The 72,089-nt window shown below is 28.3% G+C and overlaps 1 protein-coding gene across 1 annotated transcript; it reads left to right on the top strand.

The window, feature by feature from the left end:
• Nucleotides 1-16,809: 16,809 nt before the first annotated feature.
• On the top strand, nt 16,810-48,013 carry LOC129984968 (catalase-like). The gene is made up of 11 exons (XM_056094907.1): nt 16,810-16,884; nt 22,591-22,724; nt 28,221-28,372; nt 29,097-29,278; nt 31,611-31,790; nt 36,697-36,888; nt 38,243-38,395; nt 38,484-38,619; nt 42,146-42,297; nt 43,225-43,380; nt 47,842-48,013. The coding sequence occupies exons 1-11, from the start codon at nt 16,810-16,812 to the stop codon at nt 47,860-47,862; spliced, it is 1,533 nt and encodes a 510-aa protein (XP_055950882.1). The 3' UTR covers nt 47,863-48,013.
• The last annotated feature ends 24,076 nt before the right edge of the window (nt 48,014-72,089 follow it).

The raw sequence follows: 72,089 nt of genomic DNA, 5'->3' as shown, positions 1-72,089 counted from the left end.
TATGCTTGCAATAGAAAAGAATTCATTTGAGAAATCTTTTACTTAACATCAGAATTAAATATGATTTATCTAATCAGAATTAATATCTAATTTTGATTACATAAATCAGAATTAGATATTTATTTTCTCATATTGTATTTGACTCAATATTATAGCAAGACTGTTTGTGTGTTTATCACTTAAAAAAATAACTTGCAGATGCATGTTGAATTCATCGTTGATTGAATTTAATTAGAGAAAAATCATTATCGAGATCTTTTACAGTCACAATTATGTGACTCAGCTTGGCCAAAAGAAAGAAAATCAGCACTAAGGGAGGAAAAAAAATGGATAAATCTTATCTGTTTTCTTTAAAAAATAAATAGGAGACAAAGTAAATAAATAAAATAGTAAACAACAATAACGCTCTTTGCAGAAATGATAAATAAAGTAAATTATCAGCAAAATGAAGGACAATAAAGTAATTTATCAGTAAAATGAAAACAAACAGCCGAAACCGTCTTCAAAATTCCCGACAATTTATTTCACGCGAAATACAAATAAAATTTAACCAGCGCGGACACGTTACGCGTGCATGGGAAAAAATGAGATTTTATCAACATGTTGCCATGACGTTGATAAATGCTCAAATTAAAAGATTAAGTTAACTTTTTCAGCAAACTAAACCAAAATAGGTGTAATTTTCAGCACGTGTCTGTAAGAAATGAAATAAACATGTCACACATGATATTTTCTAGAAAGATAAGTGTAAGAAAAAGGTTTCTGTGAATTTAAAGATATCTTTATTATTAATCACTAATTCTGTAATATTTAAGATAAACATTGTTTATATATATACTAGGGGACTTCGTCCTTTGACCCTTTTCGTTCGTCAACCCCTATGTTGTCCTCGAAATATGCATGGCCCATTACTATTAAAAAACAATGCAGGGTTAATATGTGTATTGTGTAGGTATTCAGACGACCGCTAACCGAGAGACGAAAAGTTTCCATTAATCGAAAAAGGAAACTAACTTGAAAGCTACTCATTAGTGTTGCTAGAAACGGTGTGTATAAAACAGAATTAACAAATAATAATATTTTAAACTCATTTGCTGTTAATTAAAGCTTTTTCTTTCGTTTCATTTCATCGTTAAGTGCAATATAAATACTTACTACGACGTAATAATAGTTTTCATTAAATACATATTTCAAACAATACTGGTAAAACAAACCACAAATGGGTGAGGTGACTCACTATCTACCCATTACAAAGCGAATAAAAGGCAAATATTTGCATAATTTCTTTATGTAATAGAGATATACAGGATTTCCACTTTAATGGGGCCCAATACCTGCTTTCTATGTGATTAGAATTAGGTTTAAGCATTCAATAAGAAAAAAAAACAAAGGTCTAAATGTTGTAAAGATACTGTTTTATGCAGTTTTAGTTAATAAATATTCTGATGAATAAGAAAGATTTTATTTTCAAAACAGATCTTCGATCCTGTGAGTTACAGTTAGTAAAATATTCTTACCTTTTCGAGTGTGAACAGAGTGAGTTAAAAATTTCCGAAATTAAATATTTAATTAAAAGTACGAGAAACTATTGCCATTAAAACTGGGTGAATTATGAAATTTTTTGAATATTACTATCTAATAAGAAAGCGCAATTTTAAATCACTCCATGGACCGTCTCAGAAAAAGTGAAAAGTTAGCGCCTGGACCCTCCCCCCCCCAAAGTTGATTAGCCTAAAATTACGAAATTGTTAATTGTTCCTAAAATAGTGGTATTCATAATTCGGCCAGATTTTTTATCTAAAAAATAAAAATGATTCAAAAGTTGCAGCGTCAAGAATTTTTCACTGAATATAATTTTTTAGGATTAAAAATCTGCATAAAATTAACTATTGGACACTAAAAAATAAAATATTATTATTTACATCATTTAAATCCTTTCGGAATTAACATTAAAAACTGAATTTTATGATGAATCGGAGAATTTTTTGTTAATAATTCTTTGTGCTATTGAGCATAAACTATTAAGAAAATATTTTGTAGTGCAAGATTTTAGAGCTGAACGATTCTGTTTTTTGTACTCTTATTTTCTAAAAAAATACGTTTGTTTTCAGAAATCAATACCTTTCCTTCAATTTAAAGCTCAAATTTTATAAGAGAGGACAGAAAATTAGATAGATACATAGTACAATGTACAGTACAGTCAGGCTTCTGTATTAGTATGAGTTATATGACTATCGAGATATGAAGATTTAAAGGTAAAATTCGGTTTTAACGTACCAAGTACGGTAGACCTAAAAGTACCAGGAAAAAATTTCGCCAAATTATAAAATTATGCTCAAAAGTCATAGTGGGTGGATATATCAAATCACGTGCGAATCACATGCTATATAGTTGACGATTTAAATCGCAAAATTGGCGAAATTTTCTGTTACAGCCTACAAGTACTGATTAAAATATTTTGTCCCAAAAAGCTGTAGTGTTGCTTTAAAAACGAGATGTTAATATAACTAAACTAAACTAAAAATATTTTGCTGAGAAAGTTATTAAGAGACCAAGTTACATAAAATATTTAAATGAAAAATTTAGGGAGCGTTAATTCTAGCCAACCAGCTGGTCTCCAAATGTGTCTTATTAGGAACTAAGAATTTTGTTAATTATAACCACTTTTGCGTATTTTTTAATATATTGCCACCGTTTAATGTGATCTCGTCTAATATTAACATTCCCTTTATATCATCAAAATTTTCTGGTTCCGAACCGACATATTAAAATGTATGCAAAAATATTCCTTTAATGTGATCACTACAACATTTAATGTTATCAGAACTGAAGTAAAGAATTGACCAATATTTTATTTTCGACTAGCTTAAAAGATTAATGCTCGAGGAGTTTCTTTTGTTCCATTTGTAAGAAAATATTTGGTAATCACTTTTCCAGTTAGAAGGGATTCATATTCTTCTGCTCTGGACTAGAGCCGTCTAGATTGGTTTAAACGGAAAAATGAGCAGTTGTTGAAATGAACGGATAAAATATCTGTTGAATAGCCATAAATAATTGTTGTCTATCGATGAATTACGAGAACAAAATGGATAAAAAATAATTTGTTAGTTTTAAAGACAAAACTGAATTTCTTAAGAAGCATAAATGTTTAGCGAAAGTGAGTCCTCATAGCACTGCGGTTGAAAATTTCACAGCCTCTTGGTAAAATTTTGAAAAGTCATCAGTTTTTAGTGAGTAAAATCAAATAATAAACAGTGATGATCCTGATGGGTAAAATTTATTGAAAATTTCCAATGAAAGCTGAACTTCATATTAAAGGCAAAACAAATAAAAAAATAAATTCTATATTTATTGTTATATATATTGAATTCAACAATACCTACAAATAACGTTAATTTAAGCCCGTAAACAACATTTTATTCTTAGACACTATACCTGCAAATAATAACTATATAAAAAAACTAATATCAAACAAAAATGAAAAATTCTCAGTAAAACATTCTATAAGTGTTATATAATTAATATCATCCCCCAAAGCGAAATAATAGATCTTTCTCACACACGTGCCATTTCCAACAGACCGAAACTAAGTTTTTTCCAACTTACCTTGTGAGCATTTAAAAAAAAATCTTTCTACAGGGAAATGAAGCGCAAATTCTCTTATTGCAAGGTAATTAAGTCTGGTTAATGAGGGAAAAGGTTGTTTGAGATGAAGGATGGTTATGAAAGCTTTCTATTAATGGAAACTAAAGAAATACGCAATAACTGATCTCACCGAATTTGTTAATCTACAACGGGGCGCTCTAAATATTCTTTCTGGAAATGGATTCGTTTTTTCAAGGTAAAATATTAATTAAAAAAAAGTTGAAATCTACATTCGCAAATTTAAATTTATCATGTGAGAATTTTTTTTATTGAAGTCACGTGATATCAATTTGACAGAAAAACATCATGTTTTCACATCACTTATAATTTGCCATCGCCAACAATTAGAGAAGCGGTGGTTTTTGACCGTTTCAAAATCAATTGAGTTCTAAAATTTTTTTTTTGAAAAGCCAGTGTAAATCGGTTTGAAACAATCACATGACTATCAAATTTCGCACGCATCGATATTCAGAACACGATGTTTTTTTCCCCCCTATCCCAAAATCGTTCGATCTCCAAACTTTTTTTTGCTAGCTAAAAAAGATTGAAAATTTAAAAAAAATTATATATAACTTTCGATGCTTCCCCTCCCTTTTTCACTTTCATTCCCCTTTTCTTTTCTGGGCTTCTTTGGACGTTAATTTCTTACGACCCTGCCCTTTATTGGCAAAACAGGAGAATCGGGTACATGGCGGACATTCGCGCCAAGTTCCAGCTTTTTGTATTCCATATGTCGTCAAATGTGAAAACCTTCCTTATCGTTTTCTAATAACCTAAGTTGATGCCTCAAAAGCGATAAATTGTCAATTTTCGGCACGCGCATTTTGAGCTTCAAACACCTCAAACCAAAACAACATCATGTTCTCACATGATAATAAATAAAAGTCGTTATAATTATGTTTGTATGTTTCCAAACTCACTTAAGCAACTGGACCGAAATTCATCCAAATTTTGCACACTTATTATTTAAGAGAAGAAAATACAAAAATTGTCGAAATACAGAAGTTAATTAAACATTCAATTAATTTGAAATTAAATATAATTTATTCACTTATTCGTAATAAATTCCGAAAAAGTGAACTCACAATACATATTTTCGTACCAAGTTAAAATTTAAAATCTTACCCTTTCCATAGTACCCATTTCATTTTTTTAAAATTTTTTTCTTTAATTTTACAAAAATTAATAAATGATTGAATAAATGCAGACCATTTTGAAATAGGGAAATTTTAAAGATTTATAATGATAATGAATTTGTAATGATGAGATACTTTATAATAATGATACTTTAATAGTAATGACACCTTTAATAGTATGTGACATTAATAAAAATGAATATAGCTTAGAAAAGTTATATTTATTAAAATAAAATGTTCAGTTAATCAAAAATTAATAAGATTTCAGTAATACCTACCGAAAATGTAACATAAAAAAAACTACTTTTGCACCATATTAAAGTCCAAACTATAAGCCTTTCAATGACATAAATTTTATTTCCATACAGTTTGTTTCCCTCGTTTTAATTTATTTTTAAAAATAAAGTTTATACATAAATTGTAAAAAAAAATTTTTTTTAAGGAACAAGAATACATATGAAGAACATTGTTGAGAAGAACAATTGTCGAAATACATTAGCAGAATTCTGGAAGAAAGTTATAATAATAAATTTAAAAGCAGACGATTACCAATTTATATCATGAATAGCTTCTGATTTGATTTATTTTCATTGGTCAAAAATAAACTATTTAATTAATTGTATAAAAACGTGACAATGTACTTCATTATTAAAACCTTTCATATATTTTGAAATATTTATGTAACAAATATTCAGAACTTTTTTAAAAAAATGTCAAATGGTGGTTTTAAAAAAATCGTCTGGACCAATTGATATTCTTGTTTTATCGAGAAAAAAAAAACACATTTCAGACGATAAAGAGATTATTGCATTATAATATTTTATAGGAAAGTAGTTTTTACATTTGAAATATTAGATATGAAAGGGTTATAATTCCGAACAATTGAGCATGTTTATCAGGAAATATTCTTTCCGTGTTATATAATTAATATCATTACCTCAAAGCGAAATAATAAATCGTTTTCATACATGTGCCGATCGTTTGCAACAGACCGGAACCGAGATTTTACAATTTAATTTGTAAACATTTTCTTTTAAAATTTTTTACAAGGAAATAAAGCGCAAATACAGTTGATCCAGGTTAATGAAGGAAAACCGAGGGATAAAGGATGATTATGAAATCTTACTATTAGTGGAAACAGAAATACCGAGACACGTAGCAACTACACCCTATTCAGCTTCTAAAGGCAGCTCAAACTATTAATTTTGGAACGGATTCATTTATTTAAAGGGAAATAATGAGTCAAGAGCTTTAAGATTTGGATTCCCAGTTAGCTTAAGATGGGACCATTTCAACAGTTTCTTAGAATTAATTATAACACGAACATATATACAACAGAAAGTAATAATGTTCGAAGAAATTGCTTACTTAACTTTTGTTGCTCATTCGTCGCCTTCGGTGACCAGCTGATAAATCGAGAATATTGATTATATTTATTTTCATTTAAATTTTATAATATAACTTCATGTCTGTGATTCTGTTAAATTGTCAAATATTAAAATCGTACTATTTTAATTATCCTGCATATGCTCTTTACGTTGAGTGCATGAACTTTTCTAATGAAGACTAGTCTATGACATCATAATACTATTAAAAACGTAAATATCCAGTTTACCAATATTCTAAAGAGCGTTAATTGTAATTTCTCTTTTTTTATTCGTCTTATAAACAACACAGATTTTAAACAGAATACCTTTTTATTAGTTTTCAACAATGGAAGAAAATCAAGTGATTTAATACTAATTAAACAATGGCGGTTTGAATTTCGGAGCAAGAATGTATTCTATTGTTAGATTTTTTTAAAAGCAACAATAGAGCTATTTTGGGACGGATCTTGTGATTTTAAACCGCCGTCAGATGACGAGGGTGACACCTGAGCTGGCACTCCCCTCTCCAAACTGCTACATCACACCAGCGTGAGGACGTTTGACCCTGACGGATTTGACGGGCACCAGATCCGCTTACACGATGATTCTACGGTGGAATCGGGTCACGAACCTGAACCCTTCCATTCCGTAGCCGATACTTACCACCAGGCCAAAGCGGCCAATTTATTGTTGGAAATTAGATAATTTTTTTTAAATTGCCCAATTTTAGAAAATTTTTGATTAATTATTAAATTAGCATTACTAAGAAGATAAGTTTTGGAACATTCAGATGATGTAAAAATCGTTTTTATACTTAAATATTTTCGGGAAAAAATTTCTTAAGAATTTTGCTTGATTTTTAATTAAAATGTTAACTAAAATTTCGTAACAATCGCTGTATGGCAAACACTTCTAAATAAAATTCTTCCTCAAAAACATCATTCGACGTCATTAGAATCATTCATTCAATTGACCATTTTCTAATTAAAATATCAAAACAATCTGCGCTGAGGTGTTCATTTTCACCGATGGATATGCAAGTCAAATTTGGTAGCATGCCAACTCATATCCCCGCACTCACGCACACGCACACGCACACGCACACACATTCGCATTTTCATTCATAATATTAATAGAGATTAAGCAATATAATCATATTTTAGGTGTAGTAAGGGAAGATGAACTTTTTTAGAGAAGTTAATGTTTTTAAAGGTAAAACCTCACCGAACTTTTTTTTAAAAATTTCACAACGAACAATTTATTTATTTACTACCAGCATCCGCATGTTGTTAACCGCGACATAATGGATGGCAGCAAAATCAAAACCTTAATAACTTAAAATAAAGCCATAAAAATAAATTAAAAATAATATCGATTTTGTACATCTCTTTATTTTTTGTTTATTTACTTGCTATTGTTCCACTGATATTATCTGATGAATTACAGACAATGACATTCGATTCATGTAATTGAAAAAAAGAGATGCAATGAAATTAGAAAATTTTCTATGAACGATTTCATTAGACTTTAAATTATATGAGAAAAATTCTCATGACTCTTAAATTTTTAAATTGGCTCTAAACTAAATGTTTGCTTTTAAATTAAAACTTTTGCAGCAGATGATCAAATAAAATTATTTAACTCATTAGGAAAATAACTAACAAAAATAAATAAATAAAAATGAGATATTTTAATCGTTATTGTTTTAAATTAGAGAGAAATGTTCCAATAAGTACCTCAAAAATCTAAAAAAGATAGCTGCAGTAGAAAGTTATGCATAGAAAAAAATATATTAACTTTTAAAAATAGTCAAATTTAGAGATAGAGAACGAATTTCTTTTGAATGACAGTTATTTGTTCGTTTTAATGGTTCAGTGGGATTTTTTTTTCTATGATCATAAAAACTGATACTATCTTAAGGAAAATGTGAGCGAAAAATCAGTCAATACATCATTAAATATATATTAAAAAAATATCTATATTGGATTTTAAAATTCTTGCGTCGAAATGCATTGAGTCATTATGACTATTTGCGTGCAAGTGATGAATTTCTCTAGATATTTTGGATCTATATACATACACAGAAACACTTTTTATTTTCTAGTTATTGGAGTATAGAGAAAATACAGTTATCGTCAAAAAATTCGAACTTGAGATTTTGACCCATATCTACGTTTTAGATTTCCCTGAGTTCGCAAAACACATTTAAACATAACTCAACAATATAACTCACAAATGCTTTGAACTAGACAGTTGAAATTTGGTATGCAGTCTTTATACCAAAGTTGAAGGTTTCTTTCAAATTTTAAGTAAAATCTGTTCAGAGAAAGTCCAGCTGTTCGAATATAAGTTAACAAGATAATTAGAAAACAAAAAAAGCTAAATAGATAACATTCAATAGACAGATTCAATATTTCTAATGTAGACAACTCAACTGTCAAATTTTGAGCCAAATTCAATTACGGGTTGACTGTCTGTACTTTCAGAAACATGTAAACTGAATAATTCAAAAAAGTTATGAGTAAAATATATTAAATTTGGTATGGAGTTCTTTGATTAAAAGTGTCATTTTGTGTCTGTTGCAATCGGTTGAGAAAAATGTATCTAAAACACAAATTGGATTTCCGGATACTATTAACCACATACTAGGGATTAATCGTGAAATAACTCGCCAGAGATCGAATGATAGATTCAGTAAAAATTTTAAGTTCACGCCAAAGATTGATATTTCATAATTCTTATACGATAACGCCATGCCAGGTGTTCTTTGGTACGGCAAGTTTATTAGAGAGAATAAGAGAAAGTTTTTGGGAAACCAATCCTGTTAGTTTAAGTATAGCTACTTAATCTTGGCATATTTAGTTTAATCATAGGTGTATTTCTTATAAGTAACAAAGTAACTAAAGCTGGCCTTTGCAATGTAAAATCTCTACAAAATAAAACTACTATGGTCTCAGTATGCATTGATGTCTTCAGATTTTTTTATAGCTTTAATTTGGAAATGAAGAAAAATTTCAAGAGAGAAAATTAATTAACTATCGTATTTCGCAACTTGCCATGCTGTTCATATAATACTATAAATACAGATCATTATATTCACTCAACTGAACATTTTTCTTCTTAAATAGTTTGTTATGACATGCAACTTGAACTTAAACTGAAATATAAGAATATATACATTAAGAAAAGAAACAATTCCGGCTAAATCTAAACATATATTTTAGTACGATAATTGAAAGACATATCAGATTCTTCTGCGTCTTAGAAATGAAATTAGCAATTATCTCTTGGTAATTGCCCAAAAAATGGTCTTGAATTTAAAGCATCCGTAGTTCTTGTTTGATAATGTTTCCTAGAATAGTTGATACAATCTTCAACACAATTAATACATTTGGGAGGTCAAAATTATCTTAGAAACTGAAACGCAAAAGGAAACTTCAAGTTGTTCCATGTCAAATTTTTAAGAAATTTTTTTTATAGAATTTCCAATAATGGGTTGAATGACAGACATTATTTTATATTTACATCTGTTAAAAATGTCTTTGAAATCTTCACTTTTTCAAAGATTATGTACAGATAATTCATTCTTCTTGTTTTTTAATTCAAAAGGGTCAAGATTGTCAATGTATTTCTTTTATTCATTCATTTCTTGTGAAAGAAAAATAATTCAAAACCTTTTTTTCTTCTGGATAGATAGTAACACTTCATTTCAGACTAACCACCTTTGGCGATCATCTGATACACCGGGATACATGCTTGTTAAAATTTTCAATTGTAGCAGTTGCATTACTCTTATCTTCTCTTTTGGATACTAGATGGCGATGCCTGTTTAGGCCATCCCATATGTCATCCCATAGTGCATTGCGATTGCAATGAGAATGAGATGTGAGGCTCAACTGTGAAGCCGCTCGCGTGAAGGTCTTGTCTTTGTGTTTGTGCTTGTTTATTGCGTGAATGTGATTACTAAAAGAAATGTTCCTAAAAACATTCATCCTGTTGCTTCCTGCATGGATCATAACAATCTACATACCACCACACAAATAAATATGTTATGTAACTAGATCTCTTAATAGATTTTTCAACAAAATATTTTTAAGCTTCATATTTTGACAGCCTTATATCTCATACCGTTATAAAAGCTTTACACCGTTTAGTTTATTGTACTATTATGTACCTAACAAATTTTCTGGCAGCTCAAGTAAAATTTGAACATTAAATTAAAGCGGAAGTGATTCAACTTAACTTCGCACAAAGATGTTTTCTGTACTTCCGAAAAAATTATGAATTCTAAATTTTATGCAGTCTTTTGGTGGTAAAGACTCGTATTCAATAAAATATTCTTGACACCCCAACATTTAAATAAAAATAAAATGTTTCTATTTTTTGCGAGTATATCTAGTTTTGAATATCACTATTTTAAGATAATTTCATGATTTTAGATTCTGGAAACAGAGAATGTCCATCTGCTGATTTGAATATCTTCCTTTAAACGGTCAATAGGTCGCCCTCAAGTCATGTGCTTTTATAAAACTGTAATATTTAAATTTTCATATTGCTTCCAATTTTAGTTACAATAGAGTAAATATCAATACTAACCTACTGCAACCATGTTCTAAGAAAGAACCAACCCAAGTTTTATTACAAAAAGGTGAAGACACTGTTCGTCCACTTTCCAGTGAAAACAGCGCTATAGTCTACACAGATGGTTCCTCTGATATTGACTGTAACAGAGGTGGTGCTGGTACCTCCATCATTTACCCCTCAGGATATAACGTCAAACTCAAAATACCCACAGGCCAAATTGCTTCAAACTTCACAAGCGAATTAATCGTTATTAAAGAGGCTCTGACCCATTTTCGCTCTCATTCTCTAAACGACTCAATAAAAGAAATTGTGATTTTCTCAGACACAAAATCAGCACTCGAAGCCATACATAACTGTAAAACAACAATAACGCAAGAAATTAATACCCTTCTCCATTTACCAAATATACCTTGCACTCTCCAGCGGATCCCAGCTCATGTTGGAATTGAGGGGAACGAATGTGCAGATGCCCTTGTAAAGGAAGTACGCGACGAAGACCAACCTCGAGTAGACACCTGTGCAGATGCGAATGCTGCCGCATTTTAGCAAGGCAACAATCCTTGATCAACTGCCCAAGAAACCTTTCCTCTACAATAGCTAGGTTACGTACTGGACATTTCAAAGGCATGAAGATCTCACGAACCAATATAAAATCCTATCCCATCTGCAAGTACTGCCCCCATTCGAAACTAACTCCATGTTTTTAATTGCCAAGCCATTATCGGTTCCCTCTTTCAACTTGGAGCACCTCCAATCGAAATCCTCGATAGCCATCGGGCTCCAGAACTTGCAGATCTTGTCACCAAGGCTTTTGGAGGGCTCTAATCTTTTGCACTAGCACTGTATGCATAGACACGACAACAACAACAATAGAGTAAATTTTTCTTCAATTAAAATGTTAGTGTCTTAAGCATATTTTAATTATTATCATTCATTGGACCAAATGTCTATATAAAAATACAAAACTCGTTATTTTTCACAATATTTACTGACATAAAATGCATCAAACAGTATTTTTTAGTTCAGTTAGACCGTTTTTTCTATTAAATATGTATGTTTGATACTAAATGCTTAGAAATTAAGTATTGGAATTTGTTTAGAGAGATATCCTGTATGTATGCATTATATATATATCACATTTGCTTTATAGATACTACAGAATAATTGAATTAATAATACAGATATTTTATAAGTACATAACAATCATTTTCTTCCATTTACTTTTCTAGAGAATACAATATTTCATGTTCATTTCATTTCTCGCAGATATGTGCTGAAAATTACAATTTATACATTTAGTTTGCAAGAAGTGTTAACATAATCTTTTAATTTGTACTTTTGCCTATGTAATGACAACACGTTGATAAAAACAAATTTTTCCCGCACATGCATGTTGTGCTCGTAGTTATTACTTATTTTTATTTTATGTGAAATAAATTGTTTGGAAACATGCTTAAAATATTTTTTAAAAATAATTAAAAACAAAAATTCAATACATATGTGAAAAAAATTCGTATCATTGTGTAGATAATTTTTTGAATTACAAATGATGATGTAAAAATAAGAATTAAGATGATGTAAAAATAATTTTTTGTACTGTAATATTTTTGGCAGTATTTGTGGAAAAAAGAATGAAATAATAAATAGTGAGTGAGGAAATTGATGAGTGGCATTATTACGTACAATAAATGTTTTACCTAATGGTTTTTTTATCTGAATTTTATAGATGCTTCTAAATGATGTGACAAATTTACAAAGGATATTCCACAAGGTACCCCTATTAATAATAAAGCCCAAACCGGCAATCATAAACCGTATATTTGGTTTAAGAAAGAGGAAAGCTGAAAATTAATCAAAAAAATGTCAAGCAATTCTTGAAAAATGCAAATAATTTACAATTTCGAAGAAGCCAAAAACGAATCTACAATTTAGAATAACAACGGTGCAAAAGCATGTAAAATATTGGGACAAAAAAGGACGAAACAATTCTTTGCCTTAGAATCCTGAATAAAATTATCAAAACAACTGTGGAGAAGTTTGATGGTGGTAATTAGAGTAAACCCCGTTTGGTAATTGGCCATAGTGGATGCATCTCGTTACTAATCGCATTTGAACCTGCAGATATTTTCAATGTTCAATTTATAATGGCGTAAATGAGGCAAATTAGGAAAAAATATTGTTTTAAAATTATTCCTAAGAAACACCTATTTAAGTTATTGAACTTAGTAGCAAAATTTTATGAATTAACTTTTACTTCTAAGAAAGTTTTTAGTTAATAACTTTTATTCATAATAAAACTTTTACTAGAACTAAATATATTAGGCTCATAGTGATTAAGAAAAACAAGATAATTGATATAGTAACTAAAATAATGTAATTTATGAAAAAAAACTATTATAAATGAAATTATTGTTTATCTATGTATGCGATAAATGTTGCATTTAATATTATTCAATGAAATGTAGATTTATAAATTAAGAATTAAAAATCATCGCATTTTTATATTTTGAGAGATTTATTATTTTCTCTCTGATTTTTACCACTGCTTCATGCAAAACATATATCTTATAAATAAAGAAACCCTTATTTTTTCCGATATATTTTCCGCAACATAGTTTTTTATAACTATAATATTTTCATTTATACCTCCTTTTATTCAAAACAATTACATATAATTCTACATAAGTAATACGAACAACAAATTTTCATTTAATTCTAAGTAACAACTAAATTGTTATAAGAAAGTAAATGCTATTTATAGAGAGTAATATATACAGTTATTCATTGTATATTCTAAGCATTTCCTGAAGATAAACATCTTTTAACTGAAAATCTTTAAATTAGCTTTGTTAAAATGTTTTGCTCAATTTCGCCTAAATTTGAATCCATACACACAGAAATAAGTGTTTCGTCACGCTTGAGAAACTTAAAATGGATCCTAGTTCAAGGTTAGACACATAATTTGGAGTTTAAAAAAATAAGAAAACGTTAAAAATAGTATCTTTATCTTCTAATTGCAATCTCAGAGAAACAGTTTTTGAAAGATTACATTTTTTTTTCTCGAAAATCTCAATTATTCTCTCAATGTCTTGATTACAATATAGATGTTATCTTAGAAAGCAAAATCTATAATCATTTTATTAATCAACAGATACGAATACTAAGTTGAAGTTTAAGAACTGAATATTAAATTTTTTCATTAAAACTGATAATTTGTACAGATAATAGAAATTTTTATCTATTTTTTTATTAACAGTCTCGAAATCAAATATTTCTGTATTTTAAGATTAAAAAAAACTGTTATTTTATTATTTTAATCACGTGCTTAAGTTATTGTGGAATGAATGAATTTGACATGATTAAAATTGTAAGTATACAATAAAATATTAATAAATGTTACACTAATTAATCTGTTGCCATCAATTAATAATAAATACTATATTAATTGAATATGTATTTCCTCTCAATATAATTATAATTTTTACCAAACGACTTTTTAAAATTCGTAGAAAACTTTCTTTTCAGATAATTTATTAATAATTTGTGAAGACTAATATCAAATTTAAATAAATATTTCGAATGGAAATTTAAATATTTTTCAATGTGAAATCTGAGAGCAGTTATTTTCAGTAGTGAATTTGAATTCAATCAGATTTAAAAGCTGTGTAACAGTAAAAAACCAAGTCACGTTCAGAAACAATTTTTAAATAGAAAATTTCAAAGTTTTCATGGGATATTTTTTCACAATCTATAAAATAAAATAAACCAATTAAATATATCTTTTTTTATTATTTAATAATGCGCATGCAGAATGGAAAGATATTTTTATGTTATTAAAAATTAACTATTGTGGTGGTATGTAGATTATTATGATCTGTGCAGGAAGCAACAGGACGAATGTTGTTGGAAACATTTCTTTTAATAATCACATTCACACACTAAACAAACACAAACACAAAACATTCAAGCACGCGACTTCACAGTTCAGCGTCACATCTCATTCTAATTACAATCGCAATGCACTATGGGATGGCCTAATCAGGCATCGCCATCTAGTATCCAAAAGGGAAGGTAAGAGTAATGCAACTGTTACACTATTTAATTAAATTTCGCTGAATCTTCAGTGAAATTTTTATTTGTATTTAAATTTTATTTATACATAATTCTAGTTTTAATTATTTATAAGCTATTTTCTAACATTGCAATTTATACAAATGATGTAATAAAGTTTCTGTAATTGAAAAGAGAAATGTAAAAAATATTCTTTTGATTTGTAGAAAATAATATACAGTTTTAAAATGCAATATTCACTATGTAATCTTTGAATGAAACATTTATATTCGCAGCTTAATCAATAATACGCTCAATTTAAAATTAATAGACATTTCAAAAATTTATATGCCACTGAGAGAAATTGAAGATTACATAAGAATGAGATTTTACTAAAAGAATTTTTTTAATTGTTTTTCCTACATGGATTAATTACTTATTAAAAATTTAATTCATCAACATATTCCAATGTGTATGATTAAAAATCATTAATAATTCTGCAAATTTCCAGAGTTTAAAAATGGAAAATGCTTGGCATAAAAAAAAATATCTTGTGTAAAGATGTTATGAACTGAGTTAAATAAGATTATTTCAATACCAATTGGTGAAATAAGATTTTTGTAATGTTGTTTTCAGCTTTCCTGTTAATTATAAATTGATTCAAGACTTGGACATTTGCTTTTAATCGTGTATGGAGATCGAAATTCTCTCTTGAAAATTGCTATCTTCAAATTGAGATCGTAAATACATATTTAATCTCATAATACTTAGCTAAATTTTATATATTTTGAAAACTGATAATAATTTATGGAATGGCATGCTCTCTGTAATATTTTTAAAAATCGTTTGGGACAATTTATAATTTTCCGAAAAAATTCTTTAGAGCAATAGACTGACTTATTTTAATTAAAAACAAAATTGCAAACGATTATATACATTGACTGCTAACATCAAATGTATTTTTACTTTATAACATGAAGCACTGACAACAATATACTTTTTATCGTTTGATTAGAAATGTTACCACTTTAATCTAATAAATTTATAAATAAATAAATTTAACACTTTGGATATTTCACATTTTCTAACAATAACTGAAGTATAAAGGAGTGTTTTAACGATGTTTTTGTGAAATTTTTTTAAGTAATTAAATTTTTATCAGTAAAAAATATGAAAATAATTTCATTCTAGTAATTCGAACATATCAGTTCAAAAATAAAAGGATTTTTTTTACAAATTTTAGTTTTAGCTCCAAATTAGTTAAGATATTCGACTTACAGTCGATATGTTAATATTATATTAAATAGAAATTCTAGAGACAAAAAAAAAAAAAAAAAAAAATTAGGCAAATACTAACGAATTCAAATTAAAAACTTCCAAATGAATTAATTTTGAACATGATCTGAAAATTCTAAAAGAAAAAACTGATAAAGATAAAAAATGAAAAGTTAATTTTATCAGATACTTAACACTGTGGTGTTAATTTGGTTTAAACAAAGTGATAAGTGGCTGGTTATTTTGTTCAAATCAAAAAAGGTGTTAAAAACCATAAAATAAATAGATAACAAAAGAAAATGAATTTAAGACGACGATAAATGCGATAAAAACTTAACACCTTTACAACAAACAAATCATAACACGAGCTCTAAAATATCCCAATACATATTTTAGTCCTTCACAACAAGTCACTAACAAACCATAAAGTAAATGTTAACTCAATGGACCAAAAACACGATTCGAATCTTTAGAATTCTTTAATTAAGTTCGAATTGATTGAAGGACGTGAGCTTTAAAAATAGAGATTTCAAAGAGATATGAGTTAGATATTCAAAGAACAAGGTATTAACGGAGGCGATTTTTTTTGTAAACATAATATTTGTACTTGCATAATTGCGACAAGTCAAACGGAGCGTAAGGTTAACGGTGTGCGACTGCTTGGTCAATCACGCAAAAAATTCCACTTAGTGAGTTTATATATGCAGCGAGAAGTGATATTTTGGTGCCACTGATTTGGAATCATCACCACCATGGGAGACGGGCGTCCACGAAACGGAAGAGATGAAGCTGATGAACAACTCAACCAGTTCAAAGCTCGTCAACGGGTTAGTTTTGTATTAATAATTATTTATAATTATTTTAATGTTATAGATCATGAAATAGATTTTTATGCTATTGTTTATTTTTTAATATATATCGGAATTATAATTGGTCTTATTGGCGTTCAAATAAAACTTAAATACAATTTTTGTTTAAAAAGAAATGTAAATGGAATTTGTAAAATTTAGAACATATGTTTAAATAGTTTTCAATTTCTGTAAGATATTCAATGTCACGTTTCTGTAAATAGACATTTTTTAAATTACATATCAATAAATATAAAAAAAAATATGTAAATCAGAAAACACAATTTCGATGAATTAAAATTATGAAAATTAATGAAAACTAAAATTTAGCATATTAAAATTGAATTTATTAAATTTAAAATGAAATAAATTTAAATTATTCTGGTGCAATTTATATTCAGAAATTATGTGCCTTGCTTTACTACTGCTTACATAAAATTAAATTTCTTTTTTTTAAAGAAATGTATTTAAAATTTGCAAAATTTTGAATATGCAATTATGTTTTGAATTCCAACAAGGCATTCTGTATCACATTTATGAAAGCAAACATTTTTTTAAAGTTTGATTTCTGCAAACGTAAAGAAATAGAAAGCAGAAAATCAAAATTTAAACAAAGGAATTTAAATCTGAAATTAAATGAACTAAACTTATTTTAATTAATTTTTGTTTAGACATTATGTGTTTAGCCTTACTAATCTTCACAAATATTTGAAAATATAATTTTTTCAATGCAAACATTTTTTTGTGAAATTTTAATTCTTTTCATTCTTTCAAACTCTTTGTAGTTTCGAAATAGGGACTATTTATCAAACTTTAAAAAATATATATTAATAAATTTTCATCTTGCTATTAGAAATCCAAATACTTAATAAACTCTTGTTTCAAATTTTATTCACAAATACAATAAAGCATGAAAAAGATTTTAATGAAGGTTTTTAACAATAAATTAAATTAATTAATGATTTATTATTAATTAAATTTACTCCAGCAAGAAACATGATGATGCTAAAGATTTGTTTAGCAAATGAAATTTAAAGACTTTAAGACCACCCAAAAAGGAAAAGACATATATTTAAAATATGATTTATATAAATAAAATTAAAACGACAACTTTCTTCCTATTTTATAAAGTAAACATTTTTTAACTTGATTTCAGTTAATATAAAAAAATTCAAAGCAGAAAGCGGAAATTTAATGGATTAAAATTATAAAAACTCATAAATTGAAATTATATAGATCAAGATTAATATTAAGTCAATCAAAGTTAAAATTAAATAAAGTAAAATTATTTTGATTTAATTTATATACAGAAATCCTATGCTTTGTCTTAAAAGTGCTCACATAAAAATAAAAATATTATTTCTTTTTAAAAGGAAACGGGAACAAAATTTATGTAAATATATATTTAAAATTTTACAGTGTTCAATTCCAATAATGTATTCTGTCTAATTTTTCCGAAAAATAAGAGTAAAAAAAAAAAGAAGTTTTTAAATTTGATCTCAGTAAATATAAAATAATACAAAGAGAAAGCTTAAATTTTATAACTTAAAATTTTAAACAAGGAAATTAAATTCGATTTAGAAAATTCTATCATTTTTAAAACCTCAATTGAAATGAGGAAATTTGTTGAAAGTTCTCGGATATAATTGATTAAAATGAACTTCAGTTTGATAAATTATTCTGTATTTAAAATTTAATCTTTTAAGAGGCTAATTATATTAATTAAATAACTTTAAGTTCTCAAAATTAAGTGTTTAAAAAGATAAATCATACTTTTGATATATAATAGAAACTTACATTTTGAATTTTAAAGAATATGTATATGTGGTGTTTTAAGAAAGACTTGTAACGGAAACCAGGAATAAGGAAGAGTTTACATTGAATAAAAGACAAAAATTGGCTTTATCACTTTTCCACTTTTAATAAACGCACTAAATATAGAGTTCAGCAAATCCTTTTAAGAATAGAATTTGTTGCTGGAACTATACTTGCAAACTGCTACAAACTTACCTATTAGGATAGAACGTGGAACTTCACATATCTTATAATTATTGTGAAAGAGTTCTTCTACAATGGCTAAAAGGAGTGAACTACTCCTTGATAAGCTGATCTTTAGAAGAACATCTTTTATTTTCGGATTTTTTTTTCAATTATGATTTTGAAAGCAAGGAATATGAAGAATTCCGTCAGAACATATTCGATATGGAGGGACAGTATTAAGGAGAATTGAGCCCATTAATGTTAGGATTACTGATGGAATGCGAGATATCTGTAAATTCATAAAATAAATCACCCTGAATGGTTACGAATAAAAGTGTTATCTCCTAACCACCGCAAAAAATTGTCGATCTTGTGTAAGGGAGAAAACGCCTTGCATGGCAGTTGGCGTGCAATAGTTGCGAAAAATTAACCTTAGGCAGGAATTCTGAATCTAACGTGCGTTCCTTGGCAAATTTTATTTGGAATTTCATATAGACAGACTTCTTTTGAATAGATTTTGCTTATAATTTGACTGAAATCTGCTAATTTGGATACAGACCATATACCAAGTATCATTCTTCTATTTCAAGGCGATTTTCAATTACTTTTGTCGCAGACAGATATATAGATACATGGCCACACATGTGTTTTTAGGACCCAGAGAAGTCTTAAACAAGAAAAGTCATCAAAATCTCGAGTTCGATTTTTTTTTTTTTTTTTTTTTTTTTTTTTGTCGATTGCAGTACTTTTTCTGTACTTGATATACGAGAAAGTAAAAAAGGTAACCCAAACACGTATTACATGTAACTTATTCCCAAATTACATAAAGCTATCGCGATTTTAACATTATATTATGTTTTCCATAATAAAAGGAATACCTTGATAATTCCTCTACGACAAATAGCCTATAATAGCTCATACGCATGTCAACAATATTATTTTAATATTAAGCTGCCTTTGGAAAAAAGTTGGTTATCGGACTTATGTTAAACATTTTTCTTTTTCTTTGATACTTCGTTTTAACGGCATTCTCGATTAAATATTTTTAAATCTCACATTTTGAAAGACATACAATTCATATTTAATTCTGAAGATTCATCTTAATTGTAAGTATCCCAAAATTCAAATATTTTATTAAAAGCATACTTTTATATTGAAATAGGGTCAAAACGAAAATACAAGCTGGAATTTCACATCTTAAATAAAAATGAATAAAAGTGAGAGGAAATATTAGTTGCAACAATGACAATCAGTTTTAAGATGAAGTAATAAAATTTCTTGTACTATAATATTTTCGGAAGTCAATGTCGTAAAATACTAAAATGAAACTTTAATTAATTAAGATTCTAATTAAGGAATGGTTTCAAGGCACACATTTCCAATATATATTGTGTGCCAAGCTCCAAGTCTAAAGGTCTGGCATGTAGACCGCTAACACACACATTCATTTTTACTTTCTTCTAAATTGAAGTATAGAAAAAAATATTTTAATCGTTAAAAAAATTGAATTCGAAATTTTGTCAAATCTCCACATTTTAGAATTACAAAGTTCGAAAATTACATCTTTGATATTATGCTAAATTTGCGTTAGAGATATAAAAAAGAGAACTATTGAACGTCAATGGCATCCAACATTAGCAAGGTCCGCAATTTTATATGGAGGAAGAGGGGGGGGGGGGCAACATCCTTTTTAAAGAGTGTGTAATAAAATTTTAGCTTGGATCACTATATTTATTAGTAAAGATAATTAATATAGTGATAAATTTGAGATAATCGAAATTTTTCACGTCGAAATCATTAACAATTGGCATATTTCCTTTCTTAAGCAAACAAACTATTCAGATTTATTGACCAATGTAATTAATACAATTTAGTCATTTATCATAAAAATATCTTAAAGAAACCTTATTTATAATTCACTATTTATTAAAGTCTCTTTGCTCCATACAATTGCATAAGATTTTGTGAATAGAACTATCGATTAAGTCATATTGGATTGGGCCATTTTAAATTTAACTAGCATTTTCTATGGTTGAAGTCAAACGCCATTAATCAACCATTATCAAGATTTCATTAGAAGTGGCTGAAAGGCACAAGTTTTGCAATGGTGATTCTAATGAGGCGGAAACGCTCGACTGGATTCTTAATCCTCGAACTATTTGGGAAGGTTTAGGGAGGCTGTGTCCTTTACAAGGCCCGCACGTGCGGTACTGACCTTAATTGGATTTATATTTTGGATTTTAGGAAAGCAAATTTTTAATTTTCGAAAACATTGCGCCTAAAAACATGTAGATTCAGGGATTATTCTGAGGTCTAATATTTTAAAATAGAATTAATGTGTGAAAAAATTGAAATAAATTTAAATTGATTACTAAATGATTATTAATACGATTAAATTTAGTACCATTTAGTTTAATGATAAAACATTTTATTTCCTAGGTAATTGCACAATGGTCCTTCATAATTTTTTGAATCCCAGAACAAAACAAGAGATATTTATGTTCGTTTCTTTGTATTCTATTATGCACAGCAGCTATAAATTGATTCTTTATATTCCACATTAAGTTACAGAACAAGTTTATCTTCAGAAGAGCAATTGGAATGAAAAAAATACTTTAAATCCAATCCAATGTGTCTTTTTATCGAAATATTTTTTTAAATATAATTTCTTATCTGCTTAAGATAGAAGGAAAAAAATTAAGGTTTCCACACTTTTTTTAAAAAATCTTCGGTGCCGATTTTGACTATTCTATCGGTGGGTTTACACTTAGCCAGTTATGATTGCAATAAGATCACGCATGCTCAGAAAAAAGATTGCGCATGCGCTGAAAGAGCGGGCAATAGCAAGTTCCTATCTTGACCGGACTTGCTACTGTATAGTTTCTGCGCATGTGTGGTTTTATTGAATAGCTGAATGTAAACCTTACTTATCCCTGGTATAATTGAAGTATCATGAAAAACGAATGTTTTTCAAGGAATGTATTTCAATAGTGGGAAACGGCAAGTAATAAACTAACACTTTCGTAAAGAGATATTTATATTTCATATATATATATATATATAAAACGACTCATTTTAACCCTTTCTAATTCCATGGGAAGTATTTGTATGAAATTATGTAGGTTGGCATAAGTTCTGACAAATTTTTTTAGTGACAGAAACTTAGATACTTCAGTTCTTTATCTCAGACAAAATGATGTGTCTTGATTTGTTACTTAATAATTAATTAACCAAATTAAATTTATCTAATAAGCTAAAGGAATCTCTTTTCTTATTCTAATTTCAAGCATAAAATATTTTAATATAATATGACTAGGAAAAAATGGCCCTTTAAAGGGTTAAAAGAATTACGAATATAAAACAAAAAAAAATGTTTATTACAAAAAGATTTTTGAAGTGTTAGCTTAACTAAACCAAGATATAATTTTGAAACCACATATATAGATATATATTTTGAGACGGTTGACTAACTATAAAATAAAATACAATTGCTAATATGATGAATCGAGCAATCTTATTTTATACTATTAATTTCGTCATTTGATTATTTTATTATGGTAAATGCTTGATAAGTTAGCACGTATACTACATAACTTTAGTCGGCAACTTAATTTGAATAGCTATAACAAAATCCTCGAAGTATTCACTCAATATTTTGTCTATTGACATTATATTAGATTTATAAAGAGTCCTTTCAAATTCTAGGGTCGTGTGGAGACGTTGACCACAGGAGGAGGAACACCGATTGCAGATAAGCTCAATTCCTTAACGATTGGTCCAAGAGGTCCAATCCTTTTACAGGATACCGTCTATATCGATGAAATATCGCATTTTGACAGGTAAGAATTGCAAAAATCAATTGATTTCAGACACGCTTTCTCGAAAATAAGCTTGTACAAACGCATTTATTCTTTTAGAGTTACATGAAGGGACATTAAAGTCTTGGGAAAAGAACACTAGAATTGTAATATTCTAAGCGATACTGTTTGTCAGTCTCAAATATATTCGGAGATAATAAGGCTCTGTATTCTCCAATTTCCACATAATTCCAGTTTGCTCTTCATCAGAAGAATTTGGAGCGATCTAGGTGTAATTGTGTCTCAATACTCGAAACTCCAAGCTCTATTGCCAGACCTTTATAGTTGAGGCAATATTTTATGTAGTTATATAGCATGAGCTGTGACAATAAATAAATAAGCTTTTATCAATTATTATAATCTTTCATTTGTATATTCTGATCAAAACTGGATATACTAGTGCAGTGCCGAAATACTTTATTGCCTTAAAATAATAATTAAGTAAATGACATTTAATCAGTCATTACAGAGCATTTCCAGAGATTGAAAAGATTGAAATACAATTCCAAAGATTGAAATACATAATTTATGTTTTCAAATTTTTAATTTTTTTTATTATCCTGGTAATTCTGTCCACCGAACTGGTCTTTTTAGTGTTAAATTAATGTACCATTCTTCTAATCACATGATCAAGTCCTCATTCTCGGAATATTTATGTTACATATACTGATATCATAAAGCTTCAATCGCGGCAGGCCAGAGGTCTATAAACATACTTCTTCAAAGGAATCATATTTCAAAGCCGCGATCCTCCAGTCCTATAGCCAAGACTTAATTAAAAGGCTTAATTTATTGGTACTAGATTTTTTTTATAGCCAGAGATTGAAAAGATTGAAATACAATTCCAAAGACTGAAATACATAATTTATGTTTTCAAGTTTTTAATTTTTTTTATTATCCTGGTAATTCTGTCCACCGAACTGGTCTTTTTAGTGTTAAATTAATGTACCATTCTTCTAATCACATGATCAAGTCCTCATTCTCGGAATATTTATGTTACATATACTGATATCATAAAGCTTCAATCGCGGCAGGCCAGAGGTCTATAAACATACTTCTTCAAAGGAATCATATTTCAAAGCCGCGATCCTCCAGTCCTATAGCCAAGACTTAATTAAAAGGCTTAATTTATTGGTACTAGATTTTTTTTATAGCCAGAGATTGAAAAGATTGAAATACAATTCCAAAGACTGAAATACATAATTTATGTTTTCAAATTTTTAATTTTTTTTATTATCCTGGTAATTCTGTCCACCGAACTGGTCTTTTTAGTGTTAAATTAATGTACCATTCTTCTAATCACATGATCAAGTCCTCATTCTCGGAATATTTATGTTACATATACTGATATCATAAAGCTTCAATCGCGGCAGGCCAGAGGTCTATAAACATACTTCTTCAAAGGAATCATATTTCAAAGCCGCGATCCTCCAGTCCTATAGCCAAGACTTAATTAAAAGGCTTAATTTATTGGTACTAGATTTTTTTTATAGCCAGAGATTGAAAAGATTGAAATACAATTCCAAAGACTGAAATACATAATTTATGTTTTCAAATTTTTAATTTTTTTTATTATCCTGGTAATTCTGTCCACCGAACTGGTCTTTTTAGTGTTAAATTAATGTACCATTCTTCTAATCACATGATCAAGTCCTCATTCTCGGAATATTTATGTTACATATACTGATATCATAAAGCTTCAATCGCGGCAGGCCAGAGGTCTATAAACATACTTCTTCAAAGGAATCATATTTCAAAGCCGCGATCCTCCAGTCCTATAGCCAAGACTTAATTAAAAGGCTTAATTTATTGGTACTAGATTTTTTTTATAGCCAGAGATTGAAAAGATTGAAATACAATTCCAAAGACTGAAATACATAATTTATGTTTTCAAATTTTTAATTTTTTTTATTATCCTGGTAATTCTGTCCACCGAACTGGTCTTTTTAGTGTTAAATTAATGTACCATTCTTCTAATCACATGATCAAGTCCTCATTCTCGGAATATTTATGTTACATATACTGATATCATAAAGCTTCAATCGCGGCAGGCCAGAGGTCTATAAACATACTTCTTCAAAGGAATCATATTTCAAAGCCGCGATCCTCCAGTCCTATAGCCAAGACTTAATTAAAAGGCTTAATTTATTGGTACTAGATTTTTTTTATAGCCAGAGATTGAAAAGATTGAAATACAATTCCAAAGACTGAAATACATAATTTATGTTTTCAAATTTTTAATTTTTTTTATTATCCTGGTAATTCTGTCCACCGAACTGGTCTTTTTAGTGTTAAATTAATGTACCATTCTTCTAATTACATGATCAAGTCCTCATTCTCGGAATATTTATGTTACATATACTGATATCATAAAGCTTCAATCGCGGCAGGCCAGAGGTCTATAAACATAGTTCTTCAAATGAATCATATTTCAAAGCCGCGATCCTCGAGTCCTATAGCCAAGACTTAATTAAAAGGCTTAATTTATTGGTACTAGATTTTTTTTATAGCCAGAGATTGAAAAGATTGAAATACAATTCCAAAGACTGAAATACATAATTTATGTTTTCAAATTTTTAATTTTTTTATTATCCTGGTAATTCTGTCCACCGAACTTTTCTTTTTAGTGTTAAATTAATGTACCATTCTTCTAATCACATGATCAAGTCCTCATTCTCGGAATATTTATGTTACATATACTGATATCATAAAGCTTCAATCGCGGCAGGCCAGAGGTCTATAAACATACTTCTTCAAAGGAATCATATTTCAAAGCCGCGATCCTCCAGTCCTATAGCCAAGACTTAATTAAAAGGCTTAATTTATTGGTACTAGATTTTTTTTATAGCCAGAGATTGAAAAGATTGAAATACAATTCCAAAGACTGAAATACATAATTTATGTTTTCAAATTTTTAATTTTTTTTATTATCCTGGTAATTCTGTCCACCGAACTGGTCTTTTTAGTGTTAAATTAATGTACCATTCTTCTAATCACATGATCAAGTCCTCATTCTCGGAATATTTATGTTACATATACTGATATCATAAAGCTTCAATCGCGGCAGGCCAGAGGTCTATAAACATACTTCTTCAAAGGAATCATATTTCAAAGCCGCGATCCTCCAGTCCTATAGCCAAGACTTAATTAAAAGGCTTAATTTATTGGTACTAGATTTTTTTTATAGCCAGAGATTGAAAAGATTGAAATACAATTCCAAAGACTGAAATACATAATTTATGTTTTCAAATTTTTAATTTTTTTTATTATCCTGGTAATTCTGTCCACCGAACTTTTCTTTTTAGTGTTAAATTAATGTACCATTCTTCTAATCACATGATCAAGTCCTCATTCTCGGAATATTTATGTTACATATACTGATATCATAAAGCTTCAATCGCGGCAGGCCAGAGGTCTATAAACATACTTCTTCAAAGGAATCATATTTCAAAGCCGCGATCCTCCAGTCCTATAGCCAAGACTTAATTAAAAGGCTTAATTTATTGGTACTAGATTTTTTTTATAGCCAGAGATTGAAAAGATTGAAATACAATTCCAAAGACTGAAATACATAATTTATGTTTTCAAATTTTTAATTTTTTTTATTATCCTGGTAATTCTGTCCACCGAACTGGTCTTTTTAGTGTTAAATTAATGTACCATTCTTCTAATCACATGATCAAGTCCTCATTCTCGGAATATTTATGTTACATATACTGATATCATAAAGCTTCAATCGCGGCAGGCCAGAGGTCTATAAACATACTTCTTCAAAGGAATCATATTTCAAAGCCGCGATCCTCCAGTCCTATAGCCAAGACTTAATTAAAAGGCTTAATTTATTGGTACTAGATTTTTTTTATAGCCAGAGATTGAAAAGATTGAAATACAATTCCAAAGACTGAAATACATAATTTATGTTTTCAAATTTTTAATTTTTTTTATTATCCTGGTAATTCTGTCCACCGAACTGGTCTTTTTAGTGTTAAATTAATGTACCATTCTTCTAATCACATGATCAAGTCCTCATTCTCGAAATATTTATGTTACATATACTGATATCATAAAGCTTCAATCGCGGCAGGCCAGAGGTCTATAAACATAGTTCTTCAAATGAATCATATTTCAAAGCCGCGATCCTCCAGTCCTATAGCCAAGACTTAATTAAAAGGCTTAATTTATTGGTACTAGATTTTTTTATAGCCAGAGATTGAAATACAATTCCAAAGACTGAAATACATAATTTATGTTTTCAAGTTTTTAATTTTTTTTATTATCCTGGTAATTCTGTCCACCGAACTGGTCTTTTTAGTGTTAAATTAATGTACCATTCTTCTAATCATATGATCAAGTCCTCATTCTCGAAATATTTATGTTACATATACTGATATCATAAAGCTTCAATCGCGGCAGGCCAGAGGTCTATAAACATAGTTCTTCAAATGAATCATATTTCAAAGCCGCGATCCTCCAGTCCTATAGCCAAGACTTAATTAAAAGGCTTAATTTATTGGTACTAGATTTTTTTTATAGCCGGATTTGACAGAAAAATTTATATTTAACTGAATTACTGCTTTAAGGACTCGTGCTGAAGTTATACGAAGGCCGTGAACTTCATAATTTTTAATTGTGATCAGATGAAAGACAGCTGAGCTGTTATTACTTCTGAAATCATATCATAAAATAGCTTGAAGTTTATATAACGAGTTTTTTTTTTGTTGGAATCCGAAATAGAGCACATAATAATACTACGATCGCACTTTATTAAGCTCGTTATTGCAATGTGGCCCATTCTTTTCTAACCGAAGATTCGATGTGAAATTGACGCGTCTTCGAATTGGACATACGCATTATATTCACAAACACTTGCTTTCTAGAGATTCAGTACTAATGGGTACAACATGCAACGAAAATCAAAATATAGACCACATTTTAACCAAATGCCCTGATTTTAACTCTTCCGGCTTATACTATTTTAAAACAACCATTCTAGACTTGAAAGACTTAGTGGGTGAAAGATGCCACCCAACTGTGTTCCTTTTCCTCAGAAATATCGGTATCTTATCCCTAATTTAGGTTTTAACTCATGTTTTTACTAATTTTGGAATTCTGACTACATTCTGCGATTTGTAACCCTATATGTTTTTACCGTTTGATTTTTTTTAATAAAGCTGCAATCTTATTTAAAAGTTTTGACTAATAGTAATTAATATTACTCATTTAAGTATTTTTACGTTGTTTCATACTTTAATCTTGTATTTGGTGGAGCATAGCCAACACCGGCTTTTGTGCCATAAAATGCCAAATTCCAATCCAATCCGCACTCTAAAAACAAGGCCATTACCAACCCAACTGAAACAGCATTTATGAAATGAATATTGAGAATTTCAATTTTCTGATTTTGCTGTAGAGCTCTTAATATATTATTTCAGAAATGTAGTAAAGATAGTTAGAGAAAATGATCACTTTTTTTCACAGGGAGAGGATACCAGAAAGGGTGGTACATGCAAAAGGAGCGGGGGCATTTGGGTTCTTCGAGGTAACCAACGACATCTCGCAGTACACCAGGGCAAAGGTCTTCAACGAAATCGGCAAAAGAACACCGATTGCTGTCAGATTCTCATTCGTCAGTGAGTGGAACTTATTTGCTTATTTTCATGTGTTTTTATTTATTTAACTTTATTTTTTCCCGATTGGAATGTTGAGATTTTTGACAGTGAAATATTAGAAAATTATATAAAAGAGAAACTAAAATAAAAAAGTGAATTCTAATTTTGTAATGCCTGATAATTATGATTCTAATTTCGAAATGCCTAAAATGATAAGCCTAAAGATTAAATGTCTCAAAAAAATTTTTAAAAAAAATATATAAATACTGATTAATATACTGTTTAAAATATTGACTTAATAAAAGTTAGTTTATACATCTTTTTTATTCTAGCTAAAATTATTTATTATTTCATTTAGAAGAAAATATAGAGCTACTTTCACTTTAAAAAATTAATTATCCTAATATCCTTTTCGGATAATTTTTAAAATCAACGTGTTACAAGTTATCTTTCCATCAAACATAAGTTTCAAAGCTCTTTTTCTGTTCTATTTTGGCTTTGGGATTCAAAAGAAAAGAATAAATAAAGAAAATGAAAATATAGATCATTAACAGAAAGTAAAAATTGACAAATCTAATACAATCTAAGAAGAACATTCTAATCTAATTTAAAATTAATTACAATTTAATAGCTTTTGAATCCGTCTGAACAACATAAATTAGAAGTCAGTACCTCTTTATTACTTTATTTTTTTAAATACTTTGTTCTAAGAAATATAATTCTGAGGCTTCTAATTCTGTTTAAGGTGGCGAATCTGGCTCAGCGGATAGCACGAGAGATCCAAGAGGATTTGCCATAAAATTCTACACGGAAGAAGGGAATTGGGATTTGGTTGGCAACAATACGCCCGTTTTCTTTATCAGAGATCCGATTCTTTTTCCTGTTTTCATTCATTCGCAGAAAAGAAATCCTGTGACACATCTAAAGGTTGGTATGGCAACAGAAATTAAGATTGAGGCTTTCGATACAATAAGATTTTAAAAATAAACCTACGCTGTACCACATTAAAGAGAAAACGAAAAAAAAAATATCTATGTCTATAAAGTTGAAAGTGTAGAGTTGAATTCATGCAATACACAGCAGTTTAAAATTGTTATTATTTCAAAAATAGTTTGCATTTCATACAATATATGAATAATTTAATTTTCAAGCTCACTTTATTTTTATATGTTTGAATATGAACAGATTATACTAACATATGCCATTGTTAAGGCGGTTTACACTGGGGCAGTTATAAGACGGCCAGTTGGTAGCGCTTGCATAGAAAGGCTGAAAAATGCTGTTCGGTCCACGGCAAGTAATTGTCCCGACGGGGCAATAACAAGTCGCTATGTTATATTTCTTTTTTCTACTGCGCATGCGTTTGTAGAATTCGGAGTTTTTATTGGCCTGAAAAAATTGATCACTTATCATAGATCAATTCCGAATTTTCAGTCCTTTGTTCTTTCTGATGCGAGGTTGTGTTTGTTTCCATTTTATTTCCCTTTTTTTTTCTATAGTTTTCCAAATTTAAATATGTTAACTTTTCTTTTATTTTATCATGTTTTTTTTTTGTTTTTTTGTAAATTTCCATCATTTTAATACAATACGCAGTGAAACAGAAAAATTCAGGGACGCCAAAACGTCAGTTTATAGCCAATTTGTAGCCTGAATCTATTTTATGAAATTGTGGCAAACATAAATCAGTCTATTTCTGCGCTATCCACTGTCAGAGCGTAAACCCAACTTTATTTAATTAAAAAAATTTTATTCGTTTTATTTCAATTACTTCCCTATTGCTCAGGGCTAAGATAAATACAACAAGCTTGCAAAAATGCAATCAGTTATTAACAAGAAACTTGCACGTGATGTACGATACAAGCTCATTTTACATGCACGGATTGTAAAACAATTGCTTGATTCAATCGGATGTTGTGATATTATATTGAATATTATCAAGAATTTTTTTTCTGTGATTTACACATAAAAAGTTCTTACGTTCATGTAACTGTTATTCGAAATCTCTAAAGCAACCAGATGTCTTTCATTTTGGCCTGATTTCATTGCGGACAAAAACAATAGCAGTTAGTATTTGTTTATTTTTTTTAAACTGGAAACGATTTTCTTTTATTCCGGAAATGAAACTTTTTCAATATTACTGCAAGAATAACTTCAAGTGTTATTCTTGCAGTAATACTAAATTCATATTTTTGATGATTTTGAAAATTTTTTTATGATTCTCTTTTTTTTTTCTTTCGGAAAAGGGGGGAAATTTGGCTCTTAAATAAACATTATTTTTCAAAAGATATTTATTAATGGTAGAAATGGAAGTTTATCGGAAACGAATAAGAACAGCTTGTGGAAAAAGAATAATGCTGAAAAATTAAGTGTTGAATAAATTGTTTGGATTAAGTTATTGTTATTTTGCAATTGTCTTTTAATGATTCATCTTAATATCATATTTTTAGAATTTTTGTTAAAAAAATTGAAAAAATTTATAAAATATCCTTTTTTATATTCTATTTAATGTCCATCACATTGGAAGATTAAAAATTATTCCTAGTCAATTAATAATTTTGATACACATTATAAGTTAAATAATATCTAGTTCCAAGTTTGCATTTTAATTTGCTTGTTATTCGGGAAAAGTCTATTAAAGAGTATTGAGATCTGGCAGATGATATTTATATCAAATCAAATGATACTAATTCTAATCTATTTAAAAATTATTTAAATTTGAAAAAAAAAAACTGAGTGAAGCATTATTACTAACTTTTTGATGTAGCTGTCTGATCGTTTCCAAAGCATTCATTTATATAATTGAATGTTTTATAATTCATAAACATTTAATAATACTGCCAGCGCTTGTTTCAATTGCTGTTTTACTTGCGAAATAAAAAGAGAAGGGGGGAAAACCCTGCTTCTTTGATTTTTTTTTTCTAAAAAATCAAGTAAATGATTATTTTTTTAACATTTTGCAATACTTATTTTTTTTATTAATAATTAACAAAGAAAAAAATTGGATATTAATACTGATGTTGAAGTTTATTGACAAATATTAAAATATGCATCAAAGATTTCAAATTCCGGTTTGCTGCAAAATAAAAGGAATTTTCTTCGTCTTTATTTTAAGGAATAATGATTAAAATGATGAATATTATAATATTAATAAATAGATTACAACATTAAGGATGCATCTAAATTTCAAGATTCACATTTAATCATACCAAAATCCAGTTCTATGTAATTAAAGAATAAAAATATTTTATTTATTTTTCAGGACGCTGATATGTTCTGGGATTTTCTAAGTCTCCGACCTGAATCAACACATCAAGTATCATTACTATTTTCTGATCGGGGAATTCCGTTCGGCTACAGATTCATGAACGGTTATGGTTCAGATACTTTCAAATTGGTGAACGCTGAAAATGAGGCTGTGTATTGTAAATTCATTTATAAGGTAAGAAGATGATAACATACATGTTTTAAAATGTGCTACGTCGATCATTTTACCAACTGCCTTTTATAGATTTATTGTGAGCTATCTTTGTAAAAAAATTAAACAATTAATCACAACATTTTCCCCAGTCTGTAAATTATATATAAGATAAAAAAACATGAAAATCAAAATTCAAAAATGTAACGAATAAATAAAAAAAACAAATGTGAAATAATTTTACTCCCCAGGGTCTAAACATAATAATAAACAAGAACATTATATTAGCCTGAAGCGTTTTATAAATAATTTCATAACATTGTAAATCATTTGCGGAGTGAATACAATAAATGCAAACAGAAACTCTACTACTAATAAAGACTTGCAGAATTTAGAACAAATATATTTTGGAGGGTGTAAATACAAGTTTCGGTGAGATTTTCTTGAAATCTTAGTTAGATTTTCAATGAATTAAACGAGAATTTTGGCATTTTCTCGTAATAACTGCCGAAAATATTATTGTACTAAAATAATATTTAAACAGTTTTTAAATTTTAAAAATTATCTTTTTTTATTTTACCAATATAGTTTTTGAGAAAAATTTATCCTGGAATTTGACAATTTCTCACAAATTGTTTCCATAGTTTCTTTTAAAAAATTTCCATTTTTTATTTAATTATTTATTACAAATATATTTTTGCATATTTTTTTATAATATATTTTATTATTACAAAGAAATTCAATCCATTTTCGTTGTTTTTTCAATGAAACATTTAAATCATTTTCATCGAATGATTATCTTCCATTATTGAAAGCTAAAGAAGAAAGATTTCATTTATTACTTGCGCAAGTATGGAATAAGAAGGCGAGGTTCTAATTCCACAAAAGACAATGTCCAATTAAAAGATAGATTAAGCGGATAATTATGTTTTTTATGGCAATATTATGTCATAGAATTTAATTATATTAGAAATATACATGTACACAATAAAAAGAAGAATTGTAGAGCCATTAAATAACACTTATTTATTATCTATCATAATTTGATACTTGATTGAGGACATCCTGAACATTCATATTCTATTCCATTTTATATATTATATTATTATCTATTATATTCTATATTTATTCATCTATTATATTATTTATAGAGGCTATTCATAAGAGACTTAACTGAAATTAAGTACAATCAATGTTCCAGGTGAATCAGCTGGTTGCCAAAATAAGAAACCAAGATTTGATAATTTAAAAAAATAACAAAGAATTAAAAATTAAATAAAAGAAAGATTTAAGAACAAAAGGATTTATGATCAAATTATTAAAATTTAGACATGCTTCATTCTTGGGAAATATGTAAAGGAAATGGCTTTAAAATGGTGTTATCTGTATCAAAAGCTATCGGCAGCATCTCGATCTAAAACTTATATTTTCATAAACGATATTTAAATTTTTTTATATTTGATATCGCATTACAGTTAATTGCACCATTTTTTAAATTTAAAGTACTTAAACATAAAAAGTAGCTATATATCTTTTATCAAATAAATTATTGTGAACAAAATATTAGAAGTTTTATAGAAATAAATGCATTTGTGAATTTAGTTTAAGTATATTTTTAAAGAAATTTACTTCATTTTATCTTCTTGGAATTTGGTGCTGTAATTAAAGAATTTATAACGAAAAGGAATTTTGAGATAAGAAAATTTTTTTATCTATATATTAATAGAAAATTATAAGACATGCAACATAAAATCTCATGTTTGAGCAATTTTTTATCAATTAAATTTAAATCAACAAAAAAGTTATCAAATTAACAAAATAATGTATGATACTTTGGGTCTATAAGTATAACATAAAGCAAGAACTTTTAAAAAATAAATATTTTTAAGGAACATAGAATTTCTATAAATGCATAATCTCGTGTTTAAAAAAACTATGGAGGAATATATATATATATATATATATATATATATATACAAAAGTATTAGAATCAAGTTAATAGGAAAAACAAAAATTAAATAAAAATTAAACCAAAAAAATTATTAAAAAATATTAAAAAAGAATCCGGCCTGAAGACTTTTTCAAGGGTCACCCTCAGGCAGGGATTCAAATAAAGGGATTTTTTCTGTGAGGACATACAGACATTAAGTCTAATAATGATTCCTCGTGACCCGAAAATCCCCCGAAATTATGCTCAAGAGATATACCATTTTAACAGAAAGGAAATACAAAATAACAAATTAGAAAAAAACCACAAAGTAAAAATACAATGAAAACAATAACAATAAAAACAAAAACAGCATTAAAATTAAAATTAAAATTAAAAACGAAAAGGCCAGAACATACCTTCCAACAGTGAATGAAACTTTAAACAATCGATTGTGATTTCCTGTTTTTGAAAGTTAACGGTAAATTATGTAAACAGAGGTAGGCACCCAGCGCCATCTATTGAGTGATCCAATATGCAAGTAAATTTCTATTTTTATTTAAGCCAAAAGATTAATCCCAAACCATACCTTGTTTAATTAAAAAATTGACATTACAGTAATTTCTAGGAAAATCATTTTTAATTAAATTTTTAAGGAGGATATTTGATGCTTCAATATAAGAATTTTTATTATTGCAAACCCTTTTGATCCTGTTAACTTGTGAGAAAATTAGATTTTTGAAAATTTTAGAGTTTAGATTGGAATGGTAGTTACATAGTTTTGTTATTTTAAAGTTGAAATCATCCCTTTTTCTTACTTTAGATTGGTTACTATATATAATATATATATATATATATATATATATATATATATATATATATATATATATAATAAAGCTCAATGTGTGTGTGTGTGTGTGTGTGTGTGTGTGTGTGTGTTGGCGCTCTACAGGCCAGGTCATTTGACATACAGCTACCAAATTTGATACCTGTATACCTTAGAGGTCGGGAATGTGCACCTGGGGTCCCTTTTTTTGAATTTTTAATTAGAATTTTAATTATTAATTAAAAACTAACTTTCCCGCCAAAAAATCTTCCATTTTCCCCACCGCCAAATGAGTAAGGCTTTAGTTTTTTTTTCTCCCAACAGTAATGAGGCTAGGGTTACCATTTTTCGGCGGATTATTTCAAACGATTCTGCTTATTTTCTTAATGTTTTATGCATTTAAAATTAAACATTGTTAATTAATCCATGTTTCAGATTCATTCTGAAGTACTTTTGAATTAAAATAACACAGAATAAAGGAAATTAAAAATGTCTAATCTGCATAGCGTTACCCCAACTGGCGTAGAAAAATTCATGCATTTGCATTACCGTAAGTGGCGAAGAAAATTCACGCATGCGCATTGTTTTCTCATTGTTGCCATGACAACCATTATCAACGGATGATTTAAATTATTTTTAGGTTAGCTGCATGCTTTTGTAATTAAATTGTATTTATGTTAGCTATATATATTTTTTGTATATGCTTATAGTTTTAAGTACATCGTTTTTTAAGTAGTTTTTTAAACCTGTTTCAGACCGATTATTTGAAACGATTCATTTTATTTTCTTAGTGTTTGATGCATTTAAAATTAAACATTGTTTATTAATAGATCTGTTCATGATGAATCTGACAAAATTTTGTTGACAAATTCTTGAGAAATTACATAAATTAAGAAAGATATTCTTTAGTGTCCATAAAGTTTAAACGCTCAGTGACTCTATTATCAGTAATCATATTATTAAAAAAATGCTTTGTTTCAGTAAAAAATATTATTATATTAATTGCTGATTAATCATTTACACTTTAATTTAAAGCATAAATTTTACGAGGGGTAACAGAAAATTAGAGAGATACATATCACGTTATGACTTAAGGCCTTTATAATATTATGAGTAAATTGTATGACTATCAAAATTTGAAGTTTTAAAATATTTTGCTGAAGAATCTATTAAAGTTGGAATTGTGTAAAATATTTAATGGTACGACCGGAGTTTAATCCCCTGCTTGGCCAAATTTTTAAAAATCGCCAATAACGGCCTTGCGAAATGTTCAAAAGCAAAGGAGTAGATGTTCAATCATAGTGCATAATAAAGATTGCCAGTTTTGGCGCGTTATCGCAATTTAACGAAGAAGGGGGTTAAACTCCGGTTCAAGCTACAGTACACTCCCGATTATCCGCGGAATTGGGTGGCGCGGCCGCCGCGGATAACAAAAATCGCGGATAAACCGAAAAAAGCTAAAAGCAGGTATAGCAAAAGAGAAAACAGTCATTCCAAAAAAATCATTTTATGTACAATAAAACGTAAAATAAACAGCAGGAAATGTTTCACTAACGCTTAATATTTTAGTACATCACTCAAAACTAACCTAAAATGCATTTTGTTAATGAAAACAGAAAACAGCTTTGTACTTACGAGAGGCGTCAAAGATACACAGAAAAATTAATACATTTGTACTGTTTTAATACTGTAATGTATTATGTAATTACAAAAGCATAACTGTAAAACTACACCTTTTTAAAGAAATCAGTCATTTGCGTTTGCTTCTTGCTTTGGAAGCATTTTCTCTTTGCTTGGAAGCAAAAAAAAAAAAAAAAAACCTTAGTGCGGCAGGCGCGATAACTGTATTTAATTATTAAAATTCTACTGTATTTAATTATTAAACTTTATTTAATTATGTAACTGTCTACTGTATTTAATTATTAAAATTTGAACGAACATTAAGATTGGCGAACCGGCTGGTCGCCAAAGGCGGCTAGTATATATATACATATATATATATATTTCCGTCAAAATCAAAAAATAAAATAAATAAATAAAAACTATTGCAGTTATAAAACCAAACGAGGAAAACAAATTCACAAATTGTATTTTTGTATATTATTTTAAGTCATCACAAGAATGGACAAAATATTTTAACCCTGTGCCAAATGAGAAAATTTGATCACAATTTTCAGTCTGACCAAGGAATCAAAAACTTATCTCCTGAGGCATCCAGAGAATTGGCTGGTACAGATCCAGATTATGCTACAAGAGATCTCTACAATGCCATTGCTAACGGAGATTACCCATCATGGACTTTTTACATACAAGTGATGACTTTCGAACAAGCAAGGACATGGAGATTCAACCCTTTCGATGTTACAAAAGTAAGCTGCTAATTTATTATTTGCAATATTGGTGTGATTCAGACTGAAATTTTGCTGCAAGGATTATTAACCCCATCTTGTTATTGTATTGTATTGTTATAGTATAAGACAACCGTTTTTCGGAAAAATCGGATTTAATGTTAATATTGCTTTTAAGTTCAATTTATACAGTGCTGAAAAATTGAAAATATTTATATCTTTCTTTGGCAAAAGTATATTAAATTCCCACAATTATAAAAAGATGCTTTGTATTTAAGTTGTTAGTAATTTAGGTTTATAATTTGTGATATTATATTATTCATGCAGAAATTTTGATATCAAGGTATTTATCTCGTTATTACTATACAGAATTTCTTCAAAAATTTTAATTAATGTCGTCTCCAAATTTCAGTTTTAATGATAGTGAGTCTGAAGACATATTTAGCAATCATTGGTATAATCAAAATTCACACATGCTACTCTTTATAGAAGAAACCCTATGTTATTTATTTTGAGTTTGTAGCAGTTACATTACTCTTATCTTCTCTTTTGGATACTAGATGGCGATGCCTGATTAGGCCATCCCATATGTCATCCCATAGTGCATTGCGATTGTAATTAGAATGAGATGTGATGCTGAACTGTGAAGCCGCGCGCGTGAATGCCTTGTCTTTGTGTTTGTGCTTGTTTAGTGCGTAAATGTGATTATTAAAAGAAATGTTCCTAAAAACATTTGCCCTGTTGCTTTCTGTACGGATCATAATAATCTAATTCCACCGCAAGTTATAATTAAAGCCCTATTAAAAAAATTAAGCAATTTTTTTTTTCTAAGAAAGCCTTTAAAAGTGGATTCATTTGTTATCTATCCAGAAAGAATGGAGATGAAATTACTCTTCAATAAACACTTGCTGCTTATTTTTGCGTTCTATTTCATGAATTATTATCTTACAAAACTGTTATAAAAATGTTCTTTTGAACTACAGAAGGGCAAAGTATCTTTAATTGCCATATGTACATGCTTTAGATAAAAAAATAAAAAAAACGAACTCGGATTCTGCCTGTAAACATTTAAATAACAGATGCGACTAATTGTATTCTCAACCACCAGGGCAAATCTGTTCCTAATAAGTAACAGAATTGACAGCAGTTTTTAAGAACTGAACAGATTAAATAAAACATATTCTAAAAAAATAATTTTCCGCAGTATATATGAGATAAAATTAGTTTATCTTTTTTCCTTTATTGCTAGATGTATAATGAAGCAATTTCTTCAAAAACGTGCAGTACAGAAAAAAAATTAAATGAGGATGGATATATTGAAGTGAATTGTCGCCACATTCTGTTAAATGAACATTTATATTATTTATTTTGAAAGGTGTGGCCTCAAAAAGAATTCCCCTTAATCGAAGTTGGAAAGTTAGTTTTGAACAGGAATCCCAAGAACTACTTCGCCGAAGTGGAGCAGATTGCGTTTACTGTGTCCAACCTTGTACCAGGAATAGAAGCCAGTCCGGACAAGATGCTACAAGTAATAATTCATTTTCGATAAACTATAATTATTTTTTTAATTTTTTCATCGTAAATTAATGTACTTTATTTATTGTTATATTTCACAGGGAAGATTATTCTCCTATGCTGATACTCAAAGGTACAGGCTTGGCACCAATTATTTGCAGCTGCCTGTTAACTGTCCCTATCGTGTACGTCCGAGAAATTATCAAAGAGATGGCGAAATGACCATCTACAGTCAAGGTAAGAATGTTACGTTTATAACTACATAAAAATAACATTGCGTATGATGAGTACTTTTTTATGTAGCTTCTCGTAGAGAGGAATTACCATCATTGTCAAATTTTGATGAACTTTAAGTCCGATTAACAACATTTTTGAAATGATATCTATTTGTCGGTCTGTGAATAAGAAAATTCTAAAATGTTTCGAACGATAAGGATAAAAATGGATTATCTGATCTTACCGCCAAATTTGCAATTTCTAACACACGTTGAACGAAATCCATTCATAGAAAGTTTTTCTGACTGAATCAAGAGAACGCAATAATTGCAACATTTAAACATTTAGATGGATAGAATTTAGTACGTAGTTGTAGCCATTAAAGAATAGAATTAATAAGAATAAATAGCTTTAAACTAAATCCGCCAAGACTTGAGCAATTGTCGGTCTGTACATTCATACGCATGTAAATGCAAGAACTCGAAAATTCCATAACTCCAAAGAAAAATAAAGCTCTTGCGAGAAAATAATAGAATTTGATGTCAACAGCTACTTCAGAATACGAACAATTAAACAATATTTGCTTTCTCCCGTATACTTCGGAGGAAATTACTCCGAAAAAAATTACACCATCTATCTTAAAATTAAAAACATTAACTATTTCAATAATACTACCGTAATTTCCTGCGTATTATTCACGGCAATGTATAATCCACAGGTGTTACTTTTAGCCCTGCCAAAATTAATAAATAAATAAATTCAGCTGGTAATCGCACCGCACCACCGTATAATTCATGGCGACAGTTTATTAGCGACGATTACAATGACGATTTTCATGATTTTTTACAATAGATAATCCACGGACTATACGCAGGAAGATACGATAGCTTTATTTTGGCTCAATTTCTCTTTCAATTGTTATTAATTCTTAAGAAAATTTAACACATGTGGTTTTGAATTGGGGAAATTTTTACGTACTCTCGTGCTAGGCAACGTCAAGACTTCACTATTTTTTTTTAAATTTCCCATTATTCCAATATATATGTCTTGGAAAAAGATTTTATATTTAATATTTTATATAAAAGTAGATTTTATAATAAAAATATCATGTATGAAAGGCTTTAATTCCGAGCAATGTCTTGTATATCAACCAGTTTTTGTTTCTAAAAATGAGTCTTAACTTGTCCCGAGTTAAATGTACTTGCCCACCAAGTAAATGAAATAATGAATATAACTTCTTACTCTTATTAATTTGTATTAACAAGTCAAAATTTAACTGTAACGAATAATATTCGCTTTCTTTTTGAACCAACAGAGAATCACATTATAAAATTTAGCATTGGACAAATAACAAAATAATTGTTTTAACAAATATGAAAAATTTCATCTAACTAAACCTTACCTTAAGTCGCAGGTAGTGGATGAGTGGAAATTATAAATAATATAGAAATAAAGATAATAATAAAGAAATAATAATAAAGATAATAATAAAGAAATAATAATAAAGAAAATAATAAAGAAAAAAGTAAGTATAAAGTTTAGTAAAAGTATAAAGTTTAAATAATAAAGAAAAAGAAGGAATAATTTCCATGTGAAATACACTTTGTCTATATTAAATATTACATTCTATCTGAGGATTTTATAATCAAGTAATTTCTAATAATATACTTTTATTCGTATATTAGCCGCTTTTAGCAACCAGCTTTATCGCTGGAAATATTGGTTAGTTTTTATTTTTAATCAAATCTCATATGCATGGATTCATATATGTAGTTCCTTCGGAAAAGCACTTTTCCGAACCAAATTATAGCAGAAATTAAAGCTATGGATATCTTAATAGTCTTATACCTTTTATATTCATTGTATACATGAGCAATTTTAATGGCGCCAAGTTTTACGCCAACATCGAGCTACCATAAGCTGAAATGTCTGAGTAATTTATTTCAAACCTGTTCCCTGCTCTGTTCATTGTTTCCTGTGCCTAGTGTCGGTAAACGCTAAAGTGCCTCAGTAATTTATTTCAAATTGTACGCATGCATAAGTTATTTGGTAAGTAATTTCATATTCTAATTCCTAAGTAAACTGTGCAGATAATAAGCAAAATCAATAATGAAAGAAAATAATGCGATTAAATTTGATGAAACAATGAAAACGGCTTGAATTTCATTTCAGCAAGGAAAACTAGCGTTGAAGATTGTACAAAAATGCATTTTTAAAAAAATTGCCAAAATTCAGGAAAAATTTGCACGACAATCAAATTAGTATTATAAAAAAATAATTTTCTAAATTCTGGTATAGAATAAAGCTTATTTTTCTGTAATAATAATTTTATATATTAGGGAAGGAAAATGCCATATTTTCTTTAAATTTTTAATGAATAAAAATTTTAAAGGAAATTTTGAAATTTGGACATTCTTACTCTACAAAGTAGATTTGTGCAGGATTTGATAGTTCTATGCCAAATGGTCTGTCCTGCAGAACGCAAAACTCACACATTCCTTTATTATTAGTAGATATTATAAATAAGAGTTTTTCATTTTTTTTCTACTTTTTAATCTTTAATTTGTAATTCACTATTAAAAATAATATAAAATTAAGAACTTGTTTTTTTTCCCAATTTATTACGAGATAGCGCTCCTGAAATAAAATTTTAATTAAATTAATTTAATAACTGAAATTAAGTTCTAATAATAAAATGTGAACAACATTAAAAACAAGAAAATGCAAAAATTTCTAAAACTTCAGCATGCTGAGAAGTGAATGACTATTCAATTACAAAATGTCTTTTTAACAAACATGAAAATCAAGTCAAATAGAATTGTTTAAAAATTTTCTTGACATAAAAGATTTCACTGACTTCTGCTGCAAGAAAGAATATTTTAAAATTAACTTCCTCATATTTATGATTTGCATCATTTCTTTATTTTTCAATTTTTGATCCAGAAAATTCTTTTCCTACCTAGAGAAGGCCGATGATGAAAATTTTTCATAACCGAAAATAGGTTACCAGAGATTAAAAAAGTTTAAGTTACACCGATTTAGCCAATCCTCACGATTTATTTTGATATCTCTGATTTCATTTTGTTTTTCTTTAAGCCAATTCAATGAAGTAAAAATTAAAACCGTGGTAAAACAGCTATATAGAAAATCAAAAATGAAATTTCTACCGTTTGAAACATATTAATAAACACAAAAATTTAACGAAAGATTAACTACGTTATCTAATCGGCTTGGAATCTTCAACAATGGTTGACATTTTCGTTGCTATACATTTGCTTGGTCGTTTCAGAAATTGGGAAATTGGAAAAAAATCATACACTTTTAACTCAAGAAGCATTTCTTACACTTTAATCATACACTTTTAACAAAGAAAATGCAAAATTTGTGGTATATATTTAATTTGGAATTGCTTATGGTTAAAACGAAATGTGAGAAATTTTAATGTTGAATTAACGGAATCCATAAATAACTTTTAAAGCATCTAACTATCGATATCTTAGTCAGTCGCAAATAAGATTTCATTTCATAATTTTTTCATTTGCACCAGATGGAGCTCCCAACTATTATCCAAACAGCTTTGGTGGCCCTGAGAATGACCGAACAGCTCGAGAACCACCCTTTGAAGTGCACGGGGATGTTGACAGATACGATAGTTCCAACGAAGACAACTTCACTCAAGCAGGCATCTTCTACAGAGAGGTAATTGCATTTTCGAAATCGGATGATAGGATAAAATAAAGTCAGCATCTATTACCGTTTGTGAGAGATTTAACCTCAGCCAGGTGGTTATCTTTTGATGATTCATCAAAAAATATTCTTCTTAATATCGACAACAGATGACAGCTTTTATTAACACAGTTTTGATAAAGGAAAATGAATTTCTTAATCTTCAAAAAATTAAATTTGTTAGTTTCTTTTGTATCGAAATATCCGTTAGGTTTATATTTTCATAATGCTAGGAGGTGTTTGCGTCTCTTATAACTTTATATTTTAGATTGTAATCTTATATTAAACTACAAAAATAAAAGACAGTAATTTTCATTGAAATAATTGAAATAGTTAATAATAGTAAATTGAATAGTTATAATTGTAATCAATTAGGAAATTAATATTTATTTACGCTTTCGAAACACAAAATTTAATCACAAGTTGACTACTCTGACCCACCATAATGCACCCGGATATGTCTGAATAACTGGAAGCCGCGACAGCATTGGCGGAAACTGTTGTGCTCTAAGGGCCAGCACCGGCCACGTATACAACCCTTCCAGAGGGAGATACGTCCCATCATCGGTAAGGGGGTAGTCGAACCCACACCGTTTCTATGCCCACTCGTATGGCAATAACCAACCCCAATGCCGGAAGCTTCTTATTCTCGTATCTCAGGTGCTGCCTGGTGGGAGATGTATGTAACAAAAGCCATTTGAAGAAAGCAAATTATTTAGAAAAAAAAAATTAAATTGTCCTTTTATAAACTTCACAAAATGTAATTATTATCACATGTTATCCAAACAATCAATCCCGTACAAAAATGTTATGGGCAATGTATCAGCAATATTTTACATATACAGCAATAGGAATTTATGCTTTCTAAATGTGTTATTGTAACTTCATTACTTTCTGCAGGTGTTAGATGACGATCAAAGAGCTCGTCTTGTTCGAAACATCGCTGAAAATCTCGTCGAAGCACAGGAGTTCATTCAAGCGAGAGCAGTCAAAAACTTTGCTGAAGCAGATCCCGACTACGGACGGCGTGTGGCGGATGAGTTGAAGAGATTGAAGGTTCGTACATTTGAATATTAAATTTCAATTCAAAAGCAAATTTATGAGACCTTTTAATAAAAACTTAAAAAATACTTTCAATTTTCTTTAATACTTCATATTTAGTATGAAACGAAAGTCACATTTTTGTCATTAATACTTCCTATAACTTTAGCGTTACCTTGTTATAGAATAAAGCAAATGTCTTTATTTGCCGAATTGTCAGCAAAACTTCTATCAAATTTTTTTTTTTATTAAGGTTGATATTTTTGCTTACATGATATATTTGATTTTGAATTATCTATTATTGCCACATTTCAATAGTAAACTGTAGATCATCAAAATCAGCCCCGCGTTATCAGAAATGGCCTGTTGTCCGAAACAAAGACACACGCATAATATTGGCTACCATGGTTAGAAAAAGCGGACTTTGTACTTTTTATTCAATAGTCCAAATGATGCACACATCATATAACAAGCATACGACTTATCATTAGCAAATGGCCGTTAAGCATTCTTTACTCGCAATACGTCATCATATAATAAATATACTATTTACTTACATGCTACCTTATTCTCATATTCGAAAAGACCTAAATAGGAGTTTGGTTCTGAATAGGTGAAATTATTTGATTCGGAATCAATCAGTAAAATTTTGTTTTGTCGATAACACAGATTTAATGAAATCAGTTTAAATGGCATCTCGATCCCCTGATAAGCTTGATTTCGCATGCCAGTTAACATCTAGTTCTACAATTAATTTAAAAGTGCATAGAATAATGCAAAATAGCAAAGGGAAAATTCTGATTCCATTAATCTAAAAATTCATTATCTCCATACACGCTCTATACAGTGATTAAAATGTGCAGATATGACTAAGAATGTCAGTTCATATCTAGGTATACATTTAATTTAAAAGTGCATAGAACAATGGAAAGTAGCAAAGGGAAAATTCTGATTCCATTAATCTAAAAATTCATTATCTCCATACACGCTCTATACAGTGATTAAAATGTGCAGATATGACTAAGAATGTCAGTTCATATCTAGGTATACATTTAATTTAAAAGTGCATAGAACAATGGAAAGTAGCAAAGGGAAAATTCTGATTCCATTAATCTAAAAATTCATTATCTCCATACACGCTCTATACAGTGATTAAAATGTGCAGATATGACTAAGAATGTCAGTTCATATCTAGGTATACATTTAATTTAAAAGTGCATAGAACAATGGAAAGTAGCAAAGGGAAAATTCTGATTCCATTAATCTAAAAATTCATTATCTCCATACACGCTCTATACAGTGATTAAAATGTGCAGATATGACTAAGAATGTCAGTTCATATCTAGGTATACATTTAATTTAAAAGTGCATAGAACAATGGAAAGTAGCAAAGGGAAAATTCTGATTCCATTAATCTAAAAATTCATTATCTCCATACACGCTCTATACAGTGATTAAAATGTGCAGATATGACTAAGAATGTCAGTTCATATCTAGGTATACATTTAATTTAAAAGTGCATAGAACAATGGAAAGTAGCAAAGGGAAAATTCTGATTCCATTAATCTAAAAATTCATTATCTCCATACACGCTCTATACAGTGATTAAAATGTGCAGATATGACTAAGAATGTCAGTTCATATCTAGGTATACATTTAATTTAAAAGTGCATAGAACAATGGAAAGTAGCAAAGGGAAAATTCTGATTCCATTAATCTAAAAATTCATTATCTCCATACACGCTCTATACAGTGATTAAAATGTGCAGATATGACTAAGAATGTCAGTTCATATCTAGGTATACATTTAATTTAAAAGTGCATAGAACAATGGAAAGTAGCAAAGGGAAAATTCTGATTCCATTAATCTAAAAATTCATTATCTCCATACACGCTCTATACAGTGATTAAAATGTGCAGATATGACTAAGAATGTCAGTTCATATCTAGGTATACATTTAATTTAAAAGTGCATAGAACAATGGAAAGTAGCAAAGGGAAAATTCTGATTCCATTAATCTAAAAATTCATTATCTCCATACACGCTCTATACAGTGATTAAAATGTGCAGATATGACTAAGAATGTCAGTTCATATCTAGGTATACATTTAATTTAAAAGTGCATAGAACAATGGAAAGTAGCAAAGGGAAAATTCTGATTCCATTAATCTAAAAATTCATTATCTCCATACACGCTCTATACAGTGATTAAAATGTGCAGATATGACTAAGAATGTCAGTTCATATCTAGGTATACATTTAATTTAAAAGTGCATAGAACAATGGAAAGTAGCAAAGGGAAAATTCTGATTCCATTAATCTAAAAATTCATTATCTCCATACACGCTCTATACAGTGATTAAAATGTGCAGATATGACTAAGAATGTCAGTTCATATCTAGGTATACATTTAATTTAAAAGTGCATAGAACAATGGAAAGTAGCAAAGGGAAAATTCTGATTCCATTAATCTAAAAATTCATTATCTCCATACACGCTCTATACAGTGATTAAAATGTGCAGATATGACTAAGAATGTCAGTTCATATCTAGGTATACATTTAATTTAAAAGTGCATAGAACAATGGAAAGTAGCAAAGGGAAAATTCTGATTCCATTAATCTAAAAATTCATTATCTCCATACACGCTCTATACAGTGATTAAAATGTGCAGATATGACTAAGAATGTGAGTTCTAGGTATACATTTAATTTAAAAGTGCATAGAACAATGCAAAGTAGCAAAGGGAAAATTATGTTTCCATTAATCTAAAAATTCATTATCACAATTCACAGTAATTAAAATATGTAGATATGACTAAGAATGTCAATTCATATCTAGGTATACATTTGATTTAAAAGGGCATAGAACAATGCAAAGTAGCAAAGGGAAAATTCTGTTTCCATTAATCTAAAAATTCATTATCACAATTCACAGTAATTAAAATATGTAGATATGACTAAGAATGTTAATTCATATCTAGGCATACATTTGATTTAAAAGTGCATAGAATAATACAAAATAGCAAAGGAAAAATTCTGATTCTATTAATCTAAAAATTCATACGCTCACGCTCTATAGAGTGACTAAAATATATAGATATACTAAGTTTTCTCGTCACACTGTGCTGCTATGCTATTTTCTTTCATTACTAGCTTTAGGCGTTGATAAGTATTGTCATGATTCTACAATGTCACATTTCTGCTAAGTTAATCTCATGGTGAGAAAGAGATTTATTGAAATTTATTCGTATAAAGGGATTTATAGAAAACGATTCAATGACCCCGATCTTGGCGACGAATTCCGTCAATTTAGTGAGAGAAAAAATAAAGGTTTTATTAGCCGTTGAGATCTCAAGATTCGTTTTGAGAATTCCATGCGAGATCACACCCTGGCAAAGATTATGTAAGGGGAGGCGCTCACATGAGGCCAAATTCTCTCTTTCTAGATTTAGATCAGTGGATTAAGCTCTTTAATTATGTTCTATGAGTACTATTATTACTTTATAATTAGTAATCTGTTGTCTGTGTTTTTTTCTGTGTTTTTCTTGTGTACCAGTGCTGTTTTTGTGTATGTCTCTATTGTATTTTTGTAACCTATTCTTGCGTTTTCTGGTAAAATGTAGCATTAATTAACTTGTTGGATATCATTCACCGACATACACAACAGTATGTTCATTTAATTTAAGACACTTATTCATCACAAAATTATGCTTATGAATACACAAATTAATGCTTCATGTGAACAAATCCGCAAAGGACATTTATTGTTAATTTTTACAAATGCCAACGTTTAAACATTTCTAGCTTGAATTAATTCAGGAATTCAGATAAAGCGTTGTTATTTAAAATTCATAATATTTGAAGATTATGGACTATACGATGAGTCTTAAATAATTTTAATTGCCGAAATGTTTCCACCGAAGCAAGCATTTTAATCGTAATAGTATATAAATTGGCATTCGTTTCATATATTTAATTGCTTTCATAAGGTGTTAAAAATAAAAGTATAAAGGATAAAATATAAAATAACATAAATTGAAACAAGTATAAAATAATAAACCCATTATAATAGTCTAACAAATTATATAATTAATTAAAAATAAAAAATAATCTGAAATAAACGAATACAATTAAAGAATAATAATCAAAATCTATACATTAAATAGAATTAAGGAGTATTAAAACAAAAATTACAGTATAATTAATTAATAATAATTTCAATAAACATAAAAAATTAACGAATAACACTTACACTAATTTTATAAGGATTTATTAAAATTTGTTCCCCTTTTTTTTGTCTTTGAAATCAAATCAAAAGACTTTGAATTCGAGCTGTCCTTCAAAAACCAGACAAATTATCATTCACATAAAATGATTGAAATAAGGGAAAAAAGAATTTACATTTATACATAATACTCAATTCTTTAACATATTTTTTCTTTATTGAACCGTTATTATTTTACTTCTCTCTAGGAACAAGGAATTGGGAAATGAAAGTTGCAAAACTTTTATCAGGACTCTACAACTCAACCCTTTCAACTTGCATGTTCAATGGAATTTCGATTTATTCTCACAAAAACGGTGTTTCTCAACTGGAGTAAAAAAATTATTAATGAACTAATATATGCGAATATTGTAATTTTATGCAAACTAATATAGAACATTTCTGGTCTAAAAATCGATTTGTTAGTTGGAAAACAACTAATTATCAAATATTATATGATTACAATAATACTCATCTGTAGAAAAAAAAAATTCAATTTCTGTGTTTTCATTTGAAAAAAAAAAGCACGTGTAGATGATAACTGACTTTGAACAAATCATGCAATTGTTTTTAAAGTTTATTTTTCAGCAAAATAAATAATATTTAAATTATGTGAAATTCTAATAAATAAAAATTAAATGACCATTGTGTGTATAAATTGATATATTATATGCGAGAATATAATGTATCGCATATTTTTCATCATATAAGGAATTTACATTGTAAAAAAATAAATTGTATGAAAAATAAAAAAATAATTTATATATTTAAATATGAAATTGAACTTAGTTTTGAGTCGCTTATTTTTATATTCATGAAACTAAATATATAGATGAGAAATCTTTTTAAAAAATATCTTATTTTTTCGATGCAAACCAATAATGCATACAAATTTTGTCATTACTTAATTTGTAATAAGTACCTGCGTCTTATGTTTTCACCTATTTAAAGATACAATGAAATATTTAGCATAAAGAAATATTAATCAGATATTATGATTTAGTAATTACATAAAACACTTTTAAACGAGCTTTCATTAGTAAATTAAAAATTAAAATTTATAATATTTTATTTTTTTTTCTTTTAAATATTTAATTTAATATCAATTTTTATTGATTATGAAATATTTCTCAAATTCATTACCAAATGGCATCACTGATATGCAATCCAAATTTAATTAAATTAATCAATTCACGGACAATTAAAATCTGAAAAAATGAAATATTGTTTTATTTTTTTTTTCAAATATTATACAAAAGTAAACAAATTTCCAAACTTTTGCTCATCATCAAACTTCGAATAATGAAAGAGTTGAAAGTGATAAAATTGTTACAAAATTCATTTTACAAACAAGAAACAAATTCAATTAAATGAAAGTAACAAGGAAATATATTCAAATCTGGATTTGCTCTTACTTACATTATGAAACTGAAGTTTCCCTTTCATGAAATGCTTCACAGAGGATTAAGCTCCATTTGAGAAACTCTGTTTTTCAGAACTGAATTTTTTTTTTTTATCTCTCTAAACTTCCACATTTTTATCTTTATAAACTTCCAAAAGTTTGTAAATTTTAATATGCTTATTTATGTTTCAAATAAAATTCACTCAACACTGATTGTTTTGTGTTTATTCTTCATTGTTCAGCTTGAAAGATGGGAAGAAATGGAACGATCCCATCCAAGGGGAAGATTGACTTTAAACGGACAAAAGTCAAAGAATTTTGCAAGTTCCCAATTTAAAACGCAAGCCTATGTCAAAAGTGCATATTAAAGTCAACATTTTGTGTTCATTGTAACTGCATTATAATAAATCATTTGAAATGTTATTTCTTCCCATCAGCTTGATTAAAAGATCTTTTATTTCACAGATTTCATACAGCTGTGCAGAGTTTTGCAAAATTTCAGATCTTTGCTCTAGAAGTTGCAGCTTTTAATACATTTGAGTTAAACATAATAGAAATTAATACTTTAACGTCTGACGGTATCAACATAATATCATTGAAAAGCCTGTCATTATCTGCTGGTTGATATCAACATGATGCCATTAACAAACCCATTATTATTTAACATTGACATCAATGTAGTGCTAATCGTGTGTCAACCCTTAAATACCACATATGCTATTCATATCAATTGAGAAAAACTAAAAATTTTACAAAGCCATGTTATATTTGGGAGATAATTTTGCTCTTTATTATCAAAAAGGGAAATATAAAATGAATGCAGGATTTCGTTAAAATGAAATTATTTGATATTTTCTATTAAGTTATTTCAAAAATATTATAATGAAAATAAAGCATATTTTGATATTTTTTAATTAATATTGAGATATAATATTTATGCATCATTTTAGAAAAAAAGCTAAATTTATGATGATGTAAGGAATTTGGTGCTTTATATTTGTTAATTTCAATGACCTGCTATGCAAAAAGTTTCGGAGACGGAGAGGGATGTTTTTGTAAACCGAGACAATATGAAAGCTTTAATAACCCCCAGAAATTTCTTGCACATTTACTAATGAATCTACTTATGTGTTATTAACCGCATGCCTTTGACCAACAGTTATGAAAGCACCTGTTAAAATGCCGAACTATTTCGGACAGTTTTTCCTCCGAAAAATGGAAACCAAAATTGTGCAATCGTGGCCACAAAATGTATAAGAAATTATATATATTTAAGTCATTGCATTTTTTGAGTTATCGCATTTATATAGTCGTGAAAGTATAGATCGGGAGACGATCAACCCCTCGACGGATTTTCGTATTGAATCAGAACTACAAAAAATGATAAAGCAATAATTGATACCTAACTTATGAAGCAATTAAAGTATTGTATCGGCATCGAAATATGAAATTTCATTTAATTTTAAAAATTTCTCTTTACAAAATTTCAACTATAATGCATAGAGAAGCGAAAATTTGATCGTAAAACTCCATTGATGTCAAATTAAATAAAGGATAAATTCGCACGCATGTACACACGCGCGCACGTGCACACACACAAACACGCACGCATGCACGTACACACACACATACACACACTTTGCCATAAAAATGTGATTTTATGAACTTTAAAACACAATGACCAGAGAGAATGAGGGTAATGGATCTTTTTGGTGACGACATCATCAAATACATTTTTCGTTCTCAAGCACGGTGGCATGGAAAGGAGAAAAACGAAATAAGCAATATAAATTGTCTTTGAATTTCTTTCTAAATCTCTAGTAAGAAAAAACAAAAATTCTTCATCGTCATATTTCAGTATACTTGACATCGATAAATATTCATGCAAAATTCCTCATCTTTGCTTGTCAAAATAGATAAATCATAAGCAAAATTTTCTGTAAATTGTATTACAAAAATCATGAAATTTTTTCGTTAAACTGCTATTAATTTATAAAGCTACTTCATTTTAAATATCTTTTTAGAAAAATATGGCAGCATTAGATTACTCATCATAGAAGTAAAGCGATTTATGGTTCATTTTACACACATAATAATGTTATGCATTCAACATACTACATTTAAAATTTGTATCAGATTATATTTGAATATATAAAACTTTCCATAAAATTAAATAGGAACACAGATGATTTCATCCCCAATCCCAGAATTTCAAAAAATAAAAAATACCAGTTTCTATGCAAAACATTTGTAGATTTTGAGTAAGAACACAGTGAGAAGTTTTTAAAGTTATTGTCTCTGAACTAAAAGTCATGCATCTGTTTAAAAATTATCCATTTTAACTTCTGTACATTCCCAATTAATTAATACCAAGAAATGAGAGGCAAAAGACTAGAAAAAATGCTTATCTATCTATATATGATAAAAAATATCTGGAAAGAATTTACAAAAAGGTAGATTTGAAGTTTTCAGAATTCCTCTATAATCATAGCTCGGAAGCATGTCACCTGATCTCTGCAGAGAACTGTATTTTAAATTCGGGATTAAAAACCGCATAATATGTGATATTTAAAGTTTTAAAGTTAAACATTGTAAATTTTAAAATCCCACCCCCTATAATTTCGTTTGATAAGTAAAGATCATGCTTACAAAATCTCTAAAAAATTATACTACATTTATAATATATTATTTTAAAGTTATTATTAAAAATTCTAAATGTATACTACATTTGCTAGTACCACTTAATTTATATCGCAGGCGAGCATAAAGCTTAAAAACTATTTTCAGGTGAGCAAGGTGAGGTTGAATTTAAATTAATTAAAGCATTTATTATGAATATAAAAATCTTAAGAAGATTCTATGTTGAATACCGTATGGCTTTAAAATGCGAGTAAAGATATATAAAATAAAAATATTAGATAATGAACAAGATACATAAAAAGGAATTAGTTTTAGAAAATGCCACAAGCGCTAATAACATGCTGACGATGAATGCAGTTCTACCCAACATGCAACTTATACGTTTGTTTGCACAGATTATTTGGTTCAATATTTGAAATAATATTAAAATTGAAATTTAATGTAACTGGGGTTGAAAAATATATATAGTTCAATATAATGACTGAAGGTCTTTCAAAATGAACTTAAGAATAATTATTAAAAGCAGGCGTGACTTCTATATTTTATAATATCTAATGCATCAGATTTTTCACATTTTACTGAGAAATTGTGATTTTTGAAGAGTAAATCTTTCCTCTATCCTTCTTATAGAAGCATTAAATGATATTTTTATTATATATCAAAATAAACAATCTATAAGAATGTTATCAAAACAATCTATAAGAATGTTGAATCGCATCAAATTTTAATCAGTCAAAATTTGTAGGAAATACATATTTTTTAAATGTTCTTCTTTTTAACTTTGTTCCCGGAATAAATTATTATTAATAAACTTAAAGCTTTAAATGTTAATTATCGATTTTGAAATCATGCATTCATGAAATCATGCAAGGAAGAACGAAAAGAATTTCGCAAGCATTCTGCGTCCATCTAAGAAATATTTCATGCTGCCATCTGTACGCAAAAATACAAACGAAACTATTGGCAAGAATTTATTCATTAGTTCCTTATTGTTTATTGTGCTGCCATCTATACTAAACAATATAAACCAAAAACAATTATCAAACAGTAATTTTTTTTAAAATTCCATATAAAACCGCTTAAAAAAAAGCACCAAGAGAAAGAGCTTAAGTCATAAATTATTAAAAAGTGACTTTTTCCATGACGACTTGATTAACATGCAAGTAATAATTTATTCGAAATGTTTCAATTTCTACAAAATTTACCTTCTAAAAAAATAAAGGAATTTAACATAAAAACACACTTAAAAGTAATAATAATAATAATATTATATATATATATGTAATACTATTTTCGAATCCTGTCGACTTTTTAATATGTAACCTTATTGTATGTGAAGCAGGATGCAGTTTGAAGACATAGATGAAGCATTTTACATTTTTTAATTCTTTTTAATATCCATCGGGAAAGCATAATTATTTACAAGCAGAGACGCGGACAAGACGTCCGCCACAGAGCAGTACAAAAGCCGGAGTGGGGAAAAAGGGGCCGAAATAAATTATCCCTCGCCTTATAACCTTAGATTTTGATAGGGAAAATATTTCTTCACAGTGCCAATATATTAATAAAATTCTGATAGGGATTTCTGACACATATCAATCACATGTAAGGGAAACACAGGGATCTTTTAAGAAAGAATGTGCTTACTGGACATTTTTACCCCTTAACGCCGAGCGTGTGAAAGTATCGGCGTTTAGCTGACTAAGCAATTTTATAAAGCTTCTCTTGATTTAATTAAGTAGAGAAAGTGGAATTGGATCACGAAATAAGAGAATATTTTTAGAATGAAGTTACTATGGGCTAAATTAAGATAAAATCTTGAAAATTAATTAAATTGAAATTAAAAGTTTAAAATATCATTACATATTATATATATATATATATATATATATATATATATATATATATATATATATATATATATATATATATATATATATGGTATAAGCAGCCTAAATGCTGCAATTCGTTTTCTAGAAATTCTTAAACATTTTTAAAGGCATTAATTAGAAAGGGGAGAAATTATTACAATAATAATTTGTACTAATTAACTGGCCCATATGAAAACGGAAAGACTAAAGAAATCGGGGCAGAATTAGGTTTAAAATATTTAAAAGGTCATCTATTCACAAAAAATAATTATTAATAAATTTTTAAAAGTATGCGATGCTTTTAAATTTTTTTAATAACATCGCATATGCGATATTTTTCTTTTCTCTTTAATACTTAAGACGTATAAGGCATGTCGCTTTAAAAATTCAAGGGTTTTTGTGATTCAGAGTTCCACCGATTGTAAGCAAAGACAGTTAAAACCATTCTACCATACATCACAACCAAAATTATTATTTTCAAAAAAAATCATTGCTTTATACTCTTTCAAGTCAGCTGGATTATAAAGGATCTCTATCATTATTAAAATAGATTATGATATTCTATCTTTCAGATGGAACCATTCCCCATTTCTTTTTCTGTAATTTGGCATTATAACATGACAAAGAACATGATAATAAATATAATAATCGAATCATTCAGAGGGTGTGTTTTTGATCCGAGGCACAGGTGATAATAATTGTTTACAAATATAGCTATCTCCATAGCTGTAAATTGGCTGTTAATTTTATAATATGACATGAAGCTGCAGGATTAACCAGTCCTCGCTTAATATGCTTTCAGCATAATATAAAAACTATCTAATTAATACCTTTTCAAAAGTTTTTTTCAGCTATATTTTGTTCTGTGTTAAGTTCATTTATAGTCGAATTTTTGCTAACAAGGTGTAATTAATATTCCAGATACAAGAAAAATGAAAATGTCTTAACTAAAGTTAATTTTTTTTAAAGATTTATAATTAATGTATTTTCTACATTTGGATATGATAGTCTGAAAGAAATGAGATAGAATTTAAAAATTTGAAATTATGGGTCTTTTCAAATAGTTATTTTGAATCATAGAAAAAAAAGGAGCTGTTTCTTTTACAAGTAATCTAAAAAGTCTGAAATTTCACCTTTGAATACAATGACATGAAGTTTAAAGAATACAAAAATGCATAATAAGAGGCGAATATTTTAAAGAGATAAATCAGTTACAAATACGCATTTAGATATTAAGAAATATTTATTATGAATACAAAAATATAAAATATTTATATGCTGCTATGTAATCTATTTCTACATATCGAAGCTATTTGGGAATCAACTACCATTTTATAGATTTAAAATTAATTATTGGAAACAGTACTTCAGAGTGTCTAGTTAATAATGAAAAATAACAGATTACTAATGATTAATATGATAATTAAAAATGTCTTCATTAATATTTTATCATAAGTGTTTTGACAAAAACAGGCGTAACCAATAATTTGTATTGAAAATATTTCTTATTGTGTAGATGTGTCCAAACTTTTGTTGCTTACTTAGTTCTAATTACAAAATATACGTGGAAAATATTAATCTCTAGGATAAATATAGGAGAATGTGTTTGTGTGTGTGTATATATATATGTTGGCTCTCTAGCTTAAACTGTCTACCCAGATCTATTCAATTCGGCACAAATATACATTTGATGGTAGGAATGTGCATCCTGATGCGATTTCTTTTATTAAGTGAATTTTAAATGCATTAAAATTATTAACTCTCGAAGCTCTCTCTTGAAAATATTATTGCATAAATCTAAATTTTTCCGCTATTTTAATATTAAAAAAAATTCTCCTTAATAATTTCATTCTCGTCCAATTTTTTTCCGAATTTTTTAATTAATTGTCTATTGCATTATTTTCAACAACTGATTTTATTGTTACATTGAAATTCAAATTTTTTCATCGTTGTTTCACTGTTTATCAATCACGTGATTTTCCTGAAGTTAGAGTCTCCTACTGAAGGTTAAAGAAGAATCATTCTATTTATTATCCATGCAGTTTATATCAGGAATCAGAAAGGGAAATTAAATTACCCAAAATAAACAAACAATGTATTTTTTAAAACATATTAGGATTTTAAGATAAATACTCGCGTAAAGTGTATTAAGTGAGCCAAGCCTTTAATTTTGAAATGGATTGCTTATTTTGCAGAAAGGCAAAGAACGTCCCGTCACAACATAACATTTCAAACATTCAGATGTCCATTTAACACGTGTATGCATATCATGCGAATATGTACTCAAGGAAATGACTGCACTATATAAGGAATTAAATTTCAGTTCTTTTTCTTCGTAAGATAAACTAAATAGAAATCTCAATTAATAATAAAGATGAATATGTGTGTGTACGTGTTTTGGCATTTTAGTCAGAGAGATGACCTGTAACTACCACTACAGTTAGCATGTATATACCTTGAAAAATACAAATATGCACTTTGGAGTTTTTTTTTTAAATTTAATTATTTAAAAATTAATATAATTTTTCGCCATTTTTCTGAGATAATTACTAAAAATATAATTGTACGAAAAAATTTTTTTCACCGCTTCAAAATTAATTTTTTTTTTTTTTTTTTTGTAACACAAATTTAAAAGTTGCGTAATTTATTTCTCAATTTAGGCAATATTTTTAAAATTTTAATTTTCAGTACTAGATTATATTTTTGTCCCGAAAATCAAACCTTTTTTCATCGTGTCAAATATTTAATTGCGTGATTTTCTTCCATTGTAAAGAAGAAGGATTCTGTGTAATATTTTGTAATTTTCAAACGAATAAAAGAGTGAAGTTACAATACCGCGATGTTCAGAAGAAGATAAATCTCACATTTACATATTTAATAGCGTTATAATGTCATGATAAGGAACTCCTCTGTAAAAGTTCATGTACACAATGCACAGAGTGTATGTAAGACAATAAAAATACCATCGCTTTAATATCAGACAATTTGTCGAAATCTTAGACATAATGTTATATTAAAAGGATTCACTAGAAATTAAATATTACCAGTATCTCTGGCGAACCAGCTGGTCGCCAAAGACGACTTGAAATATGAATATAAATATCCAAAAAAGTTACGTTTAGGTTGCGACTATGATGTCAAATGAACATACGATTTTAAGCGAAAAATATTGCAGAGCAATTTATTTATTTTGTTTGATAAGATGGATAAAAGAAGCAAAAGAAGTATTTTATAAAAAAATACGCTAATCACATGATTATAATGTCACATAAATTAACTCCATATTAAGATGAATAATATTTTAATGTGATATTTTAAAATATTTTACAATATTTTAATGTGAGGATAACCAGATGAAATCAAAACAATGAATATGATTCTTAAATTGGTTATTAATTTTAAAAGTTTACATTTATTGTATTGCACTACATGAAGGCCGACGAAGGCATCAATGCACAATAAATTAATTATGATTCTTAAATTGATTATTTATTTTAAATATTTTAATTTATTGTATTATTCTACATGAAATCCGACGTATGCATCAATGCACCATGAATTGAATATGATTCTTAAATAGGTTATTTTAAATATTTTAATTTATTGTATTATACTACATGAAGTCCGACGAATGCATAAAGGCACAATGAATTATGATTCTTAAATTGATTATTTATTTTAAATATTTTAATTTATTGTATTATACTACATGAAGTCCAACGAATGCATCAATTAATTCTGATTTGGTATCAAATGATGAAATTTCAAATTTCAAAATTGATTTGAAAAAATCAAAGTCAACTAAATATGCCTTAATTGGTAATTAACTTTACAAGGTATTAATCATTATGTTACGCTGCATGATGTCCGAAAAATGCATAAACTCAATCCAAATTTCAAAATGGAATTCAAAACAATTCAAATAAACGGAAAATGTTTTCGTTGTGGGTTCGTTATTTAAGCAAGGAAAGAGTTAATCTATTACGTTACACTTCTTGATGTCCTTGTTTAATTTTCACCTCAACGCTTACTGAAAAACAAACCCTTTACGAATAGAACGTTAGTTCTTCATCCAGTGACAGTTATCTGACAAATTTTGCATCACTATTAGCAACAAATCGCGCAACCACTTGAATTAGCTGCCCATTGAACTCCGGCATGAATGATTCGAAGTGCACAGTAACATAATTGCGAGTCGTAAATTTCAAGCGAAAACAAAAGCATGGCCGATTTCTAAATAAAATCAAACATTCTCAACTCAACAGAACGACATTCATCAACTTCCCGGTGAGTTGCATAAGTCAAGCGATCACTTTCCCTGCGATGGCGAAACAAAAATAAGAATATATGCAAATGGAGGAATGGCAACGCGGACAATCCTTTTGAAATGGCCAATCGTTCATCGGTGTCGCTCGTGACATAAGGTGATTGGAGGAAAATATGTCAATGCCAGATGCAAGACGAAATTTGATCTTTTGTCCCTTATTACTCATCCAGACTTTTCTTTTCATAAAAGAAGGAAAATATAAAAGAAAGAAATAGTAATAATAATAATAATAAAGAAATACTTCGTCTTCACGCTTTTTGGAAAGTAGCACAAGGACAGAGATGAATAAAACTTGGAAGAAAGTGAGTGGAATTGATTTACGTGAAAACTTTTGGGCCTGTGCCGTTAAATATAGTTGTGACCGTCATGAAAAAGGATAAAAAGGCTAATTTTGGTAATAAAGATGTCGTAGAATTATGTCCAAAATGTCCTACATTCTAGAACTTTTTCTCCAACACCGGTAGGGAAAAGGAGTAATGTTTCGAAATATTATATTCACGTGTGTGCTTTTTGATTTGTGGAATAAGTATCGCCCACAAGTGGGTTTTGTTGCTTCAGCTCTTATTCAAAACAAAAGCAGATTCTTGGAGAAAATTCGATTGTCTTATTTATATGTGTGATTTTGAAGAAAGGGGAGTTTAATTTAGTTATTCTCTTTTTTGAAATGCATCTAGATATTGTAAATGATATGTTTAAAAATTATTCTCCTCGTTTCCGAACAATGTCATGTTCATTTCGCAAAACTTATTTTCTATAAATTTACCCTGCTCTATTTTTTAAAAAAAATGAGGAGCACTTTTGAAGAGGAAGAAAATTTTTATTGCAGATTACAATTGTTTAAATCCCACTCAATGAAAATAAAAGATTCTTCTTTCAACACTTTAATGATGAAAACTCCAACCACCATTGGTAGATTTGCATATAAATAATTCAAAGGTACATACGCGATAAAAGCAATCTATTCCATGAAAATTCTTTTTTTGTGTGTCAATGACACGAAATATAGAATAGTTTTCATGTCAACTAGATATCTGGAATAATTTTCAATGCAAATTTAAAAGCTCTAATCTCCAGAGATTAATTTAAAAATTTCATTATATAATTTGATGAAAAGATTACAGGAGAATTGATTCAAGCATTTATAATTCGTATTTGCTCGTGGTCTCTTGAATTTTTTTTGTGAGAATAATGTTAATATATCATCTATAATTCGAATTAGATGTTTGAAAGTCAATTAAAAATTATAAAAAATTCATTTTAGAAATTTTTATTAATTAAATACCCGTTGGAAACATGCCAAGGGCCCACATTGTCATATTTCCATTGTGATATTTAAGTGATAGTAATGAATTTAATAAATAAAAAGAAATTTAAAACTCGAATATATTGGATATGAATTGTACTGTTTATTTTGAAAAATGTCATTTACTCTTAATATACTCATTTTCTTACACAGTTTTTCTTAAACTCGAATTCCTGAATAAATTGAATCTCTATTGCACTCCTCTTATCTTCAAAATTCGCGCCGCAACGGCCCAGTGGTAAAAATTCCTGAAAGTCTCACAACTGATACTTGGATCCACTGAAGGACCACCTTTATACAGGTCTGTGTATGTTAAATTCATCAAGGCCAAACACTTTACAGGTAGTGTGGAGCGAAAGCTGGGAGAAGAGGAGTTGGTTTATATGTCGATACTTCACCATATCTCAAAATTGGGAAGTTCATCCCAAAATAGTTCACATAGTGCACCAAAACGAGGCGAAAAATCCATTCCTCTGCCTACCAGAAGATATGCGTTTAAACTGGATGGACGATACGAAAGTAATAGGCTGTAACTATGGATGAATTTGAATATCATCACCAGCCTCGGTACAACCCCACCCGTAGGTGGCCCATCGTTTATGTTTTTCGGCCTGCTAGTCACCATCAACTGTTTTCCAAATGCTAATGACACCTGAAGCAATTTTTTCGCTCTTTTCCTTGTATTTTTCTTCAAAAAATTACATTAATACCCTAATGCTTTGTCTCCTTGGCACTCTTTAAAACAGACCCCTGAGGTATTTATACAACCCCTTGTCAATTAATAAGTCAATGGGGGTAGAGGAATAATTCAGGTTTCATTTTTTCTTATTACAGTATTGTTAAAGATTGACAAAATAATATAGGTTACTATTCGCTATGCCAATGGTGATATATAGTACAAAACTCAAAATGTAGCATATCTGAAAAGAAAAATGTTGCTTAATTATTAAATCAGTCGGTTTTAATAGCTTTTCTAAATATTTTAATAAAGTTATTATAATTAATTTTCTAATAAACCTTGAATAATGAATCGTTACGCATCATTTTATAAAATACCAACCATTGAAGTGTGCATGATTTGAATATTTTATTATTTTGAATAACAAATAAAGTGAACTGAGCTAACTTGTATTTAGAACGAAAGTCATTTTTTGAGAAACAAGGACAATTAAAAATAGAGAACATCAATAATAAATATTCGTTAGAATGCAACACTCAGTTAATTCATAATAGATAAATAACATATTTTTTAATTTGCGAAATTTGAAAAAAAAAATCAGCTTTCAAAGAGTAATTAAAATACCTCTTTTGTTTAAAAATACCGTGGAAAAAACGATAAAGAAAAGAAATTGGCAATGGCCCAAATATTCCCAATTTTCATTCAGTCATGTAGTTTCTAGTTTCCGTTTCTAAAGAGATAAAAAATGAAGAAAATTCGTATTTTGTTCTCAAATCATGCTAAACTTATATAAACTCTTTTGTCTAAAAAGGATACATTTTAATTATTTAATTATTTTGTCAGATAATTGTTTCTTTAGATTAAAATTATTATTTAATATTTTACATTAAAACCCATTAAGTAATAATGAAAATCATGTCACAGTAGTTTCTTTTAATTCTCTTCCTTAATTGTAACTGATGAATAAATAGAGATATCTATTGAATTTGGATTGGATTTAAATACATTTTGATAACCAATATTTTTAAGGACATATCAACTATATTCCAACATGCAATTTTTTTATTAGTTACTTTTCAATCTTTTATAATCGTACATCTTTTCTATCTCTTTATGAGCTTTTCTTATATCATCTCTTCTATTTCTTATATTTCAATGAAATTATTAAAATATATAAATCCTCACAAAGGAGACACCATTGTTGAGTAAGATCGCTATCATTCACATGTCTGATACCAGATGGCAGCAGAGTAGCCAAGAATTTTCATTTGTCGTCTTTAAATGAAGAATGAATGAAAGAGATGGAAAATGAAACTCAAGGGGAAAACAGCGATGCCATTAAATATCCATTTTATAATCAAATATTTATTTATATTACAGATTATTTTCAAAGGCACGATCTGGACGTTTGCTAAATAAATTTTTAATCACGAACTAATTTTTTCAAACCATTAGTAGATAATAGCGATTTTTAGATGACAGATTTTCTAAGAAACTTTTCGAATTAAGAAATAATTAAGTTGTTTAACAAAGAATTGTAATAAAGTTTAATCTTGAATATAACAAAATATTAATTGATTATAAAATTATAAATGATTTACAGTAATTAATAAATTCTTTTTGCATCAAGAAATTTATTTTCAAAATTGGTTAATTTTTAATGTAAATTTTTCGATACAAAAACATTTGTGCTTATATAGTTTTAAATAATTTTTTTTATCAGTGGCCAAATTTGTTACAGGCAATTCTTAGGAATATGGTAGAAATAAAATATTCTAAACTTAAATCCGGGAAGTTCTTGCAATAGGTTTATTATTATTATTATTGAAATCAGAATGAAATTTTAAAAAAGCAGCACTGTCCGGTAATTTAAAAAGTATGAGTACTTTTCTTCAATAGTGTATGTAGCCTATCAGTTTGCAATACATTTCTTTCACTGGGAACTCTTTATAACCATGTATATATATATATATATATATATATATATATATATATATATATATATATATATATGACATAAATTTATATTTCAGTAGACAATATTAAAAATGTACCAAAATATAAATAAAGTTTTAAAAATTTCAGCAAAACTGCGACGTCGAACTGCCCTAAATCACTGAACAAATGTGATCACCCCCAAGCGTGTCAGAGATTTTTAAAATTTTAACACGCACGATTTCTTTTGGGACGCACACACACACAAAACAAGCTTTATTTCTATCGGAAAAACTTTGCTGTAATTCTGAAGTTGGAGGATAATAATGAGAATGGGTATGAATGAAGTCAGAGGGGCAGTCTCCCTAAAACCTTCTCGCATAATCTTCAATAAATGTTTATCTCTCCCCCCGCATAAATTTAAGGATTTTTGGTAAGGTGGAGAACAATAGTTTAGAAATATAGATCTTTGGGGGAAAATATATAGATTTTTTTACTGAAATTATTCTGTAAATATTTATATTGGTGAAAAATTGCTACGAACGAATCACAAACGACGATATAGCAAGGCAAGAGAGAAAGTGTGGTTGGATACAAAGTGAAATTAAATAATGCCAGAATGCTTGGACATTACAATAACGATAATTTATTGTGCTGTAAAATCCAGACGGGTTTGAGAAGTGTTCAAGGTACTAAATGTTTATTTTGAGCTGAATAAGAAAAGTGAAAAAAAAAAAAATCAATTACCATTTGCAGGTATTTTGGTGGAAGATATCATTACAGATATGGCCTCCCCCATGGATTATGGCTACCAAGTGATACGACCGCCAAGATTCTACGCTTTATACAACATCATCCAGCAGCTGTTGGCGTTATTTATTCCATTAATTTGTCAGTGCACGGATGAAGGGAGCCCTTGTTTATTGGCGGGCACTGTCGATGAACATGACTTCAGCCCAAAGCATCCCAAACATTTTCAATGGGATTCAGATCTGGAAAACTTGCTGGCCATTCGTTGCGTTGAATACCTTCGCTCTTTAGACATTCTTGGACTGCAAATGGAGTTCAATGTGTTGGTTTGAAAGGATAATATAAATTGGATTAGTTCAAGTTTACTACATTCATTAACGAACATTAAAATAAAACTTCAAACATATGCAAATGTAATGAAGATTAGAATTATAATCTAAATAAAATAACGCGAATAAATCTTTTGCATATCTACTATGTTGGTTAAAATTCACAAACAGAACTAATGCGACTATCGCAGATTTCGGTGCAATCTTTGATTGGTATTACAAACTATTACTGCTGTCCAACAATAAGAAGTTTGTAAGAAAGTTTTTACGAATAAAAAAAAGCTCTTAAGACTTAATCAAAGAAAAGGAAAAAATAAATGCAGTATCTTTTCTAATAATGATGAGTATATATAAATAGATGTGTGTGTGTGCGTATAGATACCCAGTTGAGTTGCCAAATTGGATATGGATGTACTTTGGAGTGTTGAAAGGATCACTCCAGAAGAAGTTTTTTGAAATTTCAACTAAGCGCTATTAATGACTACATTTCATTTCATCATTTAATCATCATTCCATACATTCAAATTTGAGTGAAATAAATCGTTGAAAAATATCCTTAGAACATTTTTAAAAAATTAAAATAAAAATGTAAATTGTTAAAAAATTGTCATTATCGTAAAGATAATTTTTTTTTTTGAATTTTAAGATGATCTAAAATTATTTCTTTAATATAATATTTAAGGATGTTATCGCGGAAAACACCAAAAAGTTAGCATAATTTTTAATTAATTAAAATTTTAAAAAGTCGCAACGAAGGTGTACATTCTCACCCTCCGAAATATAGATCTAGACCATTTTTATATAGACCGAAATATAGACCACGGCAGTTCTAGATCAACCGTCTAGCTTGTAGAGCCCGAATACCTACACACACTTTCATCTGTATTTTAAATAAAGATCTGTGAATTTTATATGAAAAGTAAAAAAAGTAAAGTTACAATACTCTGAACGTAAGAAAATAGATTCCTGACAATTATGTTTTTAATAAATTATTTTAATAGCATAATGAAGCTTTATTAAATTGATTCATAATGCACACATCTTAAGATTATTAAAATAACATGGCTTTAAAATGAGCCCCAATTTGATTTATTCTCGCAATAAATATTTTCTTGCGAGAATCATGAACGTTAAGTTATGTATAAGGGATCTAATTGGACTTTATACAAATAATATTCCCGGCGAATCGTCACTTCGCTGAATTCGGATAGTAAATAACAAGAAATAAATAAAAACATAAGATTATATGCAGATAAAGAATATTTATTTTTGAAATTTTAAGAACGAACTACAAATTTGTCAAATGCTTATTCAACACTTTCGAATTCGTAACATTCACCTACTTTGGCTTCTAAAACATTTTAGGAGTGGATCAGTGTTATCGAATCAGGTGGAATGAACTTAGCAACGGCAGATATCGGACTTGTCAGTTTAATTGACCTAATTCATTGCTGCAGTTTTTCACACTTCCTCTTTCAAAAAAAAAAGTTACAAAAATACTCGACTTATCGGCTCTTGTTTTTCTTTAAATTTTTTGAATTCAGGCGCGTTTGCTTGTGAAAAAAAGAAACGTCAAGGTTATAACAAGCGATAACAAGAAGACCGATAACAGGCGTTCATGGATACTCTTTAGAGCGTGTTGATTAAATCATAAAAAAATAACCCACTTTTTTATTTCTTGTGGGTAAACATTTTTTTTAAACTTAGGAACTATATAAAAAAGACCATTAATACATGGGCAAAAAGATATATTTACAATTAAATTATCTAAAACTTTTATTTTGAAATAAAAATTTATTTAGACAGTTAACCTGTATTTTCCCCCAAGAATGCTTATTTAATGAGAAGATGGCAACTTTGCATAGCAATAATTTGAATTCATTTTAAAATTCATTAGAAAAATTAATCATTTTAATATCGTTATAAAATGAAACATTGCTCTACTTAGAGATATCTTATACTAGTCGCTTTTATAGACCAGTTGGTTCGATACTTAAGGGTATTGGTTATACTTAATTTCAATGAAATCGTTTAGATATAACTGCATGTTCATAATTTAGTTTAATTTTAAGAGTTTAAAACCGTGCCACTTTAATCGTTCTATATATGCTCTGTTTCATTATGTATGTGAACATTTCTAATGGAGATCAGTCCCATGATATCATAGCTCTATTAAAAACATAAATGTGTGAATTCTGAATTTCATGGTATACTGTAACGTCAAGTTTTTATTCATTTTTGTAAATTACAAAGATATTAAACAGATTCCTTTTGGGTTTTTTTTAACTTTTTTCAACGAAAAAAATTGTGCGATTAAATATTTGATGAAATAATGAAAGCTTTTTGAATTTCAGGGCAGCAATAAGATGCATTGTAAGAAATTAACAAAAATTATCATCAGAAAATTGCCAAAATTCAGGAAAATTTTGTACGACTCATAAATTGGTATTATCAAAAATATAATTTTTAAAACCCTGAAACGATGTGAAATTTATTTTAGAAGAATAATATTTTTGTCAGCTATCGCTAAAAAACACAAAAACACTGTTTAATTATTAATTAATTAAAATTTGTAAAGGTCTCTTCTATCCTGCAAACAAAATATGAGCCAAATTTGGTAGCTATGGGTCCAATGGTCCAGCCTGTAGAATGCCAACACACACATTCAGCTTTATTTGTAATAGAGATTACACAAAGAAATAATGAAGTTGTTTTATGAAATTATAAATAAAATTTATGCAAAGATTTAAATCACAATGAAGTAAAAACTATACGAATTCCATTCATAAAAATTATGAATGTCTTCCAGTGCCTTCGCGCGTATTTTCCATAAAGAAAAATCCGTGGAAAAAATACAGATTTTATTTTATTTTATTTTATATATATATATATATATATATACCAGTATGATAAACAACTAAACTTTCTCCAATGGCATCAATAAAAATAATATAATGTTATCTAAAATTATTTTTCAATTATTCTATAGTGCTGTTTTTTGATTACGTCATCCTAATGTCTTGTAATTATTTTAAAAGATATTTTCTAAAAAAAATGTCACCTTAAAATTAATGAATTATAATTCACCTCAAAATAAATGAATTTATTCATATTAAAAAAGTATTTATTATGAATAAATAAATATTTTTTCAATACTGTAGATTCGTTTATGGTGCCTTTTTATAACTGAAATTAATAATTTTATTTTTTGATTATTTATTTTACCGAAGTACGAAAACCTAGATAAAAAAATGCATATTAAGAATGAAATTTATCCGCCTTCTTTTAACCACTTAACTTAGTTAAGTGGTAAAGTGTATTATTATCCCGAATCTTTTTAACCACTTAACTTTAAGCTTCACTTAAACTTATAAATTGTGCTAGGTTCTGGCTTTTTCATGCTTTTCAGAATCTAATTTCCATAGCTTTAATTTTATAACATGAAGCTGCAGTATTAGGTGAAAATAACAGGATTAAAATAAATGCTTGCTTAGATAAAATTCGTTAAATTTCCTTTTTGAAGTTATATAAGCTCTGAATGCTTTCAAAATACTCTTTTTTTAATTTTTTGTCTTGCTTTCTTGAGCGTGTCGGTCGAATTCCTGGATATTGCTTTTTAAAAAAATTAGAAGCTGCTACAAAATGTAGTATTTGCTTAATTATGATATATATATGATTTAACATGAATGCTTAGATTTCTCATCTACCAAAAGGTTTATAATATGTTTTATAATTTGTAGCCTGAGTGTCAAAGCAATTGAAATTAAATACAACATTAAATTTGTTAAAAAAAATTTGATTCGATATAATCACAGAATGTAAAAAATTAAATATCTGTTAAATCTATTAAAGTTTTTATAGTATAATATATTTCATAAAAAGTTTAAGTAAAAAATCTTGAAATCAATTTTTTTAGAAAATGTAATACGCTTTAATAAATATATTGAAATTTCTTTTTAAGACATAAAAATATAATAACGGGAAAAAGTTCAGAAAATATACTAGATATATTCCGATATGATAAATAAGGAAGATATTTATTATATTTATTCAAATACTAAATAATTATTCAAATAACAGATTTTTTACGAATATTTTTAAAAAAAACTTAAAAAATTGTCAAAAAAAAAGAAAAAAAAAAAAAGAAAATATTTAAAGAATTCGAATTAATTTAATTCAGCCAAATAAATTTCAAAACATCAATAAGGATTTTCTTTATTTTTGTTTGGAAACTTTATATCGTTTTCATATCGTTGTTGCTCAAACTGAAAAGGAACAAACATGAAATATTTATATATAGAATTACAACATGTAAATATTTCAAACTATAAAATACAAGTGAATAGTTTTTAAAATTTTCTGTCCAAGATGGGATGAATATAGTATGGGATGTCATTTTATTATTTTACAGATGATGAAAAAAAAATTGCACTCACGAAAACATACCGGATTAGAGAAAAAGTTTTGCTCCCACGAAAACACATCAGCCAAAAAAAAAAAAAAAACTGTGTTCACGTAAACAAATTGGACAAGAGAAAAAAAAATTGCGTTCACGAAAACATATTGGATGGGAAAAAATATATATGCACATAAATAAAAACGTATATTTAAATCATGTTAATTAAAAGCAACAGAGGCAAAAGTATTCTTGACATATTATTTAAAAAATATAATAAATGAATATTTGAACTTAATATATTTTGTTGTAAATAAAAGCACACTAGAGTTTAAATCTATAAGAAAATAAAATTTAATATAAATAAAGAGATATCAGTTAACCGATTAAAATAGATACAACTTAAATTTATTTGAAATTTTAATTATTAAATTTCATTGTAATAATGAATTAATTTTAATTATCAATTAATTTCTGTATTTAATTATATATTTATATATATATGTTTTATTCTTGTATATTTTCCCAATTACAACTTACGTTTTATATTCGTTTCTTGATTAAGTATATAAGACTTATATATGATTTTTATTTAATAATAAATTAATCTTAATTATTAATTAATATTATTGATCCTGTAATTAATTTCTGTATTTAATTATATATTTATATATATATGTTTTATTCTTGTATATTTTCCCAATTACAACTTACGTTTTATATTCGTTTCTTGATTAAGTATATATGACTTATATATGATTTTTATTTAATAATAAATTAATTTTAATTATTAATTAATATTATTGATCCTTCAATACTTTTAAATTAAAGCTTATGTTTTATATGGATTTCTTAAGTATGTAAATTTTATATAATGCTACTAATAGTTTCATTCGAACTTGTAAAAAAATTCTTTATATTTATATAATAAAATATTTACGACAACTTCAATAAAACAAAACAAAAAAAAAACTTTAAAGAAATGATGATGCCTTTTTCTTTCCTAAAAGCTCCACAGTATATAGTTTTCTATTTTGCAAAAATTCTGTAGTCAGATCTCAAGACTTTTCATTAAGTTAAATGCATATAAATATTTAAGGTTTATAATAAATAAAAAAAATAATGTTTCAAACTATTAATATTTTATGGTAACTTCATTGTCTATACATGCTGTAAAATCATTATAAAATTTAATTTTACTGAAAAATAATTTAATTTTTAAATGGTGCGTTTATTCATATAAATGCACCAATTAATCAATTGCATTTAAATACAGATTATTATTGCATAATTACTTTATTTTATGTGCAGTTAATGATTAGAACCTCATTAATGTCCGATTACTTAATGTCATTTTTTTTTTGCCATTTCCTTTCCCTATTGAAGCTATTCGAAGAATACTGAGAATTAAAATTAGAACCTTGAGTGCATAACGACACCTGAGTCAAACCATGCCCTTAAAAGTTCCACTTTATTTCAGTACGGAAAACGTGCAATAGCGTATATATGTTAAGGTCTATGAGATCAACCGGTTACTATTAATTATATTTACGATTAAAATTAATATTACCCTGTAATTATTAACATCACCCAGTCAATGTAATAAATCAGTTAATTACTTTTACTGACGATTGTTCGTTATAACCGGTTAAACACTTTGACCGTAACATGTGCATGATGTAATTACTGGCGGATTTCCAATTAGTAAAGTAGGCAGCTGCCTAGAGTCATTGGGATAGTCAACCTTCTAACTCTCCGACCCGCCCTAAGGCACACGGATTTAAACCATAAAACTGAATGACCGGACCGCCGCAACAGCAATTGGCGGGAACTGTGGTTGAGTCCTAAGGGCCGTCACCGGCCACGGTACAACCCTCCCCGAAGGAAGTACGTCCCGTCATCGATGGGAGGAGCCAGATCCCCCACCTATTAGTGTACCCTCCAGGGTGGCGAGATCCAACCACCATGCCGGAAGCATCTCATCCTCATTCCGAGGTGCCCCCCCCCGAGGGTCGAGTCATTGGGATAAAAAAAGATTTTCGCAATGTCGATCAAAAAATTATCTTTAAGTTGCCAAATAAATAAATGTGTAAAAAATACAAATTCTATTAATTACAAAATATTAAGATAATGATTATAGTTCGCCAAATATCATTTCATTATATTAATTTATTTATAACAATATTTTGAAACAGAATTAACTGTTTAGATGCGACTGTATGCACACATGGATGTAGTACAATCACGAATCAAAGTATTAAATAATTAAAAATATACAAAAGTAATACTAAGTTTTTAATTATTTACAAATATAATATGTTATTTACAAAAGTATGTAAATGACATATTACCATAAAATAAATTTTTAATATATTTATTAAGGTAAAAATGTGTTAAAATCTGAAACTAAATTGACTACATTAAAAGAGCGGCTTTATAATTTGCACTGCCTAGGATTACAAAATATCTAAATCCATCACTGGATATAATTGCGTTTCGTTCTCAAAATACGTTGAACTCCAAGCTGCGATTCCATCAAATTTTCCACAACACATTTAGGCTGAATTATGAAAGTAAATCAAATTGTATTAATAAAATTATGTATAGTCGCCCTAAAGACACATTCCTTTATTGATATCAAAATTTTCGTTTTTGTGTTAAGCCCTCATTTAGACATCATTATTCATATTAAATATAACGTATTACAAGTATCTTTGAATCAAGAGTTCCTTGGATATCGAGATTATTTTCTCCACTTACCAAAAAAAAACCCCCTTCATTGTCACCTGAATTCTCTGTTTTTCTATTTATTTACGTATTAACAGAATTCAGATTATTTTGTAGCAAACATCTTCAAAACTGGATCATATCAATTCGTTTTATTGCGTAATCTCAACAGGCCACATATTTTCTAGATGCCAGAATGCCAAATATGTACAAATTTATCCCCATCACATATTTTCACGTTCCTCCTATTGAATGACACCGAGTGAAAGTGTTCCAAAACCTTCGAAAAAGCTCTTAAAAAGATCGACACACTTTCTAGATCGTCGGTGCTTTTCATTTCAGCCATTATCAGCCGCTGAATATCTAAATTCACTCTCTCTAGCCGCCCTCCCCCTCACAACACGAAACAATAATACACACCCAGCAGACATCCACTGCGGGGGTAGAGAAGGGGAGGATGTCTAATCCCGATTTTGTCCGTGACTCCTAGCGAGGGTGGTTGTTGTCCTGATTATCGTTCGTTGGACTAGAGATGAGAAAAGCAAACGGGTGAAGGTCTGATGAAAGCAGAGATAAGGCTTCGCTATGTTCGAAGTGGAAAGTTTTAACCCACTAAGAGCTTTGTGATCGTAACTGGAGCGAAAAGTTTAGGATCGTCTGCCACTAAAAAAAAAGATCGTTTGGATGCTTTTTTTAAGGGTTGCTTATAGTTGCCATTTGGCGGTTCAGGAAAAAAGCGGCCCGGTGTTAATGACTTCGGCTATTCTAGTCTGCTCAAAATTGTTTAGGAATGACTATCATTTTATATGTTAAGAAAACTGATTTTTTCATCTTTTTTGTATTATATAATATACATTTGTATATTATATAATACAAAATTGTATATTTGACACAATATGGTTGTATATTTGATACTTTTTGTAATACAAGGATATTTTAATGACCAAAATATTAACAGTGGAAATAAAAAGATAATTTACCACAAAAAGCAGAAAATATAGATTCAAGGCTGTTGAGTTTTGATATATATTCGATATCTTATGACATATTGAGTTATAATAACAATATTTTTGTTTATACATTCGGTATTAAGTTGAGCATGATATTTGCAATATTAGAATAGAAAAATAGAATCCAAAGAACTAAGAGTTGTATTTTCAATAAAAAAAAAAAAAAAATAGGCTTATAAGGTTGTTGATAAACACAAATAATTTACATATTTTCGGAATAATTGAATGCAAAATCAATATAAATTTTAAAAATTCAAGATGCTGTTAAATTTCATACATTCTTAACCTAAAGACACTCATATTTAAATATGCCAACACCTATTTAAAAACGTTGCAAACTTTATTTTTTGCACGCACGTTCCAATTACCAGTTCAGCAAAAGGAAAATTACATATGTTTTAAAACAGTAATTTCTTACTTTCAGTAAATAGATAATAATGTTAGTTGCATAAAAGGAATTTTTCCTTAAAATGCTTTTTTAAAAATTACATTCTGAAAAGTAAGAAAATAGTTTACACGATAATAAAATCATTAAAAGAGGGGGGAGGAGCATTCTTTTTGTGAAATTATTATCATTTTCTAGAAAGAAAAAAATTAAGCGGCTAATTTTAAATTAATTCTTTCATTAATATATAATTTATTATTATGAGCCAATAATTGTTATACATTGATTAAATATTACAATAACACTAATGATAGCAATTGATTATTTTTCAGGTATACACTGTATACATGTAATGCATATTTATAAATTGTAAAATATGCATTGCATGTTACTATCTGCCATGTGCAAATATATCTCACTGCATTCAAAAATATTTAAATGGCATAATTTTTTTAAAAATTTTATTGCTTGAACTGCCATTATCTGACACTAATGTGTGTGAAACGATGGTTTGTCATTATCACTTAAGATAAATGATATGTTGTAACTCATATTTTAAGGGCGTTAACGAGTACTATCCAGTAAATAATTCCAGCATCATTTGTTGGAATATTATGAACAAAGGAAAAATACTTGAACTTTAAATATAATGCCAGCCGTTATAATGAGTTACATATAAGCTCTTTTCAATTAAGTTGGCGAT

Source organism: Argiope bruennichi, chromosome 9 (assembly GCF_947563725.1).
Source record: "Argiope bruennichi chromosome 9, qqArgBrue1.1, whole genome shotgun sequence".
NCBI classification, from domain to species: domain Eukaryota; kingdom Metazoa; phylum Arthropoda; class Arachnida; order Araneae; family Araneidae; genus Argiope; species Argiope bruennichi.
This window is presented reverse-complemented; position numbering and strand designations above follow the sequence as displayed.

Coding starts and splice junctions, on each gene's coding strand:
- LOC129984968 (XM_056094907.1), top strand. CDS start 16,810: ATGGGAGACGGGCGTCCACGAAACGGAAGAGATGAAGCTGATGAACAA. Junction 29,279..31,610: donor ATCCTGTGACACATCTAAAG/GTTGGTATGGCA, acceptor TTTATTTTTCAG/GACGCTGATATGTTCTGGGA. Junction 43,381..47,841: donor ATGAGTTGAAGAGATTGAAG/GTTCGTACATTT, acceptor ACTTCTCTCTAG/GAACAAGGAATTGGGAAATG.